The following is a 72089-nucleotide window of genomic DNA, read 5'->3' as shown; positions in this document are numbered from 1 at the left end:
TTGAACAGCATTTTTTTTTCCCTGGGAAAAAAAATCGCTGTTCTAACTGTTTGGGATTGTAAACTTTCACTTACATGGGGTCAGTAAATCAGTGTTCACTTTTTTAAGCATTCACTGATTTAACATAGACCTGGGAAAATAATATGGAAAACTGGGAATGAAAAGTGTGCTGGAATAGCAACATTATGCAGGAAAGTAGCAAACATACTGTATGTTATATTAGTAAGAGTAGGAGGAGTAACCACTGTAGATTTAAGATGGCAAGAAAAAGTGTATAGAATTATAGCTATTTATGCTTATGTCATGTGTAAGGAAAGGGAGAACCTATTTAAAAAAATAGATTTTGTTGGAGTAGACATGCATATTATAACTGTAGGTGATTTTAATTGTGAGTTAAGAGGTAATAAAAAGAAAAGAAGAAAAAGGCTAAAAAATGTTTGAAGTAATGAAATGTGCAGAATTAGTTATATGGAACAAAAAAACATGGTCATACAAAAGGGATGTTTTAAAAACTGAAACCGATTACTTTATAGTTTCAAAAGTATAAGTACAAAGAAAGAAGAAACTATTACAACAGGGTTTTCAGATAATTTAGTGATATGGACAGAAGTAAATCATAAGAATATATGATACGAAAAGGCATAAAAAGAATAAACAAAAAGGAATGGAATGACAAATGAAGCTAAGTAATTACTCAGTTATGGAAGGACCATATTATTAGGAAACCATTTTACAATAAATAGCTGGTCTGAATGGTGGATTACCTTTATAAAAATATAAAGACAGGAATACATAGAAATGTTTACAGAAGCATTGCAGAATTTAGAGAATAGCAATAAAGAATACTATGAATGAGACAAAAAAATATAATAAGAATAAAGATATTTTTACAAAGCAAAAACAGAACAGGTAGCACCATATTTAAGTAAAATAGTAAAGGAAGATAGTGTGATGACAAATGAAAGATAAAGAGTTACTCAAAGAAAAGTGAATAACAAATTATGGACATTGTTATAAGTCATGTAGAAGAAAAAAGATTTTTGGAACATATTAAGAGACTTTGAAAAAGAAATTACAACATATGAATTTGAAAAAGCATTAAAACAGTCAAATGTGGAATCTGCTGCTGGGCTGAAAGGAGTTGGATTTAAAATGTATAAAAATCTAGAAGATGCAGAAAATATCATGTACTGTGTGTTTTTAATGACTGGGTACAAGGCAGTTTAAATTATAAAGAACATGGTAGTTGGACTATTAAAGTTTGTATGGAAAAAGTAAAAACAAAGAAAAAAGGGGAGACCAATAACACTAAATAATACCGATTGTAAGATATTTATGGAAAGAATACAGAACATTTTGAAAACATATGTAATATGTAATGGAATAAAATGTTCATAGGTTCTTAGGTTCATAGGTTGGTACTAGGCTATCGGCCCTAGGGCCTATGCAAGCCTAGCCATAACAATTCCCTGGATATTTCTTCCCACAATATTTACTTCCCCAGACCCCTGTCTAGCAGGGCGACTGACGTGATCCCTGGGTGAATTTCCTCCCTCCCATCCAATCATCAAGGTTCCTTTTGAAGAGGGCCAAGGAGGCGCTCTGCTTGACATATATGGGCAGTCTATTCTAGAGTCTGGGGAGTCCCTGGGTCAGGAACCTATCCCTCCAGCATGTTTTGTTCATTGTGATGACAAGGTTTAGATCCCTGGAGCGTGTGGCTCTGAGGGATTGGGATTTCTTTAAGTGGAGCATGTCCAACAGCTCAGGATTTGACATGGCCTTGTATGTTAAGCAAAAATTGCCTCTGAGTAGATGATATGCCACAGAGTATAGCTGGAGTTTTTTTAGATGGTCAGCATATGGCATCTGCTTTAGGCCTGTGATTCTTTTAGTGAGGTATTTCTGTGGCCTTTCCAGCTGTTGCAGATATCTTGTGAGGTACATACCAAATGGGGCATTATACTCTATAATGCGTCTAATGAGGGATGAGTACAGTGGGACAATGACCTCCTTTTTTCTGGATGAAAAGCCCTTAGTGATGAGGTGTGCCACATAGAAGGATTTCCTGACTGTTGTGGCGAAGTGGTTATCGAAAGTGAGACCACTGTCCACCTGTGTCCCTAAGCCTCTCATCACACTTTCGATGTTTAGCATCCTGCCACCTATGTGGTAATTCATGGGTACATGTTTTTTTTCCAAAGGGGATAACTACACATTTCTTGGCATTAAGCTTGAGCCCATGGCTCTGGCACCAGGCATCTGTTTCTGTAAGGCGTTTTTGTAAAATATCCACATCATTTGGGGATTCAATAATGTCTTCCATTTTGCAATCATCTGCAAACTTTGTTAGCCAGAGTCCCTTAGTGTTGGCCTGTACTTCAGAGAAGTAGATGCCAAACAAGAGTGGTCCCAGGACTGAACCCTGAGGTACTCCACTTGTCACTTGTCTGAAGCTGGATTTGGAGTCGGCTACTTTTACAGTCTGGGTTCTGTCAGTAAGCCAGTTGGCAACCCATCGAGTGATGTAGGGATTTATGCCCAACTTAGTAAGTTTATCTATGATTCCAGAGTGGGGGATGGTGTCTAAGGCCTTGGCAAGGTCCAGATAGGCTGTGTGGACCACCTTACCCTCGTCCACAGCTCTGGAGACTGATTCGAAGAAGCCAGTCAGATTCAGGAGACACGATCGGCCCTTCACAAACCCAAACTGGGTGGGGTCCAGTGTTTGAAGGTTGCCAATGTCTTTGTTTATAAGTTCCATGATAATGCGTTCCATGACCTTGGAGATCAGGCTTGTCAGATGGATGGGATGGTAGTTCCCAGGATCCAAGGCGGATCCTCCCTTGTGGAGCGGGATAACTGTAGCTGTGCGCCACTCAGTGGGCACGAAGCCTGAGGTGAGGCTATGATTAAACATGACACTTAGGTGAGGTGCCAGTTCATTTTGTAGTTCATGTAGTAGACAGCCTGGGATGTCATCTGGTCCCATGGATGCTGTATTCTTAGCTTTGGAGAGTGTGGTTTCTACCAGTGTGGCCATGATTATCGGAATTTGGCAATCTTTTGGTATTGAGATGGGCCCTTTAGGGGGTGAGAGGGGGGTGAAGTTGGCACTAAATCGATCTGCCAGGATATTGGCAATATCCTTGAGATCAGTATATTTAATGCCATTCTGTTGTAGCTCAGAGCAGATCTGAGCATTGCCATTTAGATTTTTGACATAACTATAGAATGCCTTGTGGTTGTCTTTGGAATCTTTGACAATTTTATTTTCGTAACTAGCTTTTGAGGATTTTATGAGGGATCTCAGCTTCTTACTGAAGCTGGTGAGGGAGTTTCTGCATCCTGGGAATTTCCTCTTTTCTGCAACAGTTTTTTTCCTTCTGCTGTATAGTTTGTTTATAGCAGGGGACCACCAGATTGGCTTTTTTTTGGAGAAGAGCATCTTGGTTCTATTTGGGATGGCACGATTCATGCACGAGTGGATGTGCTCGTACAGTGCCTTAGTGTAGGATTCTGCAGTCGAACTTCCAGATCCCGTCTAGGTGGGTGTTGTGAAGTTTGTCATTTCTGACTTCAGTAGCATGAAGTTGGCTTTGGAGAAGTTTTTTAAGGAGGTTTCCTTACTGGGGGGTGGGGGTGGGGGTGAGATGTGGATGTCAAAGGTGATTTGTTTATGGTCAGATCTGACCAATGAGGGGGTGACCACTGGTGTGGAGCATCTATCTCCCATGTTGGTAATGACCAGGTCTAGGATATTGGCTCCCCTGGTGGAACAATGGATTAGTTGATCCAGGGCATTGGAATTTATGAATTCCAAGAACCGTTGGGAAAAGGAGTTGGTACCCGAGTAGCTTTCCCAATTAATGGCAGGGTAGTTGAAATCACCCAGTATTAGGGTGTTTGGTTGTATCTTAATATTTTCCAGTATGTTTAGAAAGGTGTAGTGAGAATCTTGGGGCATGGTGGGGGATCTGTAGAAAGCTACAATTTGGATTGCAGTCTTACCTAGTGTTAGTTGCACCTAGAGAATTTCAGATGCATTGTGTTGGGCAACTAGCCTGGAGGTGTGAATATCCTTGGTGAATATGGGTACTCCTCCACCTTTAGTGTTTCGGTCTTGGTTTTGTGGCCGAAAAGTATGGTAAGAATTGTAGCCTGGTATTGCAGGGGTGCTCTCTGGAGCCTTGAACCAGGTCTCAGTTACTGCACAGATATTGATGTTCTCCATTTTTAGGAGTGCCTCGAGAGAGTGCATTTTGAGGTTTAGACTTCTACTATTGAGTAGCATTACCTTCATGTGTATGGAATTATCTTTAGTAAATGATAAATTATGACATAGGCAATTATACATTTATATAAATGAAAACAAACCATATTGACATGATTTTAGTTGCAAACATTATATATCACGTAGTATGGAATTAAAGGAAAAGGATGCCAACATTTACTAATGATATTGAGAGAAACAGTAGAAGATATTATAAATAAGAAGAAGAGATAACACTTGTGGTAGGTGATATTAATAAAGCATTTGACTCAATACAGCATGATGTATTATAGAATATAATGGACTTTTATAATATAGTAAAAAAAAATCAAACAGGTGTTTACAACAGCATATAACAATAATAAGATAAGGGTTCTAGTAAATGGTTTGTTAAGCAGCGAAATAGACATGACTAATGGTATAAGACAAGGATGTCCTATAATTAATATTTATTTGCTTTAGCTATGAATATAATAGCTATGGAATTGTTTTATATAATTAAGTATTTTTTATTAAACAAAAAATATCTTTATTAAATGATAAATGATGACATAGGCAATTATACATTTATATAAATGAAAATAAGGCATATTGACATGATTTTAGTTGCAAACATTATATATCACTTAGAATCTTTCCAGTCACAGTTAGTCACACATTACATAGCTCATGCAAATCCTGCCTTCTTTTAAACCTCATTCCTCATTTGCATGTATTCCTACAACTTTGATTTTTCGTGTAAGTTTCTACTACCCTTTTCTAAAGAGCCCATTTCCAGTTATTTTATCTCTGTTACTGTACTCACTACTTCTAGTACAGCTGGTTTAGACTTTGATTTCCATTTCCTAGAAATTGCTTTTTGTGCAGCCATCATAATTAAACTCAGCAAGGCCTTACTATGTTTAGGCAATCCTGATTATCACAGCTCAAAGAAATAATTTCCTTAGTCATACCATTTTGCTCACCCAATATTTCTGATACAGTAGTTTGCAGGGAATTTCCAAAATCTGCCAGTTCATTATTCTCCCGGAAAAAATGTTCCCAATTACCTCTTTCTTCCCCATCACACCTCCAAAATTTGCTCTTTACCTGAGGAAAAATTCTTTGGATTCTAGTTGGGTTATAAAACTGGATCCACTTCATTATGTTGACTTACCATAATGTCGACTTTATAAAAAGTGAGACCGCAATGTCAAATCTTTAAAATCACGAACTCCCGGGAGATCATATTTTCTCACCAGCAAAGTTACCACTTGGCCACCATGGTAAACTTTGCCTTTTTCTCCACTGTGATGCGATCTTGGAATTGTTATATTTAGTTAGGGCGGGGTGTGGTAGGTGCAGTCTCCACATGGAGAGGTGTGGTTGGCAAAGCCTCCCACTTTGCTGGGTTTAATTTGCTTAAGTTTGTAATTTTTATTGTTGGTGGCCAAGTGGTAACTTTCCCAATGAGAATATATGATGTTCCAGGAGTTCATGATTTTAAAGATTTAACACTGTGGTCTCGCTTTTATGAAAGTCTGCATTATGGTAAGTCAACCTAATGAAGTAGATCCATAAAAATACCTATGTAAACACTTCCAAGCAAAGATCCTAAATCTTCTAGACTTTGTTGCATATTTGGGAGACATACATATATCACCATTGTTTCTTTGTAAATTACTTATCCAGTCTCTCTTCCCAGTCATTTCTAGCCTCCTCTGATTGATTCTTATAGTTATCATGCAATATTTTATATACTCCAGTAATTATTCCTTTTTAAACAGCAGCTTCTGTTCTAGATTCTACTAAAAACTCTACCAGTGCTCAATCTTTTGTTTAGGACCACTATTTCTTTCTCTTTGCCTATACTGTGATATCAATCTTTGATAGGGAAGGAAATCTCTAATCTTCAGTCCAGGTAAATTATTGGCCTCTTCCCATTCTGTTACCTTTCCCTGTCTAATTATTTGCTCCTAATACCTTAGTTATTGTGCCAGTTGTCTGCAATAAATTCCAGCCCCTTCTTGCCTATTGTCTGTATCCCTAATTGCAGTCATCCCTATCAGCAGAATCTCTTTTCTCCATTCCTGTGTTGGCTTATTTCTTAGAGTACTTTCTGCTGCTTTATGGATATAATATCCTGTGTTATTACTGTTATTCTCCTTAAAGGTCTGCATCCAAAATCTCAGCATTTCCTTGTTCCTTCACCTTCCCCCATTTCATCATCATCCTTTTCCACTTTGAATTTTAGGTTTCTGCATGTGCTGTGTATAGGAAACTTAACTGTGTAGCTCTGGAATACTCCTTCAAATCAGGTAATCCCAGACCATCTCATTCGATTGGAAGAATCAGCTTATCCCCCTTGACTCTTGCCATCTTCCCCTACCAGATACTATCCTTCAGCTCTTTATTAATTGCTATCCACAGCCTCTCCTCTGCTTGATAAATAATATGCCTGACTAAACATTTTAACTGCTTGTATCTTGCTATCCATATCCATATCCATAAAACAGAGCTTCCAGTTTCTCATTTTTTGTATTATCTTTTGTTTAATCTCTTCTCACATATCCTTAGCCACCACACCAGAATCATTTTTAATCCATACTCCTAACTACTTCATTTTATCCTGCCCCCATAAATATGGATATTGCTGAGCCAATTCATGTGTGGATGCATAATTTACAGCTATTGCCTTTGTTTTAGCTTCATTAATTTTGTATCCTGAAAAGGTATGAAACATTACTGTGTTCTATTAACAAAGAGATGTCCTTTCCTGGTTTTATCAGGTGTAAAATAATATTATCTGCAAACAGAGCTGGCTTTTCTTGACTACCATACCAATTATATCCTTGAATTTTTGAATACCTTATTTTCTTTGCTAGTGGTCCTAAATGTAATGCAAATAACAAAGGAGAAAGCAGATACCCCTTCCAGGCTCCTCTGCTCAAAAGGAAATTATCAGAGAGGAATGCACCCACTTTAATTTTCACCTCTGATCCCTCATATATCCTCCTAATCAACCGTATAATTTTATCAGGGAATGCACATGCTTCCATTTCCCTGCTCATGAACTCCCACCTTACTCTGCCAAATGCTTTCTTTGCACAAAGACCTACCAACAGCAATGGTATTTTCTTACATTCTGCTTCCCTCTGGATCATCACATTTTCTGTTAATGTTGTTAGCTGTTTGCCTCCTGTCCACAAAAAACACATTATTATTATTTATTATTTTAACATTGTTTTACCAGGATAAATCCAACTGGACACAAAGTGTCCGTTTTCAGTGGAGTCCTGGGAGAAAAGCTCCAAGGAAGTTAACAGAGTACATACATGGTTTAGATAACAATAAAAACACTGGTGTACAAGGTAAGAGAAACAAAGAAGTACAAGAACAATTCTGTAAAACAATAAGATACTCAAACAGTAAGATACTCAGGCGTAGAACCCCTGTTTGCAATATTTACAACAAAACAAATACATATTAGGTGAGTATATCAGGTGAGACTATAGTCTATGCAATGGAGGCATACAGCGGGTCACTTATATGGAGTAGTGGGTCTTCAAGGGGGGGGTCTTTGCAGTTACAAAGAGGGTTAGCATAGGGGTGTGAATTAAGAAGGCCCTTGAAGGTGCTTGTGTGACTGTAGCCTGAGTTCAGGTGGGAGGGTGTTCCATACTTTAGCAACATCATAAGAGAATAGGGCCTCCCCAGCGATGTTATTGCATGGGTTGATTTCAATCAGGTTTTTGTTACATGAACGTAGTTCCCTTTTGGGGTTGTGAAAGTTTAGTATGTCAGCTAGGGCAGGGCTCTTCCCTGGACGAAAAATAATTTGATGGGCTATGATCAGTTGGTGGTAGCGTAGGAGGTTTGGAAATTCTAACCAGTACAGTTTAATTAGGGATTGGCAGTGGTGGGAATGTGATCTATTATTGGCAGCAAACCTTGCTATTTTATTGTAGCATGTGGAGAGTTTGTTCAGGTTAGTTTTGTTAATGTTGGTGAGGACTGGAGAGACGTATAGTAGTGTTGATAAGAGATGAGTTCTGGCTATTGTTGTTCTAGTTTCGGGGGTTAGGAACAGTATGCAACGATATAGGCAACCAAGTTGTTTATGGACTTTAGAGATAGTTTGGGATATGTGCTTGATGAATTTAAGTTGTTGATGAATAGTGATGCCTAAGAGTTTGGCCTCAGTTACTGGGGTGATGAGGGTGCCATTGGTTGACATGATGGTAAAGGTAGCAGAGGAGTGATTGATTGGGTGGAATAGTATTAGCTGTGTTTTTTTGGGGTTTAGTATTAGTTGGTAGTTATTTAGCCAGTTCTCTACCTCAGTGAAGGATTCCTGGGCTTTACTTTGTAGTAATTGGATGTTTGGTGCTGATCAGATTAGAGCAGTGTCATCCGCATACTGGACAATGTTGGCTTTAGTGGTAGCTAGGTGGAGATTATTTGTAAATATGTTGAAGAGAAGGGGACCAAGGATTGAACCTTGTGGGACACCGCATGTGACAGGGAGTGGGGGGAATAGGGAGTTGCCCCATTTGACACATTGTGACTGGTTGTTTAGGTAACTGGTAAACCATTTTAGGGTGGAGTCATCGAGGTTGAATTCTGCTAGGCAGGTGAGGAGTTTGCTATGGGAAACTGTATCAAATGCCTTGGATAGGTCTAAGAAGGTGGCAGGGACCAGCTTCCCTTGGTTCCTATGAGTGTTTATGGTATTGGAGAAGTTAATTAGAGCAGTGTTGGTGCTATGGGAAGGTCTGAATCCATGTTGGGTTTTAGTTAGAAGGTTGTTAGTTAACAGATGGGTAAGCATTTGGTGGTGGATACATTTTTCTAGAATTTTTGAGAGGGGTGATAGGATAGCAATGGGATGGTAGTTGGAGGGTCAGTAGATGGACCTCCCTTGTGGAGAGGGATGATATATGAGGTTTTCCATAATGAAGGAATGGAATGCAAGGAGATAGGTCTGTTAACGCGTAGGGAGACGGGGTAGGCGATGGCCTTGGATGCAGTTTGGAGATATTGAGCTGGGAGACTGTCGGCAGCTAGAGTGGTAGATTTGTGTTTAGCTAAGAGATTTTGAACTATTGTAGTTGGAACTGGGTTAAAAGTGAAGGGTGTGGAGTTAGTCTGGTAGTTTAAGGGTTGATGTTGGGTCATGGGTGATATAGCACTTACCAGGTTCAGTATTGAAGAGGTAAAGTAGTTATTAAAACTAGAGGCTATGTGTGGAGCAGTACCTATGATATCTGGGGGTGGTGTGGTGGCTTTACCAGGCTGGAGGATGTTGTTCACTGCAGCCCAGAATTTCTGTGGGTTGTTGTTATGTTTACTTTGTAGGGAAATATAGTAGTGTTTCTTGTCCAACTTAACCTGCTTTTTTGCTTCCATTCTGAGCTCAGCAAAGCTTTGCCTTGTTACGGGAGTTTTGTATTTTTGCCAAGTTATCCAAGCTTTGTCTCTAGTCTTGAGTAAGATTTTTGTGGCTTTGTTTAACTAGGGGGCAGGGTTACTTCGCAATCTTATAGTTTTTAGTGGAGCAAGTTGGTTTAAAATCTCTAGGAATTTGGCATTAAAGTATTTTACTGCATTATCCAGGGGAAGGGTTTTTATGGGAGCCCAGTCACAGGATTTTAGGGCTTCTGAGAATTGTTCTGGGGAGAAGTATTTTTGGGAATGGATTTGTAAGAGAGCGGGGGTGTTAGTAGATTTTATTTTGTGCCGAAGGAGAAAGGTTGGGTTATGGTCACTGAGGGAGTCAGGCAGTATTCCAGATAGTTGGGCAGTATTGGGCTGGTTAGTCAGGATCTGGTCTAAGGTGGATTTTCGTTTGGTGTTTTTGTCAATTCTTGTGGGTGAGTGTATGAGTTGTATGAAATTATATAGGTTTATGAGGTTGGTGGCTATGGGTGAATGTATAGTGTTCCAGTCTATGTTGACATCACCTAGGAGTAAAGTTTCTTGGGACAGGGAGTAGGAAGCCCAGTGGAGTATAGATTTTAGTGTCTTAAGGTTGTCTCCTGGTGATATATAAATGCTGAGTAGGTTTAGTTGTTTGTGTTGGTTTAGTAGGATTTTGGTGAATAGGGTCTCAGCAGTGTTGAAATCTGGGGTTTCTTTTTGAAGGAGCTGGACTTTTAAATTGGATTTGTAAAGAAGGCAATGCCACCACCTTTTCTGTGAGGTCTATCAACTCTTAATATGTTGAAGCCAGGTGGAGTTATAGAGTTATCTTTAATGTAGGGTTTAAGCCATGTTTCTGTAATCACTATAATGTCTGGGTTGTATACAGAGATAATTCCATGTAACTGTTCTATTTTATTTATGATGCTGCCAATGTTTAGGTTTAGAATGAGTAAATCAGTGGGTTTATGCTTAAATGGGAGGTTGGGGTTGGGTGTGGTATGGGTGTTGTTTGTTGGGCCAGGGTTGGGGTGGATATCACCTCCTAGTAGTAGTTTGGGTGCAATGCCGGTAATGGTTTTAAGGTAGAATACAGTTAGGAAGTGGTGTTTGAGGCTGGGGTATTTTTTGGATTGTGATGTGTAATTGATAGCAGAGATGAGTTGACAAATTAAAGGGTGAAGGATAATTGGTTGTGCGTTTGCAGGTGTGAAGGGGTGGTTTGTGGTGTATGCTAGGGTGGGGGGTTTGATACAGTGCATAGTGTTAAGTGGATGGTGATAAGTAGTAATGAAGGAGAAAAAGTAAAGACAGATGAATGGGGAAGGCAAGAGGAATGGGATGATGTGGTTGTGGGAGTGACATGGTGATTGACGTATCTGTGTTGGAAGACTGTGGATGGGTCTAGAAGGAGAGAGGTAGTATGCAGTTTCAGGCAAATTAAGTTCTTGTTCATAGTCTTTTAAATGTGTTAGTTGTTTTCAAACCCACCTTGGGAAGAAGTTGTACACAAGACCAAATAGCAAGAAAGCATGAAATTATCTAATCAAAAGAATATATATATATATATATATATATATATATATATATATATATATATATATATATTTTTTTTTTTTCATGATCCAAACAGTATTTTTAGAGAAAAAACTGTTTCATATTTCCAAAGTTTAGTAACGACAATTCTTTTGTAAAAACAAAGAACATCAAGAGCTTAATAAATCTTGTTGTGACATGTAGAATAACAATTTGCGCAAGAACAAAGCCTATAAAAAGCTAAGACCCTTTATAGGATTCGAAAATGAAATAATACGTGTACACTAATGCTTATATTTCAATAACAACAACCACATGGGCTGCCCAATAATGAAAAACATTAATTAATGCATTTACAAAATAGAAATGTTCAATAATGCAGAACACATAAGTTGCACACAAATGTAACCAAATATGATGTCCACAGTGTGTGCATAACTCGAATATATTATTAATGGAGCAATACAGCTAGTAGCTGAATACAAAAACAAAATGGCTCCCCAATAGGAAAAAAAGCCTTTGCCAGTAACAATGTTCTTATAGTCCAAGTTGTCCATATAATGAGATTTATAAGAAACAGAAGAAATACTGTTCGTGAATCTTCAATATGTTCACATACAGCCCCGACTATTAAAAAAAAATGAATATAAGATCCAAAAAAGCTGTAATCATTAGATAATCCTCATACCACAATATGTTATTCACTGTTTCAAATTATAAAGGCTGCGCAAAGAAAGTACCTTGGATAGGATAGCCCCAAATAAACCAAAAAGGCCAGTGTATACTTTTTCAATGAAAAAAATAAATGACATACCCGTATCTCATTGTACCAACAGGCCAATATCAAAATTAATTGTTGATGCAACAACACAGCCCGTATCAAATACAAAAAACAAAATGGCTACCCATTTAAAAAAGAGTCATTAACAATGATATAGTTCGGGTTGTCCATGTGATGAAACATTCAAGAAACAGGAAAAATACTGTCCCTAGATCTTCAATAAGCCCACGCACAGCAACCGACTGTTCAAACAATGATTATTAGATCCAAAAAAGGTAATAATCATGTAATTTTCATACCACGATATACAGGACACTGTTACAAGTCATATAGGCTGCATACAAAAAGTACCTTAAACAGAATAGCCCCAAGACACCAATATATATATATATATATATATATATATATATATATATATATTCTTGATGAAAGAAATGACTGCCCGTATTTCGATGTACCAACAGGCCAAGATGGAATTCCAAACGAAATTGCAGATCGTGTTCAACACAGGAATAAATGGCTCCCAAATCTCCAAAACGCCATTAATGCAAGACTCCCTTTGACTCAAATTGGCAGATCTGGCCATTGATTCAGTTCTCGTTTCATAGGGTCTGAGTCTTTCAGCCCTGGAGACAACAAAACAGCCCATGAACATTGATCCACATCTATCAATTTTGGCATCACCTTGTCATTCGTTTAGCCATTATAGATATAAACACTTTGTAATCATGGTTTAAGATTGAAATGGGCCTGCATGAAGCTGGGTTTGATGGGTCTTTACTCTCTTTAGGTATTACAGCCTCCACTGTTTTCTTTCAGGGTGTTGGTATTTCTCCTCCTCTTAAAATACTGTTAAACAAAACCTTCCAGATCTTTATCAGTTTTTTCCCTCCTAGCTTTCAAATTTCCACAGAAATACCATCTATTTCTAGGGACTTTCCTGTGGATTGGTTATGCACCATTTTTATCTCATTTTCTCCTATCCTAACTGTTAGCAATTGAGCCTCATCTACTTCTAACCTTGGCATATTTATTTATTCCATGAACATTTCCATCCATACCTTTTCTTGAGTTCCATATTTCTCTGCTTTATATAAACCTTCATAATTTTTTTTAAATATTTCTAGTACCTCTAAAGGATCCAAAATGTAAAAAAGAGAGAGCACACAAGGCAACAACAGGTAAACGATTTATTCCAGGTCAGTAAGCGCTTTCACATCTTGATGGACGCTTCACCAGACTTTAATAATAAAATACTCAAACACATTCCCCTTTAATAGGTAAATCAATTAAGACCAATTCAATTAATCACACACCACATATTTAAAGGCATATAGATAAAAAAATATATTGTTTAGAAACATGTACTCAAAGACTAATTTAAAATGAATATATGTATATCACTATATATAAAGAATTAATAATAAATAATGTGTCAACAATCATTCAAACCATTTAAAATGTATGTATATCAAAAATCACATAAAACAAAAGTTAATGCATCAGTGGTCTTTCAGCTAAAAATGGCCTTAACACTATTTTATCATTACGGCCATAGCCTTTGTCAGCCTGCATCCTAACTGTCCACTTGACTTCATGCTCTTCTGTTTGAACCTTAAAATTACCTAACCTACATGTCCTTGGAACTAACTCAAGCACCAGAAAAAGAAATCTATGGGTAGTATTATATTGTAAGATGTGTCTGGCTAATGCATTTCCCTCATCCTCCTTATTGATAGCATAGATATGCTCTCTGACTCTGACCCTCAAGGTACGGTTTGTCATGCCTATATAGAAACTCAGGCATTTTATGCAGTAAGCTAAATAAATGACATCTGTAGTCTTACAGTCTGCATAATGCTTAAAAACATATCTATAATTAGTTGAAGGATGTATGAAATATTTTCTGTTACACATATATTGGCAGTGATTGCATCCCCTAAAAGCAAATGTACCTTGTCACTTAGATTCAACCCTCTTATTCAAACACATATTGTCATTATAGCACAATAATCTCTTAAGAGACTTATTGTTTCGATATGAAAAACTGGGTTTTTCTCGCACCACCTCTCTCAACTTTTCATCTGAAGTTAAAATCTGCCTGTTGTCATTGATAATCTTGGTGATAATTCTATTGTTGCTGGTATAAGGTAGAGTCATCCTGCATCTCTGAGAATTATTATTCCTACTAGATGGATATACAGAAGCTCTACTAACAGAATTATTGCAAAATATTGGTCTCCCTCTATTTAATCAATCAGTAAAATCTGGGTCTCCTAACTTGTATATTCATTATGTTTATAGCCTCTCTTCATAAAGTCATTCTTTAAGGTGACCAATGCTCTATCAGAAATCAAATGTGAATTTGTGAGCCTAGATATCCTCAAACCTTGACTTTGTATAACATTCTTGTATACATGCTGAAGATGCATGCTTTGCCTGTGAAGGATGTTATTTCTCCTAAATTCATTCCTGTGCATCTCCGTGTGTACTTGAGTACCATCTATCATCACAGATACATCTGTCTTTAAATATGTGGTGTGTGATTAATTGAACTGGTCTTAATTAATTGATTTACCTATAAAAGGGGAATGTGTTTGAGTATTTTATTATTAAAGTCTGATGAAGTGTCCATCGAAACGTGAAAGCGCTTACTGACCTGGAATAAATCGTTTACCTGTTGTTGCCTTGTGTGCTCTCTCTTTTTTACATTTTGGATTTTTGCAGTTATTAAGAGGAGCTTTATCCATCAGCCACTCATCTATCTTACCTCTAAAGGATCTTTTGATGTTAAGTTGTCTATCTTGCCTTCATTCTTGCTGGTTGGGATCGGCTCCGACTCGGCCATCTTCTATAGCTCGAGAGCTGTTTACTGGCTCGAGGCTACCACTTATCCCAGATCTTGTTTGCTGCTTCAGCTGCGAGGTGTCGTTTTTCTGGCTCAGGCTCGTATAAAGTTTTTTATAGAACTTTCTTACCTTAGAAATGGTCCTTTTTCTGGTTTATTGTTAACTTTTAGTCTTGTTTTTTTTTCTGTTAGCTAGTGTTTTATTGTAGCTTTCCTCCCCTTCCTTGTAGAACTCGTTTAACTTAGAGAGTTCTCCCCCTCCCCCCCTTATCCTCTTCTTATCAGGTTAGCCATTTAGGTTAGAGGCTTTCCTTCTACCTTTCTTTCATAGGCTAGTTGTTTAAGTTAGAGGCTTTCCTATCTAAAAAAAAAAAACCCTTTAGTTTTAGTCTGCTAGTATAGTGTGTTTTTGTGTAGACTGTATTCGCTTGATAGCTTTTGTTGTTTTTCTAGTGTCCTTTTTCAGGATGTCAAAGGAATCCAAAGTCTCTGGGTTGAAGAAGTGTGACTCATGCTGTCAGAAAATGTCTCTGACAGATGGGCACACTTATTGCGTCTATTGTTTAGGTGCCGTGCACCTGCAGGACTCTTGTTCTACCTGCCATGCATTTAGCCCAAGACTTCTGCAGGAGTGTAAGAATAAGCTTATTCTTAAGGGTCTTTTAAAGCCTCAGGATTCACCAGCCAAGACTCAGCCTGTGAAATCCCCTAAATCTTCCAAGCCGTTGGCTCCACATTCGGAGCCGTCCTTGGTTCAGACTCCACCTTCTACTTCGGTTCTGACTGGCACCTAAAAGACTATCTCCCCGTCGGCTCCATCAGAATCTTCGGAGGCTTTGCGGAGCCACAAGAGGCTAAGGTCCCCTTCCTTGGAATCGATTCATTCGGCTCCTCAGTCTCCTCTGCTTCAGAGCGAGCACAGTCACAGATCTTCTCACTCCTCTCGATCCTCTAGGCTGTTGGATCACGATGTGGAGAGAGTGGTCAGTAGGTTGCTAAAGTCGCAGGCACTTGCCAAGATGTTGTCCAGCCCTCCTCAACAAGTGTCGGCTCCGTCCACTTCTATTGATGTTTCTCATCCGACTCCATTGAGTTCAGAGCCGGAGTTCGTTGGTGTTCGAGTAGTGGAACCGTCGGCTCCGATAACGCTATCTCCTTTGATTCCATCATCGGCTCCGATACCCTTGATGGTGCCATCCATCCAGGGATCTGGGTGCCGGGGCTCCCTCGTTGGCTCTGAGGGGGTGAGTGGCATCGGACCCTTGTCCAACCCCATTCTCCCTCTTGGAGCTTTGGCGCAGGTGAGCTCGGCTCCTACATCGGCCTCGGAGCCATCTCCCTCAGTGCAGAGAAGGATTCTGGCTTCCTCGGAACCGGAGCTTTCTCTACATCATGGCAGGGACACCTTCAATGTCATGAGGAGTGTGCTGGCCCTGACTCAGCTTTACTATCGGCCCCACCGGCTCCACCCCCTGTAGTGCCTATGACAACCTATGCTCCTACTCCAGACCCCAAGCGTGGGGAACCGATGCTCCAGGGCACCCCATTGGGTGTTTTCTCTTCTTCCAAGGCCTCCCCTGACCATTCAGAGGAGCCCCCTCATAAGAAGAAGTGCAAGAGGAAGCACATTGACTCCCCTGAGTCTGTCACTTCTGATACAGACTTAGATGAATCAGAAGGGTCCCCGAGATCCCCCTCTGAAGATGTTTCCTTCTCGGAGATCCTAGAAATGCTTAAGCAGAGGGGGAACTGGAATCCCCTAGCCCCTACCGAGGATGAGTCTGTACTCCTGGATGCTTTCGGTTCCCAACCTTCCACCTCCTGGGTTTCTCCGCCTTTCGATCCACTTATGGCAGTAGTGGTTTGAAAGGCTTGGTCAGCTCCGAATACAGAGGAACCAACTCTGAGGAGACCTGGCAAGTTCATCACAGCACCCCATGATAAGCAGTTCCTTACCAGAGGTGTTCCTGTTGATGCCATGGTGGTAGCAGCAGCCACCAAAAAAGAGTTAGCGGAGACCTCTTCATCTGTGCATCCTCCTAACAAGAAGTCTAGGACTATGGACAGATACAGGAAGCGAATGTTTGCTTCAGCGACCTTCTCTATGAGGTCACTGAACTACTTATGCCATTTTACCCGGCTTCAGAGGGATCTCCTTAAAGAGCTCAGAGATACCCTTCAAGATCCATCAGCTGAGGGGGCTCAAGCTAAAGTAGCTTCCCAGCTGGCGACTCTTAATTCTGTAGTCAACTCCTCCATGAAGCTCATTTCCTATGCAGCTGATGGTGCGAGTAGAGCCACAGGTACGGGTGTGGCCCTTAGGAGGCATGCATGGATGCAGCTGTGTAATTCAAGTGTCATTCACCAACACCTTCTTTGATGGTTCCTTTCTTTTTGGACCACAGGTGAAAGACACTTTGACTAGGTGTGAGCAAGAAGGCAAGACTCTCTCTGCCGTGGGAGTCCATTTTTCCACTCCTTCTAGACCATACCCCAAAGGTCAGAAGAGTGGCAAAATGTGGTTCCGAAAATCCCAAGGAGCCTTGCCTGACACACGTAGCGATTTTTCCTCCAGGGGCAGAGGGGGAAACAATAACAACAGATGCCGCCCTCTTGGCAGAGGGGGTCTGCAGAACCAGGGCAACAGAGAATCTTTCTCTGATAAGCCCTTTCAGCATCCCTGAAGGGTTGCCCGGCTGCTCACCTTTGGAGGCAGTCGGGGAAAGACTTTCACTGTACCCAAAAGTCTGGAAAATTTAATGCAAGACAGATGGGTACGGTCCATTATATCCAGAGGTTAAAAATTCCCTTCTGTCAACCCCCCCTTACACTCAAGGAAATCCCTTCCAGATGTTCCATCCAATCTGAAGGACTAAGCAGTAATAGAAGTTTCAAAACTGCTAGAAAAAAAGAGTCATCCAGGAAGTCCCGGCAGACCAGCACGGATCCAGAACTTACTCAAGGTTCTTTTTGGTACCAAAAAAGACAGGGGACTGGAGACCAATTCTGGATCTCAGCAGACTAAACAGGTCTGTACAAAGAACAAAGTTTCAGATGGTCATGCTACAGTCCATTCTACCCTTTCTGGGTCAGGACAATTGGATGTGCTCGATATATCTTCAGGACGCGTACTACCATATCAAGATGGGCAGGCGCTCCAGGAGATTTCTTCGCTTCAGGCTGGGAGCCAGTCATTACCAGTTCAGAGCTCTGCCCTTTGGTCACACCACAGCCCCAGGGTGTTCACCAAATGTATGGCAGTGGTCACGGCTCACCTGAGACATCGAGGATTCCAGGTGTTTCCATATCTAGATGACTGGCTCCTCACTGCTACTACCAGTCATCAACTTCTACAGGCCAGGGACTACACAATCACAGTCTGCTCCCAGCTAGGCATTACAATAAACTTCAAAAAATCTGCCTTGTTGCCCTGTCACTCTATCACCTACATAGGAGCAGACTTAAACACAAGGAACATGTTAGCAAGGCTACCGCCAGAAAGGGTGTCTACAATTCATCAAGTACAAATTCTAATGCAGAGCAAAAGAATCCAAGTCAGGTTCATCCTTCAAACTCTGGGTTCTATGGCAGCAGCCATTCTTCTAATCCCACTGGCCTGCTTTCATATGAGGATCCTTCAGTGGCTTCTGTTCACACAGTGGTCTTACCAACAGCTGCCCATGTCTCACATGATCATGATTATGGAAGCATACAAAAGGCACCTTTCCTGGTGGATGGTCTCCCCACAAGTGACTGAGGGCAGACCCTTCATTCAGCCCCTTCTGGTAGCCACAGTGACCACAGATGCCTCCCTGATAGGGTGGGGGGGCATTATCAGGGCAGGACAGTCCAAGGCACTTGGCAGCCTCATGAGTACCATCTGCACATAAACGTCATAGAAATGAGAGCCAGGCTCCTAGCGTTGCAAGCCCTTCATGACTCTCTTCCTTCTGGGATCACTGAAATTCAAACAGACAACATGTCAGTTATGTGGTACATCAACAAGCAGGGCGGAACCAGGTCCTACCCCCTGTGTCGAGAAGCGCTCAGACTGTGGCAGTGGGTGATTTCCTCCCAACATTTTCTGACTGCAATGCACATCCCTGGGAGGTCCAACATCATAGCGGACAGGCTCAGCAGAGCCATCCTCATGCTTCATGAGTGGTCTCTGAATCAGGAAGTTGCGGATCTTATTTTCCGCAAATGGGGACAGCCTTGCTGCGACCTTTTTGCCACCCCCTTCAACAGCAAATGCAGCAACTACTTCTCCCTTCTTCTGCTTCCAGGTCACTCATCCAGAGACGCTCTAGTCCATGATTGGCCTCAGGGACTTCTTTATGCATTTCCTCAGTTTCCTCTGATTCCAAAACTCATACAGAAAGCAATATCGTTGGGTTGCAAAATGATCCTCATTGCCCCCTACTGGTCACGCCAGATATGGTTCCCATTCCTGCACCATTACCTTCTCGATCAGCCTTAGACTCTGGATCCGATTCCAGACCTACTGATTCATCAATCAGGTGGGTTGCATCAATCCCTCCAAACTCTCCAGCTCACAGCTTGGTTGCTCCACTTCCTACCTTAACCAGGCTTCCCAGCATTTCCCCGGCTGTACGTGAGATTATTGTCTCCTCTCACAAGTCCACAACCAGAAAAACTTATGCTAGTAAATGGAAATGTTTCTCTTGTTGGGCAGAGGCTAGGAACGTAGATCCCTTTTCAGCCACAGTCCATGAAATTCTGGAATTCCTAGCACAACTTTTTCATTCCAGGTCCGCTTCTGCTACAATTAGGGTTCAATCAGCGGCCATTTCTAACTTTCATGTTGGTTTATCAAATTCAAACATTATGTCTCATAAGCTCTGTAAAGCCTTTTTGAGAGGGACCACTCTCCTTAGGCCTCCAGTGAGAGATCCCCCTCCTCCTTGGGACCTTAATTTGGTACTAACTTCCTTAACTCTGCCCCCTTTTGAACCAGCAGCATCCTGCTCCATTAAGTTTATATCTTGGAAGACACTCTTTCTGGTAGCTATTACTTCAGCCAGACGTATCTCTGAACTTCAAACAGTATGTGTTCGTCCTCCATATTTGGTTTTTCATAAGGACAGGGTTGCTCTGAGAACTAATCCTTCATTTCTTCCGAAAATCTGCTCAGAAAATAATTTGAACCAATCTATAGACCTTCCTGTGTTTTTCCTTAACCATACCAACAAGGCAGAGTACAAATTACACCAATTGGACGTTCATAGACAATTGTGTTTTTACCTGCACAGGACTAAGGAGATAAGGAAGTCGGACCAACTATTCCTTTCCTATGCTCTAGGCAAACAAGGTCTCCTAGTTTCCAAGGTGACCTTATCCAGGTGGTTGTCTCACACTCTTACTTTCATTTATCAATTAAGAAACAAAGAGTTACCTATCAAACTGAAAGGTCATTCTACTAGGGCCTTGGCCACCTCTGTAGCCTTCCAATCTAGGTTGGCCATGGATTCTATCTGTGCAGCTGCTACGTGGGTAAATCCTTATATCTTTATTTCTCATTACAAGCTAGATATGGTCTCCAGGAGCAGAGCTGCCTTTGGTTCCACTGTTCTGAAGAGTCTGTTCCAATGAGCCACCCAGGATTATAGGTGCTAGGGACACTGTCACAACCAACAAGAATGAAGGCGAGATAGACAACTTAACATAAAGAAGTTATGTACCTATTATAACATTCCATGTTAGTTGTCTTCATCTCGCCTTCTTTCTTGCATCCCAACCTCCGTCCCCCTTTCCTATTGGACCGAGAGGAGTTCTGATTTCACTGGCTGAGTGTTCTCTGGGTTGTTTCCTCTACTGACTTAGAGAATATGACAGATATGCTCAACCTTTTTGTTTGGACAGGTTTATTCTCTGGCTATGTCTGGAGTTAGCTATTTCAAATGAGATCTGGGTAGCTATCGCTAGGCATCATGGGATAAGGGGTAGCCTTGAGTCAGTAAACAGCTCTCGAGCTATAGAAGATGGCCGAGTCGGAGCCGAGGATCGGCTCCGATCCCAACCAGCAAGAAAGAAGGCGAGATGAAGACAACTAACATGGAACATTATGGTAGGTACATAACTTCTTTTTATCTTCCTTGTTATAAGCTTCCTAAGCTTGGCGCCAACCCTTTCTCCTTTCTGTTGCCTAAGTCATTGTGCTAAACATTTTTGTGCTCTGGAATTATTATCAAAAAACAATTGCTTAACAGCAATCTTTCTAAACTCATGAATATTATCAAAGGAATCCCTTATTTTCTGTTAAGCATTCTGAATTTGCTCCTCTTCTTGTTCTGTGAAATTCCCCCTATTCTGTCATACTTTAACCTTTGTCAGTCCCTCTAAAAAAGTCTTGTTACTTCTTAGCCATATCTCTCTTTCTTTCATTTCCACCCTATTTTTCAATTCTGCTTTAATTTTATCCCAACTCTTGCTATATTTTCAGAAGAAAATGTTATCTTCTCTAATAACTCCCAAATAATTTCCACTACTCATTTCTTAAATATCCTCTTTTTTCAACAGATAGGTGGGAACATGCTAATGTCTCATTTTTATTTTTTTTACGTTGCATTCTTATTTTAGTTATTATTGGTGTGTGATCTGAAATAGTTATTGGCTGCATATCAAAACTTTCAATTAAATGCACATGTTCCTGTGAAATATATGTTCTGTTTAGTCTACACCAGTTTTTGTATCTTGGTGAATAATATGTAAATCCACTTTGAACTCCTACTAGTGAATTCACATATTCCATGCCAAACATTTTCATAAATTCCTTCAAAAATCTATCCTCTTTTTTATATTTTCCCTTCTGCTGCAAGTCAACTTCCAGTCCCCACCTATAAGTAATATTCCCTGCTGAAAGCTGATTATTTCTCCCAGAATTTTCTTAAGCTCCATTATAACAGTTTTAGATGGAATATAAATGCATGACAGTGTAAAACCTACTCTCTTGCCAGTAGCCCATTAGTACTACAAATCTATCATTATTCCCTTTTTTAGCTTCTTCTATCACTATTGCAGCTCCTCTTGCAATTAATATAAGAACTCCTCTTTTCCCTTGTCCCAGGTATTCCACTGAATAACTGCCCTGACAACTGTTCCTTACCAAATTCACATCTTCAGTTCTTTCCAAATGCATCTACAGTTGCACTGTAAATTTTTAAATATAGTTCACTACCCTTTCCTTTTTTGTACATATCTGTGAGACTGTTTACATTTAAAGATGATATAGAAAGTGTCATCATGTTAAAAAAGTTGTTATTACCACCTTTTATGTGTAACAGCTTTTTTGTTAACTGTATAGTTCTAGTTTTTCTGTTAATGCATACACTAATGTTTGGCCGGTTGATCTTTTATACAGTTGTTTCTTGTCATATCCATTTGAGCCTATGTCATATCTTACAAAACTTTTTTTTTTATTGAAAGCACTAAAAAAAACAAGCACACCCCTAAAGCGATTAACTTAATTGTAACACACAGCACTATCTACATCTTCAAATATTGAAGTTTTACCCTCCTAATAGGAACAATTGTACCACACTAACAGCCATACTTATAGACTTGGGTTAACCTTAAAGGAAGGTTATGCATGCTAAGATGCATAGTATGGCCTGTGCTTCTACTAAGTGTCATTTGGTTTTGTCTTATCTTTATTACTCTTCCAGATTGGAAAAACACTTGAATGCTTTCAGAAAACATGATTTCCGAACCATTGATAGAAATAAATATTCTGTTTTTATTGTTCTTTATCATACTATCTCCATGGAGTCATGAGAACCAGATACAGAGTTGCTTCTTCAAGCACTCATTTGTTTGCTAGACAATGTTCTTTTTTATTTATTTGCTTTCTCTTAAAACCTGTTACTAAATCAACTCATGAGTCTTAATCCAGTCAATCCCATATGCAAGACTGAAAAAAACACATAAATTTTTCTTCTATCCTGTACTTTTGACTAGATTTTTCTTCTTTTTTTTACATTGCAGTGCCAGCATTTCTTACAAATGAACAAGGAGAAAGAAAAGAGAAAAAAAAACAGTGGCACCTTTTTACTTTAGTATGACCATTACACTTGAAAATAACCAATAGAACTTTACTTTATAGCATGCAGATTACATCATGCTTTATAAAAACACTACAATTAAGAACAACAATTTCTTTTACTTACAGTTAACATTTTCTTCATCTTTACAGCTCCTAAATGTTCTTCCAAATACTAATGACAAGAAGTAGGGCATTTGCTTTACAGTCCCCTACAAATTTAACAAAATCAAAAAGTCCAATATTTCCAGGTTTTCTTGTTCTCTCATGTTTCACAAATATAATTACTGCATTGTAATCACACATTTATTTGACAATTTCTGAGTTACTAGCTTTATTCATGTTGATAACTGTCTCCCAAATCCAGTCTCTGCTTTATTTCCAACATAGTCCAGGTTCTTCTAGTTAACTGTTGTGCTTTTTTCTGTATTTCAAGCATGTTCTGTTGAAGCATTTTAAAAGGTTTCACTGGCACAGTCTCTCTTTTATTACCAGAAGAAAAAGAAGCAGAATCCCCTTCTGTTTCATAACTCACTTTTTATAGGACAAACTTTTGTATTACCTCCTTCACATGTCCTGCATCAAAAAATGATTTTGTCCCTCCAGGAAAGACTATTCTGAAAATGACTGGGTAAACCAGCTTGAATCTCACACCTGCTTCTCAAGATTTCCTGATGAGTGGAATAAATGTAATCCTCTTCTGCCTGATGTACAGTAAGTAATCATTTTCCACAAACACTCTACTATGTCCCACTTTTAGTACTTTGTCATACTGCCACAGTTTTGTCAGAATCAACTCCTAATGCTGGCAGCATTGCATCTTTACTATTAAAGGTCTAGGTTCCTTTCTACTGACCAGATTTGGAGCATATAGATAATGTGCCCTTTCAATCAGCAACTCCTGTAGTGGAATTCCAGTCTAGTTGCTTATTTGTGCTTTCATAAAATTAATACAGTCTGTTTCTTCCAGCTTCTCTGTCCTCTAATTCTATTATTTTTTTAAACATCTCTTCTTGATCAGGCTCATATTCAGATAATCTTTTCTTCTTTTCAACCTCTGTTTTTTGCAGCTTTATCACCTCATCTGAATATCTTTTTAAAGCATCCTCCATTTTCTCAGCCTTTTGTTATTTGAGTTGATATACTCCTTCAGTGTTTCATTTGAATCAGCTCTGAGTGCATTTGACTTATTTTTTCCTCTGTGTTATTGGAAGTTATGTCTTGCACCAAAGCTGAAGCCTGCACTGCTTTTTGCTGAACAGCTACACAGTTCTTCCCAGCTAATGTTTTTCCTCACCTCCAGTGATTGATTTTCTTTCAGGTTCTCTGAATTTCATTTTTGCTGGCATCCAAGCTGTGCACTTACTAGCCAGTTACTGATATTTAACCAAAAATAGAAGTTTCTGTTTTCACACTGGGAGAGCTAAAATTAAGTTGTTACTAAATGTGCAGCCATCTTGGAAGTCTAATAGTTATGGATAATTAATCAAAAATGAGGAATACAAATTATACAATTCATGTGGATGTTGAAATTCCAGTTATGATGTTATAAGAATATTTAAATATAAGTATGAGGAATTATGGGAAACAACAAGGAAAAAATAAAATAGTAAAGAAATGCCGTAATTATCAACAAAAATAAGTATGTGGAAAATAAAGACTGGTGAAGGGGAAGACAATAGAAAAATAGGGCGCAAAAACATTATGAGAAAATATTATTATGCTAATTCTTGGGAAAATGTTCCAGAAGTAAAGATCAAAGCAATTAAAGAAAGAAGCAGATGGCATAGTAATCATCTTGAATGTCAATATTTCTTATGGAGATTGGGAATGAAGAAATTATCAGTAAAAACAAATATGGCTTACAAAAACAAAAGTGAAAGAATTTGTTTGTATTGTGATGAAGAAGAAACATGCCTTTTTGAAGTGTGAAATAGTTAAAAATATGAATAGATTATGTACAGATTTTTTGGAGGTGGGATTTATAAGAACAAAGACAGTATATTATGAAAACGTAAAAAAAACAAAACTGGATATTGATAAAAAATAATCTATGTAACATGGGTGACATAGAATAAATGAATTCATTAAAATATGTTTAATGGAAAATGGATATTATCATTAACATTAAAAAAAGATTAAGTTATGGTTTAGACATGGGGATCAAAGTAAGAAACATATAAGTTTATATATTAGTTGGAGACATTGAAATATGAAAATGTATATTTATTGTAAATATGTGTATACACTTGTAAATATGTGTGTGTGTGTGTGTGTGTGTGTGTGTGAGAGTGTGTGTGTGTGTGTGTGTGTGTGTGTGTGTGTTTACTTCATAACACTGAAATTTCATGACGTTTAATTTCATAACATTGAGACCATAACATCGAAAATTCAAAACACTGAAAACCCAAAACATTGAAAATTCAGAACACTGAAAGCTTGCTTTATAACACTGAAAACTACATTGCACAAGTAAATAAGATCCCCACCACCTACAACAACACTTAACTAACAAACAGACTTTCTAGTTTGTTTCTGCAGAGGGGCAAGCCCCCCTGCACTCCCCATGTGTGGCTCTGCCCCCCACCCCACTTAAATTAAATATACCAACTCCAAGATCACACTACAGTGGAAAAAGTTCATTTCCTAGCATCAGTTAAATTTGATGATGAAAATACATGGTATGATGAATGGGGAATATGTGTAACTTAAAGTTTTTAAGAATAATTTGATTAATTTACTATGTGTCATCAATATAAATGGGATAATAGGCATTGTTAAAGTAATTAGCAAGCCAAAAATATGTTACTATTGTGGATTTGATTCACAGCTGATAAATGACTGTATCAACACATGCTGTAATGGGGATGGGGAAAGGGGGCATACTGAGAACAACCTTCATAGGCTTATAGGTTCATAGATTAGTACTAGGCTAACTGCCCTTGTGGACCATTTTAAGCCTAGCCAATTACCCCATGTGAGAATCAAACCCTGTATCTTGTGTCTGAAAGGAAACACCTTAACCATTATGCCATTTGCTTACATATGGAAAGAGTGGTCATTTCTTGTTCAGCTGTGAAGACAGGATAGAGGAGAATGATGAGGACCGTAAAAATGAATTTTATTACTGGAAATCTGATAACATAAATGCTGCTTAACGTATAATGTGGAGTGGAGCAGCGATGGATGAGGACATCTGCAGGAAGACTTACAAGAGAACGGTAATGAAAGTGGTGGGCTGAAGGCTGTGGGAGGAGTCTAAAACTGAGGTTCACACTGCAAAATGGTTTGAACAACATGAATATGGGATTATTAAAGATGGAGCCAAATGGGTTAGCTTGCTTCTTAGAGAAGAACATTCCAGTGAAAATATAGATTCCACATCTATAGGAGATAGATTAAAATGTGGGAAATAAAAATTGTAGAAAGTGTACAAAAAAAGAAGAAGGGTAATTGTTCATTGTTGCCACTGAATGTGAATACTATCAAGAGTGAGGCTTAAAGATTTATAGATTTTCAGTGGCACAGGAGTATCACTTTTGAATTAATGTGTTTACTACGTACAGGGTTTCAAATGACAGTCAAAAGGAGCAGGTTTGAAATGTGGGGTAAGGATATCCTTTGGAATATGGGTAAGGACATATAGTCGGGAATGGCATTATTAATTAATAGTAATGGAATGAATGCACTGGGTGTGATAATGGAAGAACAAGAAAGCGTGATCCTGCATTTAAAGGTTGGATAGTAAGACCTACGACTTTGTATTCATGTACTGCTGCTAAGGAAATGGTGCCATGTAACTAACTGTAACAGAATAAATGCATTAAATAATGATAACAGGAGAATCAAAAATGTTAGGAATGTTGATCATGAGTGTAAGGGATGGATAGTAAGACTTACGACTTTGTATTCATGTACTGCTGCTAAGGAAATGGCGCCGTGTAACTAACTGTAATGGAATAAATGCATTAAATAATGATAACAGGAGAACCAAAAATGTTAAGAATATCGATCATGAGTGTAAGGGATGGATACTAAGACTTACGACTTTGTATTCATGTGCTGCTGCTAAGGAAATGGCGCCGTCTAATTAAATGTAATGGAATAAATGCATTAAATAATGATAACAGGAGAACCAAAAATGTTAAGAATATCGATCATGAGTGTAAGGGATGGATAGTAAGACTTATGACTTTGCATTCATGTACTGCTGCTAAGGAAATGGCGCCGTGTAATTAAACGTAATGGAATAAATGCATTAAATAATGATAACAGGAGAACCAAAAAATGTTAAGAATATCGATTATGAGTGTAAGGGATGGATAGTAAGACTTACGACTTTGTATTCATGTACTGCTGCTAAGGAAATGGAGCCGTGTAACTAACTGTAATGGAATAAATGCATTAAATAATGATAACAGGAGAACCAAAAATGTTAAGAATATCGATCATGAGTGTAAGGGATGGATAGTAAGACTTATGACTTTGTATTCATGTACTGCTGCTAAGGAAATGGCGCCGTGTAATTAAACGTAATGGAATAAATGCATTAAATAATGATAACAGGAGAACCAAAAAATGTTAAGAATATCGATTATGAGTGTAAGGGATGGATAGTAAGACTTACGACTTTGTATTCATGTACTGCTGCTAAGGAAATGGCGCCGTGTAACTAACTGTAATGGAATAAATGCATTAAATAATGATAACAGGAGAACCAAAAAATGTTAGGAATGTTGATCATGAGTGTAAGGGATGGATAGTAAGACTTACAGCTTTATATGCATGTACTACTGTTAAAGATAGCGATCAGCTTTAAAAAAGTAAAACAAGAATGCGGAGGTGAATGTGGGTGTTGTAATGACGGGAGAATTGTGATTTCGGATCAAGGAAAAACAAGAGGGAAAATGGTGTTAAGTTGTATGAACAGGTACGGAACTGCTGTCACCTGCTGTAAGGAAAATGTACACCTATAAAAGGGATACTTTGCAAACCGAAATACATTTTTTCTATCTTCAAATACTTTCAAAGAAGTGGATAGTGGGCAGCAATTGCTGTTTTTCAGATCATATAGCTGTTTGTTTAGTTTTCAGTGATGAGAAGATTATTATTAGGGAGGAAAGAGAGTTAACTAGATCAAGTGGGGTTTATGCAGGATTAAACACTTTGGGTGAGAAAAGCCAGAGGTTGTTTAGAAAAGATGGGGAAATTAAGGTTTTTATAAAATTCAGACTGAGTGGTAGGTGGTATATAAGTTTAAATATAAGAAGGTGTTTATGGAGGTTGAAAAGGACTGGCATCTCTGAGATAAGGTTACAAGTTTATGATAGTATTGCAGAAAAGGGTTAAGAAGATTGTACATAAAATTATGCAGGCTGGACTGACTGTACGAATTTAAAGACAAAAAGTAAAATATATACTTATTTTAATAAATATTTTGTGGGGGGGAGTAAAATGGGGAGGGGAAGAAAAGTGGGAATGTATGGTATTCTTAAGGCATTTGATAATATGTGCCATTTTTAGTTATGAAATATGTTAAGACACTTTGGAGTTCCAGATTAATTGTTCATTTTTGTCAATGGGGTATCTGAGAACATGTGGGTTACCGTACTGGTAAATGGATGGGTAGGAGAAAAGGTTAGGTACTGTACTATATTGTACAGGTTTGTTACATGAGTAGTGTTGACAAATGCAGTTTTTCTGTGTGTGTGTGTGTGTGTGTGTGTGTGTGTGTGTGTGTGTGTGTGTGTGTGTGTGTGTGTGTGTGGAAATATGAGGGAGGAAAACAGGTGTTGTCATGTTGAGGTTATCTTACCTGTGATGTTAAACTATGCAGATGATTAAGGAATAGAATATGTGCCGGAGTGGTCATGAGTGAGTTAGTAGAGAATTTAAAATTGTAGGAATGCATTTGAGTAAAGAGGGGGCATATATTTTATTGTAAAGAAAACGGAGGTATTTGGAATTGGATTTGGTGGGAAGGATTTAATTGTAGAGCACTAGAAATATTTGTTGAAGAATGTTAAGGGAATAGGGCATGTGTGGAAGTATTTTCAATGAATCATTAAAAAGAAGCTATATTTAATTATTTCAGTTATTTTAGGGAAAGTAGGTTATATTAGTGGGATTGTATGTTTCTGGCTAATTTGGAAAATAGTTACTGAAAGTGGCGTTGGAAAAATGTAGGGATTAAAGTTCAGCCATATGGTTCAGCCATATAAAGAAGGTATGTTATATACTGCAAAGGAAAAAGGGAAGTTAGGGCTGACAAATCTAGTTGTCTGTTTAGCTTCTTTACGTTTATTTTGGAATATGAAAGTTACATGTTATGACAGAAACAGTTTAAAGGATACAGTATTTTGTGTGCAATATGGATATTGTTGAGTGTGAAAAGTCAAAAAAATTGGTAGATTAGTAAAGGATATGGCATTGTGATGGGATGAAAGAATTAGATATAAATAGAATATCCATGTACATATAGACAAAGTAACTATTACAAATTTGGGTTGGAAAATACTTGCATGTGTTCAGTTAATCTAGAAGGCAAGCTGCAGTGATGTTTTCTATAATAAAAAGCAGGATGCCCCCCACACCACCTTAGTAATGAGTGCTAACCCTAATCCTAACACTGCCCCTTCTTTCAACTCTAACCCTACACCTTACCTTCATAAAAACATTCCTGTAACATTACCACTACACAAGACATACTCGGACACACAAACTTTCACAAACATACAAAAACAAGATTATATCTGTCCCCTAAGCTAAACTTCACCCTAACCCAAAAATACACAAACTCACACACGAACATAAAACACCTATCCTTCATTCAGCCCCAACCCTATCCATAACTTACACACGCGCACACACACACACACACACACACACACACACACACACACACACACACACACACACAGACACACACACACACACACACACACACAGACACACACACACACACACACGCACACACACACACGCACACACGCACACACACACAAACATTCTCACCCCCCCAACCACACTTACTGGTCTCGACATTACACAGCATCGACATTTCCATCACTCGGCCATCCAGACTTTCAACATTAAACTACTCCCCCTGCAAATATCAAAAAACAGCATTCTACAAAATGCAGGGAACCATATATATATATATATATATATATATATATATATATATATATAAACAGAGAGAGAGAGAGAGAGAGAGAGAGAGAGAACACACCAGAAATTAGGCCTGCTTTATTGGAACAAAAGATTCTTAACTCCCGATTCTTGGACAGGCCCCCCCTCCTCCCTACCTTCCTATATGCCTCCCCAGTCCTTACCAATATTCAGGCCACCACTCTTAACAAACTTCAACAAACATACCATAAAATAGCTAGATTCATTACTAACTCCACATACAACTCACACCACTGCATTGCCTTAAACTCTCTCCAATGGCTTGAACTTCCCCAACTATTAAAATCACCTTTAGTTATAGGAAGAGAGTATGCTTTGCCATTGAAATATGCACCATGGTCTCTTTTCAGTTTCCTTTTCTTTTTATCTGTAATATTAACTTTGGGTTTTTTTAGTTACAAAAATAGAGTATTTATTAGAGTTCAAAAATCAATGTTGTGAGATCTCCTAGTCAAGATAAGTCAGTTCAATTTCAAGAGATATAATGTTTAGTATCATTATATCGCATGATGACCAACATCCCTAAACCAGCAGTATCAAAAAGTCAATAAAGGGATCATCCTTGTTGAAATCATCAGGAAATTGAAACATTTATAGCTCTTTAGGAACTTGTTTAGTAAAATACAAATTTCAAAGCAAAAAGTTTTAAACACCAAAGACCTGTGCTGGAATATTTTATTTTCAAAGGAACATAAAGGTAAATGAAAGTCTTTATCATGAGATGAACTACTTGAATTGTCCTGTTCAGTTGGTCCAGAAAGAAAATTTGAAAACAGGTTAGAAGGTCTGGTAAACACATTGGTCAGATGATTGCTGCCACTAGAGCCACTATTAATCACAGAAACCATATTACTGATGTTATAAGGAGTAAAAGTGACATTAGGGCTGATGGAGGATTGCGGATTAAAAGATCTATTTATATTACCTTGTGCTGAAATGATGGTAGCCATCTGCGACAGGGGACGTATGTTTAGAACTTCTGTAGGAGAAAGTTACTATCTCCTGGTGTACTGTGCAATGCAACAACAGTATTTTGAAATGTTTAAATTAAGCTATCAATATTAAATGTTTAATTAAAGCAAGACCTATGAGGGTAGCCCTTTTTATATTCTCTTGAAATATATTTTTTAACATTTTCTGCTTGGAATTATTGATTCAGTGTTCTTGTTTAACCGATTGTGGTTTTATGTCACATTTCTTTTTAACTGTCACGGGACTTGTTCATGCATTCCAAAGTGTATTTATTAAAGGATTATGATGTTCATTTACTTCTGATAAAGTTCAGTGTATTATAGGAATGAAAATACTCAGCATATTAAATGTTTACAAATTCTAAGTGGTTCAGTGCTTAAGTTTTTACACATGTATTGATGTTTATTTTAACATTTGAAAAGCAGGTAGCTATACTGGTTCAGACCCTTTTCAGCCAAGACTCTGTCTAGAGGCATTTAGCTAAGAGTGCATAGAATACAATAATTACATAGAAAATTAACGCATAAAAATCCAATATTAAGCAATTGGCAGAATAAATGTTAAAAAACATACCTTACATGTTATCTAAAAATAAGAAGAAAGTAAATGCAACAATTTGCAGGTATAACAGTAAACGGAGTAGAGCGTATAAAATAATTACAACGTGTGCAAGGCAGAAAAGTGATTGTGTTACAAAGTGTATTACAGTTGGAGCAAAGGTTACATTGCTGACTTCTTCAAATGCTTTGGAAAAAATACAGAAGCAAAAGGGAGAGAGACAGAAAATGAATAACGACTGGAACTGCTCCTCTTGATTGTTCAGAGCTATATTATAATGATATAACCCTGTCTGGTTCCAGTTTAAAGTGCATTGCTGAAAAGCAATTTGTTTTTTGGGATTATTGCAGCAGTGATGCAAAATGTTGAAGATGAGGCTGGGATGCCAGATGCTATGTAACTTGAAGGACTTGGTGTTGTATATTAATTTCAAGCAGTTGATTGTGAGGAGTTGCACACTGTCATGATGGATCATTTTGCCTCTGAGATTCAGGAAGAAGTAGAAGCACTGGATGTAGGTGTTGCTGCTGTTAACACAGTGACTATTTATGCACAGACAGTTACAGGAAGCTGGAGTGCAGCTGTACTTTGTAACAGAGAGTTTTGAGTAATATAAACATACATATGGATTAACATATGTAGTGACTATTGATGCACAGACAGTTTCAGGAAGTGGGAGTGCAGCTGTACTTTGTAACAGAACGTTTGATTACTATAAACGTACATATGGATTAACGTATGTAGTGACTATTGATGTACAGACAGTTACAGGAAGCTGGAGTGCAGCTGTACTTTGTAACAGAACGTTTGATTAATATAAACGTACAAATGGATTAACATATGTAGTGACTATTGATGTACCTACAGTTTCAGGAAGCGGGAGTGCAGCTGTACTTTGTAACAGAACGCTTGATTACTATAAATGTACATATGGATTAACGTATGTAGTGACTATTGATGCACAGACAGTTTCAGGAAGCGGGAGTGCAGCTGTACTTTGTAACAGAACGTTTGATTAATATAAATGTACAAATGGATTAACGTATGTAGTGACTATTGAAGTACAGACAGTTACAGGAAGCTGGAGTGCAGCTATACTTTGTAGCAGAATGTTTGATTAATATAAACGTACATATGGATTAACGTATGTAGTGACTATTGATGCACAGACAGTTTCAGGAAGCGGGAGTGCAGCTGTACTTTGTAACAGAACGTTTGATTAATATAAACGTACAAATGGATTAACATATGTAGTGACTATTGATGTACCTACAGTTTCAGGAAGCGGGAGTGCAGCTGTACTTTGTAACAGAACGCTTGATTACTATAAATGTACATATGGATTAACGTATGTAGTGACTATTGATGCACAGACAGTTTCAGGAAGCAGGAGTGCAGCTGTACTTTGTAACAGAAAGTTTTGAGTAATATAAACGTACATATGGATTAATGTATGTAGTGACTATTGATGTACAGACAGTTTCAGGAAACGGAAGTGCAGCTGTACTTTGTAACAGAGCGTTTTGAATAATATAAACGTACATATGGATTAATATATGTAGTGACTATTGATGTACCTACAGTTTCAGGAAGCGGAAGTGCAGCTGTACTTTGTATCAGAACGCTTGATTACTATAAATGTACATATGGATTAACATATGTAGTGACTATTGATGCACAGACAGTTTCAGGAAGCAGGAGTGCAGCTGTACTTTGTAACAGAAAGTTTTGAGCAATATAAATGTACATATGGATTAACATATGTTCATAGGTTCATAGGTTCATACTAGGCTATCTGCCCGAGGGCATTTACAAGCCTAGCCCATCGTTTTGTGGCTTAGGCCACCCCTTTAGTATGGGGAACTATACCCATTATTTTTCTGTGCCTCTGTCGAGCAGTGACACTGAGGTAATCCCTGGGGTATATCTGCGATCTCCCATCCATTGGTCAAGATTTCTCTTGAACAAGGCCAGCGAGGTGCTCTGCCTCACATGTACCGGGATTTTGTTCCACAGCATAGGGAGTCTTTGGGTGATGAATCTATCCCTCCAGCACGCCCTATTAATAGCCGTGTCAAGGTTTAAGTCTCCCGCCTTGTGGCTCTGATGGATCTAGATTTTTGAGGTGAAGCATATTCATCAAATCTGGGTTTGACATGGCCTTGTATGTTAGGCAAAGGTCACCTCTGAGCAAGCGGTGCGACTGAATAGAGCTGGAGTTCTTTCAGTCGGGCAGCATAGGACAGATTTTTGAGACCCTTTATCCTTTTGGTGAGGAACTTTTGTGGCCTCTCCAGCTGCTGCAAGTGTCGGGTCAGATACATTCCGAATGGGGCATTGTACTCAATCATTGGTCTGATGAGTGATGAGTAAAGGGAGACTATGACCTCCCTTGATCTAGATGAGAATCCCTTCATGATAAGGTGGGCAATGTAGAAGGTCTTCCTAACTACTTTAGCTACATGGGTGTCGAATGACAGACTACTATCAACCTGGGTCCCCAGGTCCCTGATAACTTCTTCTGTGCTCAGTGGATTGCCACCTATTTGGTAGCTAGGGGTAACCTTGTTTTTCCCGAAGGGTATGACTATGCATTTTTGGCATTTAACTTTAGGCCGTGGCTCTGGCACCAGTTATCCGCTTCTGTGAGACCCTTCTGAAGGATATCTGTGTCAGATGTGTTTTCTACTATGGCCCAGTTTGCAGTCATCTGCAAACTTTGTCAGCCATAACCCTCCTGTGTTTGCTTGTACTTGGAAAAGTAGATGCCAAACAAGAGTGGGCCCAGGACTGAGCCCTGTGGGACACCACTTGTGACAGGCTTTGAGTCTGACATGGCGCCAGCAGCTCTGACCCTGTGGGTTCTGTCACTCAGCCAGTTTGCAACCCATCTTGTGATGTATGGGTTGACATTTAAGCTGATGAGTTTTTCAATGATACCCGAATGGGGTATTGTATCAAGGCCTTAGCCAGATCGAGGTAGGCTGTATGGACTGCCTTTCCCTCATCAATGGCTTTGGTGACTGTTTCAAAAAGTCAACCAAGTTTAAAAGGCATGATCTGCCTTTGACAAAGCCAAACTGGGTTGGATCCAAAGTCTGCAAATTCCCTATGTCTTTATTTATGAGGTCCATTATGATCCTCTCCATGGCTTTGCAGATAAGGCTTGTCAAGCTAATGGGCCGGTAATTTCCAGGGTCGGTGGAGGCACCGCCTTTGTGAAGTGGTACCACAGTTGCAGTGCGCCACCCCTGGGTACGTATCCAGAGGTAAGACTTTGATTAAACAGCTGTCCTAGCTGTGGGTTTAATTCCTCATTGAGTTCATGGAGCACACAGCCGGGACACCATCAGGTCCCATGGATGCTGTGTTTTTGCTTTGGAGAGAGCAGTTCTCACTTGGGCGCTGGAGATGTTTGGGGGCTGCAATCGTTTGGTATAGATATCTCTCCTTTGGGGAGGGGAGAAGTTTGCACTGAACCTGTCAGCCAGTATGTTGGCAATGTCTGTAGGATCAGTAATCTTCACATCATTTTGAACTAGCTCTGAGCATATCTGGGAGTTTCTCCCAGGTTTCTAAATATAGCTAAAGAAGGCCTTATGATTGTCTTTTGAGTCTTTAGCTATTTTTCTCTCGAAATTTGCTTTGGATGATTTTATGAGAGCTCTTAGTTTTTTACTTATAGTGATCAAGGGTGTCTTACCTTTTAAGGATTTTGCTCTATCTTGTAGTAGCTTCCTCCTTTTGTTGTAGAGTTTGTTTATGGCTGGGGTCCACCAGACTGGATGCTTGCCTTTGGTACAAAGAGTCTTTGTTTTGCTTGGGATTGCCTTATCCATGCAGTCCTGCAGGTGCTGGTAGAAGGCATTTGTAAGTGATTCAGCGGCTTGAGTACTGTTTTCCGCCGGCTCGGGGCCTTAAAGGAGAACATACTAGGCTTTAGAAGTGTGAAGTCGGCTCTTGAGAAGTTGTTTACTGTGCTCTTTTTTATTTCAGGTGGGGTGGGATGAGGACCTCCTGCGAGATTAGTTTGTGGTCTGATCTCACCAGTGAGTGGTACACCTCCGTGTTGAACATTGTGCTCCCATGTTCGTGATGATGAGATCAAGTATGTTATCTCCTCTTGTGGGGATGGTGACTAGTTGTTCCATGGCATTTGAGTTTATGAATTCCAGGAACTTTTGGGCTAGGGTGTTTGGGCTTGAGTAGTGTTCCCAGTCTATATTAGGGTAATTGAAGTCACCTAGTATGATGGTGTTTGGTGATACATTTATCCCCTCTAGTGTTTTCAGGAAGGCCATGTGAGGTTCCTGAGTTTGTGAGGGTGGCCTGTAACATGCTACAATTTGCAGAGCAGTCTTGCCTATGGTTAATTGCACCTGGATGGTCTCCGATGCATCGTGCGTTGCCACCAGTCTTGAGGTGTGGGTGTCCTTGATGAATATGGATACCCCCCCTCCTTTCTTGGTATTGTCAAGATTTTGGGGCCGGAACGCATGATATGAGGTAAAACCTGATAGCGCATGGGTGCTCTCAGGAGCCTTGAACCAGGTTTCTGTCACAGCACAGACATCGATGTTCTCCATACTGAGAAGGGCCTTGAGTGCGTGCATTTTGAGATTTAGACTTCTGGCATTGAGCAGCATTACCCTTAGTTTTTTTCCTTTTTGTGTTCTAGGGTGGTAGGTTTAGAATTTGAGCCTTGCCTAAAAAGGCACTATGGGGTGGCAAGAGCCTTTGCCAATATCCTGAATCCCAGGGGTGACAGGTGCAAGCCGTCCCTTGCGAAGCAGCGTGGCTTGTCCAGCATGTCATCCCAGGCAGACAGACACTGGATCCCCTTTGAATGACACCAGTGTTTAAGCCAATTGTTAAAGCTGATCATCTTATCTCTGTATTGTGGCATCATTCTTGGTGAAGGTAGGATACTGCTCAAGGTCAGGGTCATACCTGTCTGGGCTACATAATCAGAGAGCTCCTCAATGTCTCTTTTCATGTAGTCCAAGGAGGTACGTCTCAGGTCGTTTACACCAGCGTGGACAATGACTGAATCATATTTGTACCTGCTGTTGAGAGACCTGAGTGCTTGCGTTATGTGGTGACTATTGATGTACAGACAGTTTCAAGAAGCAGGAGTGCAGCTGTACTTTGTAACAGAATGTTTGATTATTATAAACGTGGATTCACAGCAATAGGGCAACACACAGAAGTACCACAGAAGTCACAGGAAAATAAAGTTGAATTTAAGTTGAATTTAATGAAGCGCTTTTCGTCTGTGGTGTACACAGACTTCCTCAGACAAAAAGTATTACAAACTACATTTAACTGAACAGCAGCTTAAATATCCAGCAGTATTAAGTCAAAGGTTCAATTAACCAATCAGGCACACCTTGAACCATGAATAAAAATTTAAAGTTAAAACGCAAGCTCACAGGACTTGAGTTCAATCACTCACATTATATTAAAATTAAAATTAAACTAGACAATCATAAAATCAGCCAGTTGTTAGCCTATCATCTAAATAGACACTAGCCACTACCTGATGTAAACAAGTACAAAACACAAAACAGTTAGAGTGTGTTACAAACTCATAAAGGCAAAAAAACTATCTAACCAGGTTCTTAAGTTTAAGAAGGCTGCTAATAGAGCAGCCTTCATTGAGACCTGGTAGAGCATAGGCATTTAATCTAATTTGCCATCGCAATTCAGACGCCTCTAATAATAGGTGTACAGGGGCTCCTCTAATAGTGTCATGCATTTGTTCTATAACCATAAACTTAAAATGGTGGTCTTTATGCTGGATGATATGTTTAGCAAGAGCATTTTCATCTTTCGCTTTATTAATTGCATATTGATGTTCGTAGATCCGATCTTTAGGTGGAACTACTCCTATACATAATAATAACACTAGATTAATTCTTACATATTGTCCAAGTAGTAGGTCTATTATGGACATCATTACTAAGAACTGGAACTTGTTCCGTTCCAACCTTGCAATTTTGAACAAACTGGGAGTTAAACCTGAGGTTACATATAGAAGGGGTAAAAATATGAAAATGTTGTTGGAACAACCTGAGCGGCAGAGTACCCGTACTCCTGGGATGTTCAAATGTCAAAACTGCAATCAATGTCGTCACATTCTTGAATCAAACCGATTTGACATTGATAATATTAGATACGACATTAGATGCAGATGCACTTGTAACTCTAAAATGGTGGTCTATGTGGCATTATGCCAAAAATGCACAGGTTTTTATGTAGGTAAAACCGAGCGTAGATTTAAAGATCGGATCTACGAACATCAATATGCAATTAATAAAGCGAAAGATGAAAATGCTCTTGCTAAACATATCATGTTTACATCATATCTGAATTGCGATGGCAAATTAGATTAAATGCCTATGCTCTACCAGGTCTCAATGAAGGCTGCTCTATTAGCAGCCTTCTTAAACTTAAGAACCTGGTTAGATAGTCTTTTTGCCTTTATGAGTTTGTAACACACTCTAACTGTTTTGTGTTTTGTACTTGTTTACATCAGGTAGTGGCTAGTGTCTATTTAGATGATAGGCTAACAACTGGCTGATTTTATGATTGTCTAGTTTAATTTTAATTTTAATATAATGTGAGTGATTGAACTCAAGTCCTGTGAGCTTGCGTTTTAACTTTAAATTTTTATTCATGGTTCAAGGTGTGCCTGATTGGTTAATTGAACCTTTGACTTAATACTGCTGGATATTTAAGCTGCTGTTCAGTTAAATGTAGTTTGTAATACTTTTTGTCTGAGGAAGTCTGTGTACACCACAGACGAAAAGCGCTTCATTAAATTCAACTTAAATTCAACTTTATTTTCCTGTGACTTCTGTGGTACTTCTGTGTGTTGCCCTATTGCTGTGAATCCTGATATTATTTTCTGGTTTGTGCTGCTTAGTACTTGATTATTATAAACGTACATATGGATTAATATATGTAGTGACTATTGATGCACAGACAGTTTCAGGAAGCGGGAGTGCAGCTGTACTTTGTAACAGAACGTTTGATTAATATAAACGTACAAATGGATTAATGTATGTAGTGACTATTGATGCACAGACAGTTTCAGGAAGTGGAAGTGCAGCTGTACTTTGTAACAGAATGTCTTATTACTATAAACGTACAAATGGATTAACGTATGTAGTAACTATTGATGTACAGACAGTTTCAGGAAGCGGGAGTGCAGCTGTACTTTGTAACAGAATGTTTTATTACTATAAACGTACAAATGGATTAAGTAGTGACTATTGATGTACCTACAGTTTCAGGAAGCAGGAGTGCAGCTCTACTTTGTGACAGAACGTTTGATTAATATAAACGTACATATGGATTAACGTATGTAGTGACTATTGCTGTACAGACAGTTACAGGAAGCGGGAGTGCAGCTGTACTTTGTAGCAGAACATTTGATTAATATAAACGTACATATGAATTAACGTATGTAGTGACTATTGATGTACCTACAGTTTCAGGAAGCGGGAGTGCAGCTGTCCTTTGTGACAGAGCATTTTGAGTAATATAAACGTACATATGGATTAATATATGTAGTGACTATTGATGCAGACAGTTTCAGGAAGCGGGAGTGCAGCTGTACTTTGTAGCAGAACGTTTGATTAATATATACGTACAAATGTATTAACGTATGTATCTCCCTTCTTTTCGTTTTTCTTCTCCTTTGTCTTTAAGCAATGGGCAGTAAGTTGATAAATGCTGGATGCCAAGCATTAGAACCAGTCTGTGATATGAAGCACAAACCTCTTCTCTTATATGCATCATATTCAGCTATCCCGTATATAAGTGCTATGATAAAGATACAAATACACAGTACACCTGGCATAAATTAAAATAATTTCACCTCAGCCCACAGCTGTAAGGATGCTGGGCTTTTTAAATTCCTAAGGCTAAACAAATCAGATATTATAGTTCTGCAAGAGACACACGTATTGTAAGAGTAAATTGGCTTTAATAAATATCAAGCACTTGCAAAGTCATCTTTTAAATCAGAAAGAGAGAGGTTGCAGTATTGTGGAAAAAGCGTTACTATATTTAGAGTGGTTTTATAATATATATTTATATATATGTATGACCCTACTACAGGTCCTCAAAACAAAAACATTGAGCACAAAGTAGTTGAACATAACTGCTTAGAACTCAAGTACTTGAAAATAGTGAAAAACAATCCAATGAAAATCACATTTTTGCATGAGGGGCAAGTATACCATGTCCAAGATTGCATTACAGTGAGGAAAATAAAAACATTCCTAAACCCTACTCTACTGTGATTGCTAACACGAAGTGACAGGCAATTTGTCGTTCAAACAAATGTACTTTAGAATTCATGAAAAACATCTGTATATATATTATGACAATAATGGAATGCTCTCCTTGGATGTTGTGAAATATCAAAATGTATTTTAGTTGATATGCAGTGTATACCAGGACACAGAGTAAGCTGGCTAACAATTATCTAGATATCCATTTCAAAATTAAGAAGGGCAACGTAATTCTGGGTAGTGATTTCAGTTGTATTTCAGGTAAATTAGTACTAATGTTACCAAAGAACCAGTAATATTTGCCCTAGTTAAAGCCTTAAGAAATTGGACAAATCTCTTAAATGAAACACAAATGATTTTAAAGATACAGATTCCATGCATTTTGATCATTAGTTTTATGCTTTTGGAACTCAAACACTAATAAATAGGGTCTCTAGAACTAATGATTTCTGTTTTAAAATTGACTCTTTCAAAGTTATATCTTGACCACTTGCAGATCATAGTTTTCTTATGTCCGTACCAACCATTAATTATAAAACAATAGTAATTATCAGTAGAATTCCTTCATATTATACCATATTAAAGGAGTTTAAAGAATTGTTGAGTGAGAAATGGGAACATTTTGTTATTCATTAATGCTAACACTGACATTATCATAGGTACATTGTGACATGCATAAAAATTATATAGGTCCCTATTAGATGATTGAATGCTTAAAACAGCAAATCATAATCAGAAGTTCAAACAGAATGGAAGGTACACAACACTTTTTTTTGTGCAGGTGGCCCCCCACATCCCCTGCTATTAATATATGCCAACTCTGAAATTGCACTGCAGTGGGGAAAGGAGCCATAACTCGATCCCCATTGCGCAGTGATCCTGCACATTAGAATCCTCATTCCATTCGAACTTACAGGTTTTTGAACTTCCAGGCTCAGTCTTGTGTGGTTTGTTCTTTTGAGTGTTTGATAAATATATAAGGGTGCACCTAATTTAAAAGAAAACACAAAAAGTTGACTGCAAGAATATTGACAACATATGATGGAAAACACAGAAGTTGACATGTCGGTATGCATGCATTGAGAAACAGCCTTGCACTTGCAATCTTTTACTTTAAAATAAAATGTCATTTTATGCAGGGGTGCAAGCACCCCCTCCCCCACTGCTAATTTTATATATATATATATATATATATATATATATATATATATATATATATATATATATATATATATATATATACTAACTCTGAGACTGCACAGACATGGGGTAAGAGCAAATTTCCCAACTTCCGCATTTTGAGATTGACTAGGCAGCTATCAACCTCACACATATTTGCCAGCTTACATATATAGAGAGAGAGGCAGAGATTCATGACATAGATGTAAATTAAAAGAATTGTATAGCGAATTCCTTAAAATTGAACCATGCATATTGATATGAAGAATGCCTTAAACAAAATATCATGAAATTTTAGACATGTTAGGTAAAATGAAGCACTTTTTTACTTCCTAGCTTTAAAAGGCTTACATATATTAGCTAAACAGATTGAAATTAATATCCACGCTAAATAGGATTTAGTCTGTTTATAATCCACTGAATAATTTAATTGTATTGGATACTGAGTATATTCTGAACTCCTTTAGAAATTATCATGAAGGAGTACATAAAAACAGAACTCCACAATAGATGAGTACTTCATTGAAACTTTTGTAAAAAGTTATATTAATATGAAACTTTCCAAGGATCATATCATGACCTAAATGAAGCACACAGGTACTACAGAAATAACAAACCTAATAAAAAAATGAAATATAATAAAACCTCTAGGATGTATGGACTAATTCTAGACATATACATTTTTATACCACAAGTTGTGCAAGTTATGAATAATGAATTTAATAATGTTCAGATAAGTAATATAATTTCCCCTGCTGGTCATACATGGAAGGAATACACATAGTGAAACAAGATAAAAATCTGAGTCTATACTCTTTTTATAAACCTATAGCACTGCCAAATGTGAATTACAAGTTATGCCTGTATTTATAGACATAATTAAATTTATTATACTTTATTAATAGATGAAGACCAATCCAATTTTATACTTAACAGACTGACACAAAACAGCATTAAAGGAATTTTAGCATTAATACCTTGTGCCAATTATAACAAAAAACAATTAAAATTTTGATTCCTTAATATGATATTGTTTATTTAAAATTTTTGAGAAATCAGCATTCTGGAATCTTATATAATTTCAATAAAATAGTTCATAATGATATTGATATTAAGACTTAGTTAAAATTGGGGCTTATTTGTCTAGAGCAATTTATATATAAAAAGAAATACAACAGGAATATCCTTTATCCACAGTTCTATTAGCATTAGCTATAGAACCAGTGACAAATTCAGTAGATGTCCTTCGATCCTAAAGGATTGTGGGTTTGTGCCCCTATTGGACTGATTTGAGCAGTGTCTTCTGTGACCGTGCAATCCAGTCCAGGAGTGGCAGTCATTTCCATATTCTCAGCTGTGGTAGGGAGATGTTGGTCTTGTATCACAGACATAGATCTTCTGAAGGGCTCTACTATCCTCTGCTCTCCTTGCCAAGGTGGTTTCATATATAGCGAGCGCTTCCTTCATAGGATCATAGGAAGTTACTAGGTTATTGGCCCTGAGGTCGTTATAAGCCTAGCCAAGAGTTTAGCCCATGTATAGACAAATCAGCACCTATTCACTTCCTGTTTCCAGGCATACTTGTCTGAGGTGAGAGAATACCAGGTGTTCACACTGATGGAGACAACACTGAGGTCACGTTTGCATATGTCCTTGTAGTGCAATTTGGTTTGTCCTTTCTGGCTCTTTCCAGACTCCAGCTCTTCAAAAAGGAGGTCTTTCTGTATTTGGCCATCTGTCAAACATGAGATATGACCCAACCAATGCATACATCTCTGTTTCAGGAGGGTGAACATGAAGGTGGTGCCCATCCTTTCAAGCACTGTGCTATTAGAGATCTTGCTCTGCCATGAGATACCATACATGTGCCTGTGGCAGAGCATATGGAATACATTGAGCTACTGCTTCTGTTTTGAGTGCAGAGACAATGTTTCACTGGCATACAGTGACGTGCTTATTATTAGCCCATACTCTCTTAGTCAGCCTGGAAAATGTTGTGGCTGCTTTTCCAATGTGCTTGTTGATCTTGCTATCAAGCTAAAAGTTGTCAGACATTGTAGAGCCTAGGTACATGAACTCATGGACAACTTCCGGCTCAGTCACTCACCCTGATTGATGGCTCATTGCCCATATTTTGGCCTATCACCTGGGTCTTCTTTAAATTGATTGCGAGGTGAAATTCCATACGTGCATCAGCAAAGCAAGTCATGAGTGGCTGAAATTCTTGCTGAGTGTGAGCCACTATAGCTGCATCATCAGTAAACAGGAACTCCCTTAAATGCTTTCTAAGCACAATGGTCTTTGATCTCAGCCTTGATAATTTGAAGTGGTTGCCATCCATTCTGGTTTGGAGAAAGATACCCTCCCTAGCAGTTCCAAAATCAAATTTCAACAGAACTGAAAAGAAGATACCAAACACTGTTGGAACCAGTACACACCCCTGCTTTACTCCACTGAGAATCACAAAAGGTTCAGATGTGGATCTGTCATACATGATGGTCCTCTTCTTGCCTTCATGAAAGGCCATGATAATGCTAAGCAGGGTTGGAGGAAAGCTGATCTTTGCTAGAATCCCAATCAGACCTTTCCTACTTACAGAGTTGAATGCCTTGGTCAGATCAATGAAGGCAATATACAGAGGTTTGTTCTGCTCCTTCCACTTTTCTTGTAATTGCCTAACAGAAAACCATGTCTATAGTAGATCAATCAGCTCTGAACCCACACTGAGTCTCTGGGTAAACTCTCTCTCCAAGAACATGGAGCTGCACACAGCTTCCCCATGGTATGGAGAAGGGAGATGCTATGATAGTTGTTACAATCACTTTTGTCTCCCTTATTATTATAGATAGTAACTATGTTATCATCCCTTGTATCTTGTGGTACACTACCTTCTCTCCAGCATTGGCAAAGTATTGTATGCAGCTCTGAGATTAGGGTACCATTGGCAAATTTAAGGATTTCTGAGAGAATACTATAATTTCTGGAGCTTTTCCCGAAGAGAGTGTTTTTAGTGTATCACTGAGTTCCTCCAAGGCAGGCTCAGCATTGCATTCAGTCATAGTTGGCAGAGGCTCGATGGCTTTCAGCTGTGAGTAATGTTCCACCTGGCATTTCATCTGCTTGATTCTGTTCTTCAAGCCCTCTTCTATAGCCAACTTAAGTGTGGTGGTCTTCCTTTGTGATGGACCAATGTTCTGCTTGATCCCATCATACATTCCTCACATGTTACCAGTGTCCACAGCCTGCTGAATCCTGAAGCAAAGTTGGAGCCAATAATCATTAGCACACACCAAGGTACCCGCTGCACTTAACTCCAAGCACACTGGAGTGCCTGCACGTTCTCCTCATTGGGCATAAACCTGTATGCAGCCAGTGCCAGTCTCTTCGTCTCAATCAGGAGTGTCAGCACTTCAATGGGGGCTTCAAACCAGTCAGCACATGTGACTGTATTCTTCCCAAAGACAGACATTGAAGCATTTTAGATAGCATCCCACAGTTTTTCCCATCTCTTGCTGGTATTAGTGTCATTCAGGTAGGGCAAAGTCTCTTCAAGTGCTTTTTCAACTTGCATACTTTTGAAGGGTCATGAGTTTTGCCTGTATCAATGCATGGCCTCTCTTCCTTTTTAGAGTGAAAGAACCTTCATGCCTGAATGTTCAGCTTACTACACACGAGCAAGTGGTCAGCATCACAGTTTGTGCTGTGGTAACCAGATGCTACCCTGACATTACCTAAATTGCTGTGTTTGGGAGTACAAGGTCAAATTGTTACCAATGTTTTGATCTTGGGTGTCAACATGAAACTTTGTGCTGGGACGTGACATTGATGAAGGTGTTGGTTAAGAAGAAATCATAATGGGAACAAATTTCAAAGAGATGATGTCTGTTTTCATTCATCTTTCCTGTTCTGAACTTTCCAAGACAGGATGGCCAGCTGTGATGGTCACTGCCAGCTCTGGCATTAAAGTCACCAAGAATAAATAATGGTTCTTGGGAAGGGACCTCACTGATGGCTGCACTAAGTTCATCAAAGAACTTGTCCTTGACTTCCTGGGTAGAAGTTAAAGAAAGAGCATAGATGCTGAAGATGTTGGCCATGACCACTGGTGTTTGTAGCTGAAGATGTTGACCATGGCCACTGGGGTTTGTAGCTGAAGATGGTGACCACAGCCACTGGTGTTTGTAGCTGAAGATGTTGACCATGGCCACTTTTGTTTGTAGCTGAAGATGTTGACCATGGCCACTGGTGTTTGTAGCTGAAGATGTTGACCATGGCCACTGGTGTTTATAGCTGAATATTCATCATTCTTTCATTTCCCATATTTGGTGGTATGTCTGAGCCAACAAGGTAGCTTCTGATTGCGAAACCAAAACCATGTTCCCCAGTCTCTTCTAGAAGCTTCCCATGCCAGAAAAAAGTTAAGTCCTTCTCCATCAGACATCCAGTGGATGACAGCTTGTTTCCTGGAGAGAGGCAATGTCCATCTGCAATCTGCTCAGCTCGGTGTTAATGACTGCTGTCTTCCAAGCATCACTGATGTTATGTTCTGTAGGTCTTCAGTAAGGCGTGGAGTCATTGTCTTTATGTTCCATGTCCCCAGCCTAAAGGCTGGTTTAGAGGACAAAGAATGTGCCTTAAGTTTAGAAGAAAATGATCTAAGACAGGAGTTGCTTGATTTAATACAGATGGACAGACATATTAAGCTCAATGAAAGAAATAGACTACAGAAAGTCAATAAAACCCAAAAAGTGTCCATACAGATTCATGCGATATAACAGAAGTAAATAGAGTATATTACCATGCAGCTAAATTAATAACAGATAAAGTCTTACCAGAAGAACACAGAGTAGTAAAGGAAAGGAAGGGGAGAAATCGAATGCCATCATGGAAGTATTGAATAGAGAAAACTATAAAGCAATTAAGACAAGTATCACTGTTAGACGAGTATAGAAAAGGGAACAGATCAAGAAAAATACTCAGAAAGATAGACATGATAAAAGCAATGCCCAGTATCAGAACATATCAGGATCTATTGTGCACTATTGCAAATAATAAACTTAAAATATCAGCACAGGCAAAAAATGTAGAGGATACACAGATAACTATAAAGGAAAAGTACAAAACAACCAATTTATTGATGACCCAAAATAATTTTATAGAGAACTGAGAAACAAGGCAAAAGGAATTGAAACACCACCAAAAAAAAGAAATAGGTACGTTTTGGATAAATATCTATAAAGATCCTGTGGAACATAACAAAGATGCTAAATGGGTAGAAGTAAAAGAAAGAATAAGAAGTTCAAATGTACAGGATATGCAATGGGATGAAGTAACAGCCAGAGAGATTGAAAAAAAAGTTAAGAAAAGCTCCTAACTGGAAACCCCAGGCCCAGATGCAGTACCTAACTTCTGGTTAAAAGTATTAACATCTTTACATGAAGATTTAGCCATGAGTAAGAAAAAGAAGTTATGTAGTCACCATAACGTTCCATGTGAGTTCTTCATCTTGCCTTCATTCTTACAGATGAGTTCGGAGCCAATCCTCAGCTCCGAGTCGGCCTACTACAAAGCTCGAGGTCTTTAGACAGCTCAAGGCCAAGTCCCTATCCCATGATGCACCTTGAGTTACCTCAGATCTTGTTTGCTGCATCTAATAATACCATCTGCCATTCTATCACTCTTTAGGAGAAAACCCACAGAAAGACTGAGTAACCAGGATAAAACTAGTATCTCGGTCCTCAAAAAACCTTGGAGGGGTTAGGAGGGTGGGAAGTAAGAATGAAGGTGAGATGAACAACTCACATGGAATGTTATGGTAAGTACATAACTTCTTTATGTGAAGTTGTTCTATCCCGCCGTTCATTCTTACAGATGGGTAGCGTCCCAAGCACCATCTTTCTCGGGTGGCTCACGGGAGTATGTTTTTCAGGACAGTAAAACCAAAGGAGGCCCTGTCCCTGGAGCTCTTGTCAACTTTGTAATGAGTGATAAAGGTATGAGGTCCTGACCAAGTGGCTGCTGCACAAATGTTGTCTATAGGAAGCCTAGCAGAAAAGGTAGAAGATGTGGACACTGTTCTGGTAGAATGAGCCTTGATTTTGTGTTGCAAAGGTAGATTAGCAGCTGAATAAATAAATGTGATACAACCAGATAACTATTTAGACAGTGTTGTTTTTGCCACTGGCATACCTTTTCTGGAATCTGAAAAGGAAACGAAAATCTGTTCTGATTTTCTGAACTCTTTTGTTCTATCCAGGTAAAATCTGAGCTGTGCAGTATATACTCTACGTTGTTGGTGTGTTTGGGGAAGAACGCTGGTAAATCTATGATCTAGTTAAGGTTAGCTTCAGTACAAACTTTGGGAAAAAATGAAGGACTTGTTCACAGGGACACTCTGTTGGCATGGAAAATCAAACAAGGAGGCTTTATGGGCAAGGCCTGTAGCTCTGACACTCTACGGGCAGAAGTGATGGCTACTAAAAAGATAGTCTTCCATGACAAATATTTCAAATCACATAAGGAAGCTGGTTCAAAAGGTGGGAGAATAATGAGTGAAAGCATAAAATTTCGATTCCAAGGGGTATAAGGAGATTTCACAGGTGGTCTGAGATGAAAGGTCCCTTTGGGAAAGGATTTGGATGGTTTGTGTGACATTATGTTTAATCCTTCAAATCCAAGGTGAAAAAGAGAGATAGCATCAAGTTGTACCCAAACTGTTGCTGCTGCAGCTCCTTTATTAAAAAGCATAGTCAAATACTCTAATATGGAGGAAATAGGGGCTTGGTAGGGATCAATGTAATTTTGAGAAGCCCATATAGAAAATCTTCTCCATTTGCTAAGGTATAGCTTCCTAGTAGAGGACGTATGAGAAGATATCAATATATCCTGCATTTCATTTGAGAGGTTATGGAACCTGGCTATGTTGGGAAATGGAGCAGCCAAGCTGTTAATTTCAGGGATTGAAGAGAGGGATGAAGAGCCCCTGATGAATGCGTCAGAAGATCTGGAACTGGGTCCAGAATCCAAGGCTCTTCCAACAGATGAAGTTGAAGGAAGGAGAACCAAATCTGACAAGGCCAATGAGGGGCTATTAGAATGATGGTCCTTACCAGGTCTTTTGCTTTCTGCAATACTTTGGGTATCAAGGGAATTGGTGGGAATGCATAGAGGAGACCCAGAGGCCAATTGTGTACAAGTGCGTCCCTTGGGGCTTCCCCCAGAGGGGGAATCAGGGCAAAGTAGCTTCTGCATTTTGTGTTCATGTGGTTGGCAAAAAGGTTGCAGCAAGGCTGGTCCCACCCGTGGAAAATACTGTCCGCTATCTCCTTCTTGAGGCACCACTCATGAGGCAACAAAATTGCCCTGCTCAGTTTGTCTGCTATAACATTGGATTTCCCCGGGATGTTCATTGCTATCAGAAAACGCTGGGTGGATGTAGCCCACTGCCATACTCTTAGGGCTATGCAACAAAGGGGATAGGACCTGGTTCCTCCTTGTTTGATCAAGTACCAGACCACCGACATATTGTCCATCTGAATCGCAATTGTTCCCAGAGAAAGAGAGTCCTGGAAGTACTGCAACGCCAAAAGTACTGTTCTCATCTCCAGGACATTGATATGCAGATGTGTCTCCTGTTCGGTCCATGTGCCTTGGGCTGTTCTTCCCTGAAAATGCCCCCCCCCCCACCCTATCAGGGAAGCGTCTGTGGTCACTGTGGCTGCTGGTGAGGGTAGGATAAAAGGGCAAACTATCGTTACGTGAAGAGAGGTCAACCACCACTGAAGATCTTTTTTCATGTGTTTGTGATCATTATGAGATGAGACATTGGGAGCTCTCGGTAAGACCATTGAGTGAATAACAGCCACTGCAGAATCTGCATGTGCATGCGACCCAGCGGTATCGCTAATATTGCAGCTCCCATCATGCCTAACAATTTTAGCACTTCTGAGGCTGGAGCCTTGTCTCTGGATATGATGTTGTATACCTGCTGATGAAATAGTAAAACTCTTTCTGTTGGAAGTCTCATAGTGGTGGTGTCCAATTCTGCTCCGATAAAAATGATATGTTGTGATGGCGACAAGGCAGATTTTTTTGAATTTATTGTAATGCCCAGATGATTGCAGAGAGTAAGAGTGGTGTCCCTGGCTTGTATTAGCTGATGCCTGGTGGTGGCGGTGAGGAGCCAATCGTCTAAGTATGGAAACACCTGGAATCCTAAACGCCTCAGGTGAGCCATGACCGCTGTCATACATTTGGTGAACACTCTTGGGGCTGTAGTGAGACCAAAGGGCAGGGCTCGAAACTGGTAATGATTGGCTCCCAGCCAGAAGCGCAGATTATTCCTGGATGGTCTGGCCATTTTTATATGGTAGTACGCATCCTGTAGATCTATCTAGCACATCCAATTGTCTTTCCCTAAAAAGGGAAGAATCGACTGAAGAGTCACCATCTGGAACGTCTCTTTCTTGACAGATCTGTTTAGCCTGCTGAGGTCCAAAATAGGTCTCCAGTCCCCTGTCTTTCTTGGAACTAAAAAGAATCTGGAGTAAGTTCCGGATCCTGTCTGGTCTGCTGGGACTGGTTGGATGACTCTTTTTCTTAGCAACATTTGGACCTCTACTGTTGCTTGTTCCCTGTAACTGGGTGGAACGTCCGGGATTTTTGTTGTCAATGGAGGGGGAGTGGCAAAAGGAATGAAATACCATCTGGAAACTATACTTTGTAACCAGTTGTCATTTGTTATTTTGAACCAGGTGTCTGGAGACAAAGATAAGCGACCACCGTCTGACTCCAGAGCAGGACAGTTGGGCCTCCTTTCAGGAGCACTGGTAGGGCTTCCCAAAGAACTGGTCTCTGTTGGCCTGATTTTGCGGACCCCCTCTGCTGCGAAGGCGGAGTCTTCCATTATTGCCCCCTCCTCTGCCCCTGGAGGGGGGTTCACCACGTGTGTCCAGAAAGGCTCCTTGGGATTTTCAGAACCACATCTTTCCTCCCTTTTGACCCTTGGGGTAGGGTCTGGTAGGGGTGGAAAAATGGACTCCAATGGCAAACAGAGTCTTTTCTTCCTGCTCACACCTGGTCAAAGTTTCCTTAACTTTTTGCCCGAAAAGGGACGAGCCATCAAAAGGGGTGCTGACAAAGGTTGACTTAAAGGGCTCCAGAAAGGAACACAAGCGCATCCAGGAATGTCTCCTGAGAGCAATTCCTGTACCTGCTGCCCTACTCACTCCATTAGCTGCATATGAAATGAGATGCATGGATGAGTTCACTATGGAATTGAGGGTAGCAAGCTGGGAGGCAACTTTGTCTGAAGCTCCTGCAGCTACTGTACCGTGAAGAGTATCTCCAAGCTCTTTAAGGAGGTCTCTTTGTAGTCTCGTAAAATGAGTGAGATAGTTCAATAAATGCATGGCAAAAGTCGCTGAACTGTATGTGCGCTTCCTGTATTTATCCATGATCCTAGATTCTCTGTTAGGAGGATGGATAGAGGAAGAAGTTTCTGACATCTCTTTTTTGGTGGTTGCCGCCAACACCATGGCATCAACTGGCACTCCCTTGGTGAAGAAAGACTTTTCCTGGTGGGCAGAAATAAATTTATTGGGCCTCCTAGGGACAGGCTCCATGGTGTCCGGAGACTGCCATGCCCTTCCTGAGACCAGCTCCATGAGCTCATTGAAGGGCGGGGACACCCAAAAGGTGGAGGGTTGAGACCCGAAAGCCTTCAGGAGAACCGACTCATCTTCAGTGGGGTTGGTGGACTTCTAGCCACCCCTCTGCCTAAGAATTTCTAATATCTCAGCAAATGAGATATCTTCAGAGGGGGCCTGTGGGGACCCTTCTGATTCATCTAAGTCAGTGTCGGACGTGAGAGACTCCTGTGGGGAGTCGAGATGCTTCCTCTTGCAAATTCTCTTCCTGGAAACCTTATCAGTGGGAACTTCTGGTGAAGTCTCGGAAGAGCAGGGGCCACCCAGCGGGGGTTCCTGAGGCTCAGGGTCTCTACGTTTCAACAAGATCTGTGAGGCAGAAGTGGACACAGGCACTTTTGGGGAGGAGGTAGTTGGACCTGAAGTTGTAGATGTTTTGGGAGAAATCTCTCTCCTCATGGCTTCTGCTCCGATGAGAAGGGACCACTGGATCCAAGGAAACCATCGATCCCCTTGGCACCGGGACAGTGGGCTTGGAACCAGAGGTAAGAGTCAAGCTCATGCGAGCCGAAGCCCCGAGAGGCAAGGTTGGAACTGACAAGTCAGTCCGACTATCCTCCCCGGACCCGACAGGAGAGTGTCAGTTCCTAGACTCGATCGGCACCAAGGAAGTCTGAGTCAACGGAACCGATGGCACTGGAACAGGTGTCGGCTCCGAAGGCTCAACAATCATCAGGTCCGACTCCTCCAGCTCCAAAGGGCTGGTATGGCTCGGAGGAGGAAAGGAAGTTGATGGCATTACAGTCTTCGGTTCCGAAACTGCTTGGGTCAGAACCGATAAAAATTTCACAAACGCCGGTGCCTGTAGCAACTTCTGCACCACACGATCCACATCCAAATCGTATAGGCTGATTGAGGACCGAGATGAATGAATGGATGGAAGCACTGTTTGAAGAATCAGAGACTTTAGTACCTCGGACACCAATTCCAGGACTAGGGACCGGCTCCAAAAAGACAAGACACTCGACTCAGAGGGCTGTGGAGGCAACGTTGACAGTTCCTTGGATTTTTTTATTTCCAAAGAAGAAGAAGCCTTAGAAGACTTTGAAGACTTACTAGACTTATCCTGGTCACTCAAAGCTTCCTGAAAGGACGGTTTCAGACGTCCTCTACCTATGAGCGTTCTCTTTCTCTCCTGAAGAACTCTGGAGGAAAAAGTATGGCAAATGGAGCAGCTTTCCTGTAAGTGCAAGTCTCCAAGAGAATATACGCAATTAACGTGACTGTCACAGACATCTTCTGTCCACATTTTGGACACTTTTTAAAGCCCAACTTATCTTTGTCCTGGTCAGCCATAATCAAATATACAGTATCTAGAAAAATTAACTTTACTATAAAAAAGACTAGACACACCCAACAATTAGAAAAGTTAAACTAGTTAAATAAGCCCTAAACAACTATGGGCTGAATATACTGTGACTAAACTGTCACTATTCAAAAACACACATATACACACACTACTTATTCAAATTAACTACTTATTCAAACTACTCTAAATATAACAGGCCTAATAGAAACAACGAAGGCCAAAAAGAGAGCTATATATAATAACGAAAAGGCACATCAAAGGGAAAGGGAATATTACTAATAAGCTATAAAAGCTATAAGTATTAAAGACTAACTCTAAATATATAGATAAATAACAATATTAGCTGGATAATATTAGGAAAAAAACTATACTGGCCCGAGCTGTGCAAGGAACCTCCGATCTATTGCAGCGGCAAATTAGATTTGAGGTAACTCAAGGTGCATCATGGGATAGGGACTTGGCCTCGAGCTGTCTGAAGACCTTGAGCTTTGTAGTAGGCTGACTCAGAGCCAAGGATCGGCTCCAAATCCATCTGTAAGAATGAACGGTGAGATAGAACAACTTCACATCTATTTATATGCACACCTGAAACAGACACCAGCATGGTTAACAACAGGAAAAACAATACTCATACTTAAAAGTGAACCTGCAAGTTATCCTAAATACTATAGACCAATAACTTGCCTTCTGATGACGTCATTTAAAAGAAAACTCAATCATGGCAACAGAACAAAAGGGTAATAAAAGAAGTCATATGGAACAAAGGATCATTTGATGTTAAATAAAGTCATAATGGAGAAGTGTAAAAAGTGGAATAATCTAAGTACGGCATGGATAGACTACAAAAAAACATTAGACAGTGTCCCGCATTCATGAAAAAAACAGTGCTTATAAATGCATAAGATATACCCCACACCGATCAATTAAATTACAGTGACCATGAGAGTTCCTGTTATTTAAGCGAATGCTTAAAGTTGCGAATGCTGTTTCGTCTAACATGATTACGTGAAATGGCAAAATGCCGAAAGCACGGAACAGCGACTTTTTTCCTAGGGAAAAAAATCACTGGTCCGTTTTTGGGACTTTGCCATTTCCTCCACAGTGGTGTGATCTCAGAGTTGGTATATTTAAGTAGGGGGGTGTGGGGGGCACAGCCCCCTACTTTATTTTGGGTTTGTTTTTTTTTTTGTTTTTTAACGGATCAGCAATTTCTTTCCCTGGGAAAAAAATTCCTGATCCATGTGTTCGACATTTTGCATTTTCGTAGTGTTTGGGTCAATTATATAGCATTCGCAATTGCAGGCATTCGCTAATATAATATAGACCCAACCATGAAACAGTGGCAAACCATTTTGCAGTTAAACCATGATAAAGGACAAATTATTATTCCAGGGATAAAAATTGAAAGGGGGACACTCCAGGGCGACTCTGTCACTGCTGCTCTTTTGTGCTGCCCTTAACTTAACCTTACTTAACAGATTAGGTTATGGCTACAATTTGGCTCTCAGAAAACAACAAAGTGTAAAGACTTCTCATCTTCTTTTTGTAGATGATTTAAAACTGTTTAGTTCATCAGATGAGAAAATGAAAGCAGAACAGCAAGTGGTCAAAACCTTTTCAGATGATATAAGAATGTCATTTGGTCTTGATAAATGTGCAAAAGTAACCTTTAAAGCAAGAAAGCTGCAGCACCAAGAAAAAATCAGTTTGGGACAAGAATGTGATATAAAAGAACTTGAACAAGAGGGAGTGTATAGATATTTGGTAATTAATGAGGGATCAACAATAAAGCATGAACAAGTATAAATAAAACTTTGTAAGGAATATTTTAGAAAACTTAAATTAGTAATGAAAACAGTATTGACGTCTAGGAACAGTATCCAAGCTATAATCCAATTTGCTCTTCTGGTCCTAACTTACATTTTTGGAGTGACTAACTAACCCCAAAAGGTGTTGGCTAGGTTGGACAGGAAAACAAGAAGGATGCTTCATGCTCATCAAATGATTTATAAAAAAAATCAGTACATAGCAGTACTATATATTTCCATTCTGACGAAGGTATGGGCATTCTTGAAATTGATTACATGTATGGATCTGCAGTCATAGGACTGCATACATATCTGCTGACCTCACAAGGCCCAAACATAGTGAACGTTTTGAAACATGAGGAGAATAAGTCTAAGATGACTTTCCTGCTTAGTTTAGCAGAAGTGTATCGGCATCAAGCGGGAATGGAAATCAACCCAGAAGTAGATAAAATTAGGCAGCAACTGAATGTGCCAAAAAACAAAAGAACGAATATAAGGTGAAGGATCAGATGAAAAAGATAGAAATGTGGAAAATGTATAAATATAGTTACAAGTATAGAAAACTCTTGGAACAATCTCATGTTAATCAGGGTCAAATGCAGGTATGGTTAAGGAGAGGTGAATTTAAACCAGAAGATGAAAGGGTAATATTGGTGGCCCAAGATAGTGGACTATGTACATATTGGTTTACAAAGTCCATTGAACATGTGGGAGAAACAGACAAATGCAGGTTTTATAAAACAGAACTGGAAACAGTCGCACTTCTTGTTGCTGGTTGTGATATACTAACGGCAGAAGGACTGTATATTGAAAGACATAGTAATGTGGGAAGGCTGTTGCACTGGGGATTGTGCAAACATTATACTATTTAAGTAGCTGAAAAGCACTCAAAACATGAGACATAAAGCATCACAGAAAATGATGGTTTATGTCACATGGGATCATCCATTACCAACAGTTCAAAAAATAGAGGCAGGAAAACCAGATATAGTAGTCCATAAAAAGAAGACCAAAGTAGCATTGATTATTGAAATTACTACACCCGGTGACTACAGTGTCTTATGTAAAGACAGACACAAAGTCATGAAATACCAGGATTTGCACGCAAAAACAAGGGCAGTGAGGAAGAAAGATACCCAGACAGTTCAAGTAATAGTAGGAACAATGGGTCTTAAAAAAAAGAATTTACAATTGTACTTAGATGTGTTACCGATACATATAACTCCATACGAACTGCAGAAGGAATCAGTTCTGGTCACACTGCGGGTGTTGAGAAGAACACTTCTGGCTGACATCAAAGATTGAAACAATACTAATTTCATGAACTTTAATCATACTTTGACTTAGGAATTAGTCCATTCCTGTCATGGTATTAGAAACCCAAAAGACTTGGAGAAATAAAAAAAATGGTTAATTGTGTTGCTTTTTTGTTTTTCCAGGTGTATGGTTAACAATCCACCTGTTGGAGGTCCCGTAAGCCCCACACACCCAGTGGAACAAGTGGACCATGGTGAGGTAGCACCTATTTGGTTGGGGTCTGTCCAACTTAAGGTGGGTGGTAGCTGCTTAGTGAAATCAAAGGATCTCTCCCACCATTGGAAGCAGCCCCTGGTGCCTCACTCTACGTCATCTGAATGCACTGGCTTACTACTGGTAACTGCTGCTTCCTGTGTTGTGTCACCACTCAGAAAATGAAGCTAGAGTGTCTTCTCCAGGGTGCAGGCCTGGGCAAGTGAATTTTGAGGAAACAGCTCATGCCCAGCAGCAGGTTCCCCCTCTCCACGCCACTGATGTAACCCAAGGGGAAATACAAGGCCAGTACAACTTGGCATTAAAAAATTCTATAAGTTTGAATAATAACATTAAAGGCCTTTCTATTAGTGAAAACATAAAATCATACTGTTTGCAGATTATATTCTATTGGCATTAGTTAATATAAACATTTCAATAGAACATTTGGATACACTTTGACACATTTCAGAAAATTTTCTAATCTGAAATTTAATGATAAAACCAGTACTATGTTGTGAAATCAAAATACTGAGCCTATTTCAGTTATAATTGGAACTGGAATCAGATGCAAATATCTAGGAATTACATTAGTATATGATCTCAGTAAAGTCATCCAAATGAGCTGCAGTCATTTTAAAGCAATTTACAATTACTTCTGAATGGAATAAAATATATTATTCCTTGATGATAGAGTACATTGGATAAAAGGATTGGATTTCCAAAAATATTATACATAATCTAGACTGCTGCTTGATCTCCTAATAAAGACAATTTCAGGAAAATAAATATCTTTAATTTTTTGATATTGAAATAAATCAAGAATTGTTTTTAAAAATCATTATAACCTGGAGGAATGTGAGTGGATGAATACCAGATACTGAGACATAAGTAATATCCTCAGTATTTTAAGTTGTAACACACTGGACCTATACTTCTTATAATCTCAAGTGGAAATTTTACATTTGAATTTATGCAATGGTAAAAAGCTACAACTTCAAAACAAAATACAAGAGTGGATAATAAAATGTGTTATTTATAACTACTCATTAACAAAGCACAATCTCTATACCCTGAACAATTCTAGATATAGAAATAGTATTTTAAAATGTTTTAAAAAACAAAAGCTATGTATTTACCATAACAATAGATTCATGTTGTTTTGTCTTTCAACTGGTTCAATCTTTTGGTTGTTGGATCCAATCAGATCTGACCTTAGCAACATTTTGGAAGCTATGGATTCAGGGCATTGACTCCTCCATCTACTTTTAATTCCCTTTGTTCCCTCAGACTACCTAAGTTCGAGTTTGCCTGCTCACAAACAGCACATTATACAATAATTAGCATAAAAAGGGCAACCTATAGCAAGAATTAAGGAAAATGCTAGAAAAAAAAGCAAGAAATAGCTAATAAGGATGTTCAAGGACAGGGCTCCTGGTGAAATCCGTCCTTTCCAAAGGAGCATCAGGTGATAATTTATTTATTGACGATGGCTAACCAGGAAAGTCCAACTGAGTCAAGAACCCATTTTTAGCAGAGGCCTGGGTAAAAAAGCTCCACAAGACATTATGTATGCACAGAATAACAAGTATTTTACAGGAATGTACAGTACAATACAGTACAATATAACATATTGAGAAAAATGATAAATTGTGGGATTAGAATATCAGAGAGAGGTAGTAATTTACAAGATTATTTTTGCAAATATTGAATAGGTTGAAAGGTAAGAAAGGGAAATCAATAGAGGATTATTTTTAAAGGATAGTTAACAGAAAAGGTAGGTTTGGGGTTAGTGTGAAAGTTAAGGTTAGAAAGATCATCAGTAAAAATTGTATGTGTTGTCTTTCGGCTTTTACCGGTTAGGGGTCGCCACAGCGGAACTTCAGTCCGCTAATGATTGGCAGTAGATTTTCACGAACACCAAGGTGCCAGCTCGACATTCAAGGCACCCCCATTACGCATGTCTTTCGAACGCCCACCCAACCACGGGGAGGACATGCAGACTCCACACTGAAGGCACTACCCACACTCCAGCCGAGAATCGAATGGGAGAACCTCTTACTGTGAGGTAACAATGCTACCGCTGCACCACCGCGGCAGTATCATGAAGTTGTTTAAAATAACTTTTAGAGCAACGGAGTTTCCTACTGGTTTTGAGGGGTAAAGAATGAGGTAAGCTAGAGGGAAATCTCAAAGAAAGAGAGACGGTTTATATATTTGGACAGCTGCAGGGGCAGACATGAGTATTTAGTAGATAGTTCTTTAGGGTGAGTTTAAATTTGTTGAAGCAGTCAATGGTGTTTATGCTGGATGGAAGTGAGTTCCAGAGTTTTGCAGCAGCATATGAGTAAAGGCAGTGCCCAGCTGTTTTTTGTGGTACATAAACAGTTATGAGTTGTCTATTTTCAGAGCAGAGAATTCTGATGGGGCTGTAAGGTATTAGAATGTTCTTAAGAGCAGGGCAGTTGTTTGGGTTGTAGACAATTTTGTGTGCTGTGGACAGTTGAAGGAGGTTAACGTGATGTGGAAATTCCAGCCAGTTTAGTTCTGTTATGGCTTGGCAGTGGTGTAAGCGGTAGGAGCTGCCTGTGACAAATTTGGCAATTTTATGGTAGCCGGACTGGAGATTTTTTTTTTTCAGTGATGAATGCAGGTTGGTGAAAATGGAGGTGGTGTATAAGAGGGTGGCAAGTAAGTGTTGGCGAGAGCTTTTTTTGGTGGCACTTTCCAAGAAATGTTTATGTCTGTATAGGGTAGCTTATTTGCATTATTTTGTTTTATTGGCATTGCAAGTATGGTGTTTAAATATGTTTATTGTCTATGGTAATACCTAATAGTTTAGCATGGGATACAGTTTCGCTTTCTGCATTGTTTTAGGAGAAAATGTGAAAGTTGGATGAGAGGGTTTTGCTGCGAAGAGTAGAAGCTTTGCTTTTGGTATTAAGGAGTAGTTGTGATTCACTTAGCCAGGCTTCGATTGCGGTGAAGGTATCATGTGTTATTTGCCAGAGGTGTTTGTAGGTTATTTGAGGAGGAGATCATGGAAGTATCACCTGCATATTAGATAATAGAGCTTAGAGGAGAAGTAGTGTGAAGGATGTTGGTAAACCTGTTGGAGAGTAAAGGTCCAAGTATGGACCCTTGTGGTACTCCAGTTTGGTTAGTTTGGCATTCTGATAGAGTATTTTGCCATTGTGTGCATTATTGTCTATTTGCAAGGTAGCTGTCAAACCACTGGTGGGTAGGTGGGGTACAGCCTATATTAGAAAGGTGTTGTAGAATTTTCTTGTGTGATACTGTATCAAAAGCCTTTGACAGAGCTAGTAGTAGTGCAGAAGTAATATTACCAGAGTCAATGGATTTATGTACAGTATCCATGAAGGAGGTAAGTGTGGTGCTTGTACTGTGTGATGGGAAAAAGCCGTGTTGGGTCGGGGTGAGTAGGTTGTTGTGTGTGAGATGGTCAAGTAGCTGTTTTTCAAGAAGTTTGGATAGTGGGGAGAGGATAGAGATTGCATGATAGTTAGAGGGTTCATTGGAGTTACCTCCTTTGTGAAGTGGAGTGATGGCGGATTTTTCCAGAGTTTGGGGGCATAAGATTCTGTAGTGGAGTAGTTGATCAGAATGCTAACAGGATATGCTACAGCCCCAGCAGCAAGTTTTAGGTATTCTGGTGGGAGGTCATCAGAGGAGATAGAGCATGGTTTCAATTTTCTGAGGGGTTTTTGGATTTCTGTGGTTGGTATTTGTGGTAGTGAGAAGGGGGTAGACGGAATCGATTTGTCTAGGGGGAGAGGATGTTTCTAAGTGAGGGCTGGTTTCGTGGGATAGAGGTTGAGGGGTACTGTAATTTGCTAAGGTGGATGTAGAGTAACTGGAATCTGTTTTTAATTTGTGTATGCTATTTATAAAATGTGAATTGAGCATAATGGCTATTTGCAAAGGTGTTTTGCCTGGGCATGGTGATGGGTTTTGTTTGGTGCCTGGGGTAAAAAGATTTATGATAATTTTCCAGAATTGCTTTGAGTTATTTCTATAATTAGTCAGTTGGTTGGAAAAATATTTTTTTGTCAGAACATATTAGCGTTTTAGCTTTGTTTCGTAACTGTTTGCATCTAAGTAGGTTAGATTCATTTTTGTTGTTATGCCATTCTTTCCAGGCTTTGTCCGTGTTTTGTAAGAGTGTTTAGTGGCCTTTGTTAACCAGGGAGTGTGGTTAGATTTTACTCTTTTAGTATGAAGAGGGACTAGGCTGTTGAGAGTGTCTAAAAGCATCTTGATAAAATAGTATATAGCATCATCCAATGGGAGTGTTTTAGTGGCTATCAATCTGCGAATTTTACAATGTTGATAAATTCTTGTTTATCAAAATGTTTTAGATGTCTAGTAGTTTTGTAGTTATGAGATTTGGATATTTGTGGAGTGGATCTATAAGTGAAAATGGGCAAGCGGTCGCTGAATATATTGGGCAGGGTGTTAGGATTTGAGTATTTCAGTGGATCTGAAACTAAGATGGAGTCAAGGGTGGCTCCTGGTGTATTGCTGTTGAGCATTCTGCTAGGACTGGTGATGACTTGGTTGAACTTGTACAGGTTTTTGCTGTTTGTTGGGGAATCAGTTATTAAATCTTGACAACTGATATTTACAATTCCCATAAGAATAGTCTCATTGCTGATATTATCTGACATCCAGGCAAGGATGTGCTCAAGAGTTTGGATGTTTTGTCTTGGTGGGATATATAGACTAACCATGCATACTTGTTTAGATTTATTAATTTGTAGGGTTCCTATCAGAATTTCGGCATTCAAAAAGGATGGGACTGTTTTCTGGAAGGGTAGGATTGTGAGAGAGGCACCATAGAATAGGGATACCCCACCTCCTTTTTCATTGGTTCTGTCACTCCTTAGTATATTATAACCTGGGGGTGATTTCAGTGTATTGGATTTTGAGGGTTTAGCCAGGTTTTGGTGACTGCTAGATGTCAGGGGTGTTTTGTGTTAGCCAAGCATGGAATTCTGTAATTTTGTTACAGATACTATGTATGTATGTATGTTTATGGTTGCCAAAAGGAAGTCTTTAGGAGGGGTGTTTGGCTGAGTGTAGTTATGCCTGAGGGTGTCCCCACATAGGGATATTCTGTTTTGGATGTAAAGGGACTGTTTTGGAAAAATGTTTTTATTTTTTTTTATTTTTTTTTTGTTATAAGTTATTAGATAGTGGTAAGTAAGTTTATTTATGGTGGTATAAGGTAAGATTTTTAGTTTTTACAAATGAAATGGCATTCGAGTAGGCTGGGTGACATATTATGGAAACTGTTTAGTGGTTTGGCACTGCTTAAGGGAAGTTGAAATAGCTGTGTGTTGTAGAGTATATTTGGGGGAGGTAATAAGAATTAGTCGATTGAGGGCAAAAGTTATTAGCAGATTAGGAAGAGTGGAATATGTAGTGAATGACATAATGTAGAATGGGTTTTAGAGACTCTTGGTGTGTGGGAGGAATGCTAAGGTTGTAAATTGGGAGAACAGAGGGGAGGAGTTAGTGAAGTGGGTGGGTACAGTTAGAAGTGGATTGTGTGTGCCTGTGTAAAGTGATTGGAGGGGGTGGAGTGAGCACTAAGTATAAATGTGATGAAGGCAGGGGTAGGTGCAAAGGGGGGTATGTTAGGAGAGTGTAGTAAGCCGAAAGAGCGAACAGAGCGGGCAGAGCCAGCTCAACAGCTGCTAGGAGCGAGTCAAAAAAAATATCAGTGTGAATTGGTTTTAAGGTAAGTGAGTGCAGTCTTACTAATTTCCAGGGATGTTTTATTTTAGAACAACAGTATTGTATGCTGTGTAAGCAGCACTTTAAACTGAGATGTAATGATTTAGTTAGAGTCTCTGTAAGCAGCAGCTTGAAGTGAGCTTGTTAGTGTTAGGATAGCCTCTAGGAGCAATGTTATACTGCCACCTAGTGGCAGAATGTGATCAAGCCTAGTAGTGGAAAGGCAGGATGCTATTGGCTGATGTCCCTGCAAGTGTGCACGCCACTTGCTACAGGAAGTACAATCCAAATAAATATAAGATATACCCAGGAATTATCATAGGAAAGCACCTATATTATTTTAAAATTGGGTATTCACTCCTATACTGTAAGCTCTCTAGGTCCTTTAGGTGAGTGAGGAGTGAGCAGGCAGCCATGAGATTGAGACCAGCTGGAGAGAGGGATAAACCTGCGGTGTGACAAGCTTTTCAGACTGAAAAAAAGGCAAGTTATAATAGCTTGTTAGGGGTGTAAAAAGCAGATTATTTGAAAGGTTTGTTTGAGGTGAAGGATATAGATGTGAGAAGTAGGCAGTTTGGTGAAAGGAAAAAGGAGAGAACACCGTTAAACGTTTGGCTGAGAGCAGTGAAATAAAAGTATTGAAATATCGCCAGCAGTTATAGACTGATGCAACAGTTTCACAGCTACTGTACAATGTCAAATAGAAAACCATAGATGAGGACAGCTGCCGTGATAACTATCATTTAGAAGACCCAGTAACACTATCACAATTTCTGAGAATGGGATAAAACACTACACTGTACCCTTCAGAACACAAACAAATCTAGATAAGCAGCAAAACAAAAATGTGAACAGCAGTTGAAGAGATTGCCTAACACTCTTACTTGTAGCTTAGAGTGAACAACATGGCTGCTTACATGCTATCTGTTAACAGACCATACAGGAAACAAGCAATACAATATCTGAATGCATGTTACACCGTTTTGGTATACTTATTGCTTTATGGTTACAGTTAGTAAAAGTAGGAAGGGGGATGGAGGGAGGAAAGGATTTTGAACTGCACAAAAGGCAAGACAGCACCAATCTATCATTATGGTAAGTGCACAACTTTCATATCCAGTGTTGTCTGCTTTCATCCAGTTCAACTTTTGGGACAGATTTCCAAGCTACCGAAACATCTGGGTGGTATCAAGGAAGGATATTTCTGAGAATGGTGGAGCCAAAGGATATATGAGACCTGGGCTGTACATCCAGTTTGTAAAGAGACACGACACATGAAATGTAGACAAAGTTCTGCCACACAAATTCCGTGCATGTTGTGGAATGGCCTGCCAGGCTAGAGGATGCAGGAATAAGCACCCCCTGACTGCCTGCAGAGTGCAGCGGTCAGGCAACCCTTGAGAAGCACTGATAGGATTTCTCAATGAAAGGACTATGAAATCCCTGAGTCTGTGGTTCACCTCCTCCTCTGCCTCTAGGGCAATATTCATTGAAATTGCTCCCCCTCTACCTTCAGAGAGTCTATCCACAGAAGGGTCCTGGCTAAAACCTTGAGACTTTTTGAACCACATCTTTCCACCCTTCATGTTTCTGTCAAAGGTCCTCTGAAGAGTGGAGAAGCGGATCCCAATAACAGACAATGTTTTACTATCTTGTTCACTCCTAGTGAGAGTCTGCTTGACCTTCAATCCAAAGAGTGTCCAACCATCAAAAGAGGTGTAAAGCAAAAAAGTCTTGAAGCCTTCCACAAAATCACATAATCACATCCAGGCATATTGGTGGATGGCTATGCCAGTGCCTGCTACTCTAGCCATACCATCAGCTGCATTAGATAGTAGGCACAGGAGTACATTGGACATTGATTGTAGAGTAGACAATTGGGAATCCACTGTTTTTTAGATCTCCATTGGTAAGTTATACGAGAGGGACTTGGTAAACTCCTTAGTCAGGTCCCTCCAAAACATGTCATATGGGTAAGGTTCAAGTACTCCTAGTGCAAAAACCACTAACACATATGCCCATTTCCCAAACTTGTCCAATACCCCTGACCCCTCGATGGGGGGATGGACAGATGTGTTCTTTTCTGAGAGCTCCATTTTAGTGGCTGCTGCCACAGCCATGACATCTACTGGGGGAACCTTGCTCCAGTGGACTGACTCTTTTGGTGTGACCAAGATCTTGTTGGGTTTCTTTGGGGTGGGCTCCGCTAGCACAGGATCCTTTCACACCAGCTGAGCCACCAGAGCTATAAGGGCACCAGGAGATGGCACTTCCCAACAAGTAGAAGGGCCAGCCACAAAAGCCTAAGGAATACAGACTCTTCAGGAAAAGTTGCAACTGTGGCCCAACCCCCTCGCTGATTCACCAGTTTCAAAGACGTCACTGAAGGTGATGTCTTCCAGAGGGGATCGTGGGAATCTTTCTCTATCATTTAAGTCCAGTTCTTCTGTGACTGACTCCAGGGAGGAGTACAAATTTCTCCATTTACACATCTGTTTCCTAGGACCCTGCCATGCCTGGGCTTCTGGGGAGGGTTCCGAATCAGACATGGAACTCATATGACAAGTACCCCCAACATTAAAGGAGGCTGACTGCCTCCATCAATCAGTATGGGGGAGTTCAGATGCAGAATCCAAAATCACCTCCTTAAACACCTCAAACAGTGAGGCTGCAACAGGAGCCAAAGAAGCACTCCTCCAATCTAAGAAAAGGATGGGCGAGCACCCTCCACTCTGATCCACCCCAGCTCAGAGGCTGACAATGGAGCCGAGCTACCAAGTGCTGAGGCACAAACAGGAAGTGACAACTCTGATAACTTTGGAGTAAATCTTCCCTATCAAGACTCAGCTCTGAGGCTTCATCTATGAGACTCGTCCCAATCTGACAACATTGGAGTTGAATGAGTAAAGAATACAGCCTGAGTCAAAGCTGAAAGAACTATTGGCTCCAACAAAGGTGCTCTGTGGAGGCTGAGATCCACAAACGTTGGATCAAAGGTCAGACAGGAATCTGATACACCAACAGAGGGCAGATGGGGCTGAACCTGGCGCAACCAAAGGGGATGGTGCTGTGAGGACCCCCATTTGAATCTGCATCCAGAGGTACCTCTGCATCATCCTGTTGACATCTGCTTTGGTAAGACACCTTATGGAAAAGATGGACTTCAAAGAAGAAACCACTGAAGATGGCCTGGAGGATCTTCTGTCCTACAGGAATGGGGAATGGAGCCTTAGCCTTAACAGCTCCAGTGCAAAGCATGGAGGAGGCATTGGTGATTAGATCTGAACAGTTTCCAGGTCTGAATGCTTTGGCATCTTTGGGGCTGGATTGGAAAGAGATGCTGGATGCGGAGAATGCTTCCTAGTCTTTATCTCCTTCTCCTACTTCTGTCTGTCTCTTTAGATTTCTCTTTCTCCTTATCCATCAACGATCTTGGTTTCTCTGCCTTTTTGTTGGGAAGTGATGATGACTAAAGCATCAGAAGGAGCCAATGTTCCTGCTTAGGCAGGACGAAGGCCCTTAAGGACTAATTTGTTCCTGCATCCTCATAAAGCTATAGTGCCAAATGAGGCACACGCTTTGAAGTCCAAGTCAAGGTGGGCTTCACCCAGACATTACGCACATAATTAGTGTGGGTCCTGCAGGGGGGAATTTTGTATGCAGAGGCCAAGCACTTCTTGAAACCTTGAACCTTGTCTGCCATAAAAAAACTTTCTACCACATAAAACACAAATCACTAAAGAAAACAACAGTTTAACAACTTAACAAACTATCACAGCCACATAGAAAGCTGAGGAAAACTTTTTTTTTCTTTTAAGTTCATTAAAGGAAGACAAGGTCAGAAAAATAAATAAGCCAGTCACTCAGAGGTAGATATGAAAAGCGGGGAAAGTCTCCTGAAAAGTTACTGTTTTTCTTTCTTTTGTAATGGGCCGGAGATTTAAAGGAAGTTGTTAAGAACTATGTGAGAAAATTTCAGAAAGACCAGAAAGGAAATTAGCAGAAATACTGAAAAAAATATCACTATTTAATATAGAAGATCAGAGCCCTCATAGTCCACATCCTTTCAATAGAAGAGGGAAATTAAATCTGTGGTAGTTTGGGGAAATGGAGGGAATCATGGATGGGGAGGAGTCAGGGCCTTGGATTCACAACTTCCAGAAAAGTTGCAGAAGTTGGATCTGATTGGTTTCAGCAAACAAAAGGTTGAATGACATGAAAACAGACATTGGATCACTATTTATAAAAATCATATCTTAATTTTTTTTCATTGTCCTATCTTACTGTAACATTAGGATTTATTGAATGGATATAATTGGATAAAATTATCGACTGATTGGTTTGTTGACTGATTTTTAATTTGTTTAGTGAGGTAGAGCACTGATCACAAAGTGACAATTGCAGATTTAACCCAGTAGCCAATAAGCAACTAGAGTGCAAGACTCATTAACATATTTGCTACAAATATTTTTTATTTGAGTAAGTGAAGCATGCATACAATCATCAGATACTAAATATATTTAAATATTTACATAATGAAAGAGGAAAATATGTTGACAGGAGTATAACAAGTTAATAGGAAAATACAGCTTAGCAGAAGATGTTGAAAGTAGAAGAGAAAGAGGTGGAAGTAGTTGTAGAAGGAGCACAGAGGACCTTATGCATGTAATGTGGTGCGCTCTCTCTTTGTTGAGTGTGGAAGAGAAAGCACATAAATGGGAGAACGGTTGAGTAAGTGATGTTGGGCAGGTTATATGATATGTCCATTAGGCAGTTGCATTCTAATTGTTTTAGTAGGTAGCACTTGAGTTGAAGTCTGAAAACTGATTTCTATGATGTCAAGTGGGAGTGACTGACAATTTTAGCACAAGAGCTGAGGAGCTGAGATGCTGTGGCTGGATGTATGTAATTTAAAATAAGGTGTTTCTAGAGAAGGCTCACCTAATGTTTGTTTCTGAGACTGTAGCTTGAGGTTGTAGCAACAAGTTTTATTAGGAGAGGTGAGAGAGTATCTTGATAAAGCAATTTGAAAAGTGTGGTGTTCAGGAGTAGATTTGCTCTAGCTTGAACTGGTAACCACTTAGCTTCTGTCTGGAGTGGGACAATGATGTTTATTCTGAAGGGAAGTGGAGATGAGTCAGCAGACCTTATTAGAAAGAGTCTGAATACAAGTTAGGTTTTGGACAGAGGAGAAGGCAAACAAGGGGAGACTGTATTAAATCTGCACAAGAAAGATACCCTTGGCTGTAGTAACTCTAGTGGGAGAGGAGAAGAACTGAAAAAAGTTGCTGGCACAGAAGAGTTAGGTGGCTGGCACTGGCTCTTGACTTTCAGATGTGCTCTTGAAAACTGAGTTATTGGTTTGTCCAAATACCCAGGTATCTGCAGTGATTTCAAGGGATCATTATTCAGCTCTGTGATAGGCAGGGAATAGGGGGATTTGGTTAGTATTTTATGGTTAGACAGCATGGCTTTTGTTTTGGAGATAACCTGGTTATGCAGCTGAAGAAGCTCTTTTTGAAGTTGGTTTTCAATTAGTTTATTTGAAGGATGGGATGTCTAGATGACCATATCATCAGTGTAAAGAAGAGAAAGTTGGTGTAGCTCTAAGGGGAGTTTGTCGATGAATATATATAACAAAATAGGAGCAAGAATGGATTCCTGTGGGACACTCAAGTGAGTGTAAGGAATGTTAGAGAGAGAGCGAGAGAAATTACTTGGTTGCATTTATAATGTATAGTGCAGATGATAACCTGGAAAGAAAAAAAAAATAGATCCGGTTTGTCTTTTCTGTCCATTCCTCAGCTTACACAGGTTCTCCAATTCTGAGCTGGATCTGACTTTGGCCACTTTCCAGCTTTGGATCCAATGCTCAGACTGCTCTCCTTACCCATAACTCCCCAGTATAGACCCAACTACCTCAGATCTTGTTTACCACAACAAGTGTAGGACAGATGTGTTGATACTCATGTCCTAGATATGTGAATAATATGTATGTGTGTGTGTGTGTGTGTGTGTGTGTGTGTGTGTGTGTGTGTGTGTGTGTGTGTGTGTGTATATATATATATATATATATATATATATATACATGGGATCCATACTAATGCGTGAACAGCAGTTTCACCGAAAGTGAAACCTCCGATCATACATTCGCAAAAGTGCTTTTCACTGAAAAAGCAATTTCACGAAAGTATAATAAGATATAGGGAAAAACGGGGGGAATGTCTGTTGCCGAGATTGTAGTACAGTGGGGATGAGGGAATATTCCCTTTTCCCCACTGTAGTACGATCTCGGAGTGAGACTATAAACGTAGGGGTGTGTGGGGTGCAGGGGGGCTTGCCCCCCTGTGTAAACGTTAGTTATGTGTTTTTTTTTTTTTTGGTGTTTATTTTGGGGATTTTAGCGAAAGCACTTTTTTGGTTAAAAGCGCTTTCTCTAAAGTGTGTTCGGTGAATGTGGATTTTTTGTTCAATAGTCCTAGATCCATATATATATATATATATATATATATATATATATATATATATATATAAGAAAATTGATACAATTTTATCTAACATTTAAAAAACTTTTCCTTATTATTTTTATCTTTTTCTATTGATTCCTCCCCTAAGCTCTTCCTTGTCCCTCACCTTAGGTGTTGGACATGTCCTTTCTTCTAAAATAATCTTTCTTAGTTACTGCAGTTTACTTCTTTTTGTCTTCTCCTCCTTTTCCTTTCAAGACATCAGACAAACCATCAGAGCTTAAGAAGTTTGTGGCCTGTGCCCACAAATTACCCAGTTCTGATGCACATGATAAATGTGTCTATTGTCTGTGCCCTTCTAATTTAGACACCTCTTGCTCTGTTTGTGAAGTCTTCTGCTAATGGGCCATTATGGCATGCCAAAATAAACTCATTTTGAAAGGCCTTCTCCAAACCTGTCTGGGAAAAAAGTACACCTTTAGCTTCTGCGGAATCTTCTTTTTCTCCTTTAAAGAAGCCAGATGAAAAATTTAAAGAGAAAAAAATGGATAAAGAAAGAGGAAAAAGAGAAAGAAAAGAAAACCTGAAACCTTGAGAAAAGGATCACCAGACTGCACATCCTTTTCTGCTCTGGCTTCTAAAATTGCAAAACCTTCATATCCAATGCGTTTCTTGGATCTCATACTTATTGGATCCAACACACCACTGAGAGTTTCATCAGAACTGATTTCTCCTAGGCTCCATTCACCTATAATACAAGAAAACCTGTACCATCATTTTATGCCCCCTTGTGTTGCATACTGATGTAGGTTTGCACAAGATGATGAGGAGATTTTTTTGTACCCAGATGCAGCTGGCGGTCCACCTGGCTCTGGCTACCACTAAATCCAAGGGAATGGTTTCTTCGCACTCCATTCAGTTGTTCTTTTTCTGATCTGCACTTTCAGGTCAGAGCCCTTTGATCTGACTTCCATCTGGGGCAGGTTTACTTTGGAGCCTAGGTTTTGTTTTTCCCTGATGCCTATGAGTTCTTTGATTTAGGCAGTTCCTTCTGCTTTGGAGCTGTCTGAGTCTCGGAGCAAATGGTCAGCCCTGACTCTGACAGGGTTGCTTTGGAACTGAGGTCTTAGCAACCAGTCATCCCACTCAGAGTCTCAGTGTTAGACACATCTGATGTCAGCCTCTGATCTAATTTGTGCAGTATCCTGGGTTGAACCTCCTTTGGGGGTTAAGGCTCCTAAGGCTAGGCTTCATGGATCCATATTGAGGTTGGCTTTTGAGAGAGTATTCTCTCATCCCAGAGAGAAGGCTGCCCTCCCCCTAGCTAGGATCCATCCCTCGTCCAAAGGATTTCCCAGGTCTGGAACCTCCTCTTCTTATCCCATAGGGACAGCCAGTAACCAGAAATCTTGAGTTGGGTCCTCTAGAAGAGGTAACCTCCACTTCTGAGTCCTGTCCAGAGCATCCCACTGAGAAGGTACACAGGAAGCATACATGCAGAAAGAGACATCTGGCTTCCCTTCAGAAGTCTGTCACCATTGTTACTGACTTTGATGAAGGAAAATGTTCTCCTGTATCCTGCCTTGAGAACATTTAATTTGGAGAAACAGAAGGTTCAGTATTTATCAGTATTTATCAAGGATTTTTGTTCTGACCCATCTACATCTTGGGTAGTTCCACTCATGGATGAGATGGTAGACCTTATCTAAGTGGGTATGGAAGGTGCTGGACACAGATGAACCCATCCCTAAGAAACCAGATAAGTTCCTTGTTGCATCTAAGGATCATACCATTGGTGCAAGGGCCTAGCTGTGCCATGGTAGTGATGGCAGTCACCAACAAGGAGCTAGCAGAAGAAAGTTCCTCTGTACATCCACTAAACAGGTAGCCTTAGGTGTTGGACAGATTTGGGAAGAGAATCTATGCTTCATCTACTTTCTTGCTGAGGGTGTTAAATTATTTGGCACATGCTACATGTTTTCAGAGGGATATGACCAAGGCGATATCCATTTCTCCTCAGGGATCCTGTGGATCAAAGAAAGACAATTGAGGTGCAGCTAAATACCCTCCAGTCCTTGTCCAATACCTGTATGCACCTTATCTCCAATGCCACAGAGGGTGCATCTGGAACACCTGGTCCAGGTATATCCATCAGGAGACATGCTTGGATGAGCTTCTGTGACTTTGTGGGATATATATTTATTTATTTATTTAAGTTTGATATCTGGGGAAGTCCAAGTGGAGGCCCGGGAAGAAAAGCTCCACAATAATTGCAAATTACATTTCACATGTTACAAAAGAACATAGTTCATACAGCTAATTAAACATTTACAGATAAGCTCCATGATATTTGCAATTGGCTTGTCACAATGTTACAAAAATGAAAAGACACAATTCAATACAGAAATTTCAACATTTACATAAATTGAATATTTTTGTTATAAACTCAATTGTAGGTTTAACATTTCAAAATATATAGATACTAGCCATTAGTAAGTTAGGAAAATATTATGCATGGAGAGGGTAATAGTATAATTGAGATTGGAGAGTATAGTACAATAGATATTATAGAGAAAAAATAGTTTTTGGTAGGGGAGGGATTGTTTTAGGTGGGATGAAGTAATAGGTAGAGGTAGTTGGATGAGTCAGTGCAAGGTGGAATGGGGGGGGTTAAGTTGGAGCATGGCAAGGGCATTCCCATTTGGAAAAAAGATGAGAGAGTAGCTGAGATTTGAAATTTGTATGGTTAGGTAGGTTGTGTAGGTGTGTGGGGAGAGAGTTCCACTGTTTAGCTAAGGAGTGGGACAGCAGTAGATGGCCAGGAGGTCATGCAGGTTTGTGGACCTGAAGGAGATTTTGGTTTTTGGATCTGAGTGAGCAGTTGGGAATGTAAGGTTTTAAGGAAGTAGCGAGAACTGGGCAGTTGGCAGATTTAAAGATGGGCTTGTGGGCAATGGTGAGTTCTAGGTAACTGAGGTATTTGGGTAGTTCAAGCCAGTTGAGGGTGAGGAGGGAGTGGCAGTGGTGGGATGAGTTTTTTGAATTGGTTGCAAATTTGGAGATCTTGTGGAAGCAGGATTCAAGTTTGGACCTAAGGCCAAGATGGAGATTGGTGGAAAGAGCAATATTTTAAAACATCCTTTGTGAGTGCCCCTTACAATGATCAACACTCTTTGGCCTCTAAAGTGAAAGATACAATTTCTAAAAGTAAAAAATCTGGTAAATCCCTTTATGAAGAATTGATCAAAATTTCCACGACTCAAAAGACCTTTTCTGGGAACCAAAATGAGGAAAGAAAATTTGGTTCTGCAAATCTCAAGGGTTTTCACCTAACATTCCTGGAGACAGAGCCCCCTGTCTGATGGGAGATCTTTTATAATGGATTTCACCCAAGGGGCAGAGGTGGTCCACAGAATCAAGGCTTCAGAGGTCCTTTCTCTGAGAAGCTTTTTCAGTGCTGCTGAACAGTTGCCTAACTGTTGTGCTCTTGAGGCATTTGGGGTAGGTCACTTATCTCTGCATCCAACAACCTGGATATCCATCACTCAAGACAAATGGATACAGAGGATTGTAACCAGAGGTTATTTCATTCCTTTCCACTCTCTCCCTTTAACCCCAAAAATATTTTGTGACATACCACCCTCTCAAAGGGAAGTAACCGTTTAAGAAATAAGGAAGCTTCTAAATAATCAAGTCATCCAAGAGGTCCCACCAGCCCAAAGAGGGTCTGGAATTAACTCAAAGTTCTTTTTAGTGCCCCAAAAATGGGGACCTAAGGCCAATTCTGAACCTAAGTTACTTGAAAAAATTGTAAAAAAACGAAATTTCAGATGATCATGGTACAATATATTTTTCTTTACTGAGGGAGAATGACTGGATGTGCTTGGTATACCTTCAGGTTACATACTACCACATAAAGATGGACAGACACTCCAGGAAGCATATTCGCTTCCAGCTGGAAGACAATCAATTCCAATTCAGAGAGCTGCCTTTTGATCTCACCACAGCCATGTGGGTGTTCACCAAATGTATGGTAGTAGTAGCAGTGGCAGTAGTAGCAGCTTGTCTCCAAATGCAGGGGTTCCAGGTGTTCCCTTATTTGGACCACTGGCTTGTCACTGCACCTACCAGGGATCTACTCCTACAAGCCAGAGACTCCTTCCTCCATCTGTGTTCAAACCTAGGCATTACAATGAATTTGACAAAGTCCAAACTTCTCCCAGTTCAGTCTTTAGAGTTCCTAGGAGCTCAGTTGGACACAAAACTCCAAACTACAAAACCTCCCCGACAAGGATTACATCCATTAATCAACAAGGTTTGACTGCCTTATCCTGTCAGAAGCCAATAACAAAAACAGTTCTCCGTCTTCTAGGCTCCATAGCAGCTTCAGTCACCTTGATTCCCTGGCTGGGTACTTCATGCAGGTTCT

Source organism: Protopterus annectens, chromosome 7.part0 (assembly GCF_019279795.1).
Source record: "Protopterus annectens isolate FY-2018-M chromosome 7.part0, PAN1.0, whole genome shotgun sequence".
Taxonomy (NCBI): domain Eukaryota; kingdom Metazoa; phylum Chordata; order Ceratodontiformes; family Protopteridae; genus Protopterus; species Protopterus annectens.
This window is presented reverse-complemented; position numbering follows the sequence as displayed.